Source organism: Sceloporus occidentalis, unplaced genomic scaffold (genome assembly GCF_023333645.1).
Source record: "Sceloporus occidentalis isolate IW3139 unplaced genomic scaffold, rSceOcc1.0.p SCAF_16, whole genome shotgun sequence".
NCBI classification, from domain to species: Eukaryota; Metazoa; Chordata; class Lepidosauria; order Squamata; family Phrynosomatidae; genus Sceloporus; species Sceloporus occidentalis.
Window position 1 is genome coordinate 10,786,787 of NW_028316996.1, and position 72,089 is coordinate 10,858,875.

The 72,089-nt window shown below is 39.7% G+C and overlaps 1 protein-coding gene across 1 annotated transcript; it reads left to right on the forward strand.

Annotated features, from left to right (window-relative positions):
* Window positions 1–13,513: 13,513 nt before the first annotated feature.
* Window positions 13,514–58,509, forward strand: LOC149303024 (neuroendocrine convertase 1-like). Its single transcript, XM_089481747.1, has 16 exons — window positions 13,514–13,647; window positions 29,342–29,355; window positions 37,149–37,264; window positions 42,041–42,145; window positions 45,173–45,283; window positions 45,995–46,141; window positions 47,061–47,137; window positions 49,990–50,078; window positions 51,704–51,876; window positions 52,322–52,534; window positions 53,937–54,037; window positions 55,105–55,338; window positions 57,054–57,211; window positions 57,413–57,546; window positions 57,852–58,013; window positions 58,168–58,509. The coding sequence occupies exons 1-16, from the start codon at window positions 13,514–13,516 to the stop codon at window positions 58,507–58,509; spliced, it is 2,310 nt and encodes a 769-aa protein (XP_089337873.1).
* The last annotated feature ends 13,580 nt before the right edge of the window (window positions 58,510–72,089 follow it).

Consider the following 72,089-nt stretch of genomic DNA (forward strand, 5'->3'; position numbering starts at 1 on the left):
TATCATGGGCCACAGTGCCATATTGGAGTGGCAAGCCTGGGGGCAGATGTGCGTAACTGGGGGACAGGTTGGAAAATACAAGAAATAAAAACAAAAAAAATATTTTTCTCAATCATAGCTTTTATTAAAAAAAATAGTTTACATGAATTAACATTTACTGGTAAAACTTTTTTCCTTTAGGGTCGTCTTATATTCAGGCTTTTTCTTTTTTTCCTAAGTTAATATTCAGATTTTGGGGGGTCGTCTTATAATCAGGGTCGTCTTATAATCGAGCAAATACGGTATATATCCACTCTTTTAATACAAGCATTAAAAAGTAAGGTAAAGAGTGGACCAAATACACCGCCTCTTCTGCAGAAGTACTCTGACAGGCCAGAATCGGAGTACTTCTGTGAAAGAGCTGAGTCACGGGGACAGAGGGTGCCGGGAGGCTCCGCCCTTTCACGGAGGTGCACTGGGAGGCCTGGTTCATGGAGAAACTGATGAAGAAAGAAGATACAAGGAGAAGCGGACAAAGAAAGAAGAAGCGTGAGAAGAAGCGGAAGTAGACGAGGACGTAATTGAATGAGTTGTCTGCTTCATTTTCGTTTTGTTGGGGTCCCTTCTTGGTTTCAGACATTCGTACGAACTGATGAAATTGACAAATTTCATTAAAATTTGTATGAATCTGAATGCACCGGTCTAGTAAACAGATGCTTTTTCCCCTCCAAAGGTTACATTGACCCCTTCATGACCCCTTCTAGACGTTTTTGCTATATCTTTATTCAACAGTGTTTTCCTACTAACTTGTTTAGTGTACCCTCACACATTATATATATATATATATATATATATATATATATATATATATAAACTATCGTTCAGTATGAATGAAATCCAAAACTTTAAAATATCAGAAAAATTATTTACCTATAAAAACTATACATTGCCAGTGCAAATGAAATAACAAAAAAAATATTTAGGTATTTGTCTTGATTTTGCCTTAAATCCCTTCTATTTTGGTTGCTGGAGGGCTTAAATGTGAATAATGCACATTGCTGTTTCCTAACCTTTTTTTTTTTTTTTTTAAGTGATATCCTAGGATGTTGGCCCCAACAGCAGGTGGAAAAAGCAAAAGAGCTAAAACGAAAGTAAACTATTTTTGAAAGTTGACCTCCCACAGTATTTTTTAGGGCACCTAGAAAACACCTTTTATTTAAACATTTTAGTGCCAATCTGTGCCAAACATTGCACTAAAATTTTTTTTTTTTAATGTTTAACAAAAACATTGCAGTATTTCAGTAGATTCAGTAGAAATCAGTTTGTAGTATTGATTTTGAACTAAAATGTATGTACACACACTTACCACTAGATGGCACATAATAACCATGTTTCGTTAAGGATCACTATGTGTTCAATATGTGCTTGTAACTATGTAACGTCATATTACATATAAGTGTAATTTGAGCACTATTTTCGGTATTTAAGAGCTAATAAATTAACCCTCCAGGATGTAAGTCTCTCACTGATCAGTAGGATGAGGGTTAATAGCAGTCATGAAGCAGTCATGAAGTTTAGTAATCCATATAGAGATAAGAAGCCAATTCTCTAGTAGGAATAGTGAATTAGAATGTGATTCAAGAATGAAACATTTTTTTTTCTCAGATGAGGTTGTTGATATGGATCTTAATTATACAACATCACTATAATTTTATTCCAGTGGTGAATACATGGGATGATATAATGCAGCTTCTTTTGCTCTTTTTATCCCAGTCCTATGGGAGGTAAAGGGCATTGAATTAAAAATATTAAGATTAAAAAAAAAAGTGCAAATGTTTAAATGAATATAAATGGCAATGCTTGATGGCAATATATACTAAAATGCCCGCTGATTGCATGGGATTGTGTGTATATATGTGTGTGTATACCAGGACCGGCCTGTTCCAACCTGGAGAGCTAGGAACGCAGGGTCACATTCCACAAAGTTGCATAACTCCACCGTAAAAGTAAATCTGCTCACGCACTGTGCACACAGCAACCCGAAAGCAGGGGAGGACTGGCATTCTAAGGTCTTTGGGGCATATTGATGTAATGTGATGGGAGTTCATCAGTACACTAAAAAAAAGTCATACATAGGACGCCTGAAGCCACAATTTAGTGCCGCTAATCCTTTTTAATAAAATATGCAGATTGAAATAGAGTAAATAACACAAAACCTTTACTTTTCCTCTCACTCATTTCTGGGCCTAGAACGTTTTGTCCTCTCAAGTGACTACAAATTCAGGAGGGTGTTTTATCTCTGGATAAGTAAAAATTAACTAGTTCGATTTATCCCTACAGTAAGTAAAGTGCCAGGAAACAGATGACCAAATACCCCCCAAGGCACACCCCCCCTTTGAATATAGGTCCCCTTCCACCTTCCACCCCAACTTTTTTTTTTTAAATACTTACTTTTTTGCTGGCTTCCTTCCCTGCAGACTGCTCTCCTCCGACATGTTCTTCCAGCTGTCATGAGGAGCTGTTCCGTGTGAGCCCACCCCCTTGAGCGGCACGTCGCATCTTCAAAGGGGTGGGACGAAGAGCCTTACTGAGGCACAGGGCGGCATGGTGCAGACAGGCCGGACGCATTAAAATCATTAAGCGGCTGGCGCAGGCGGACTTACGGCTGATTTTAAACTCGCAGCTGCATTGGCTGCAATTACATCTCGGTGTGCCGGTCCACGGACTGGCCAGCCCGTTAGGTGAATATGCCCTTTTCTATTGTCCACTAGCATTACTGTAGCTCAACCTACTGCGTCAACGTAAGCATGTATAGAACGCTAACTCTCTTCTTTACTCACTGTGAACATCTTCACTCACTGTGACATTTTCACTTGTTCACAGGCTGCCCTGTACCCCTTTGCAGAATTTGGACTTACGTAGCCACCAGTCCAGCATTTACAAGAACATGAATAGGTAGGGGGGCACTAGGAACATAGTTCACATGGAGTGGCAGTGAACAAGAAAAAAAGAAACATTTATGATTCATTTTTTAGTTTGCCAAACTGGGCATACTGAGAAAAATAAGAGATTGGAAAACTCAACTTTTTTATTGTACTCTCCATGGACAAACAGCAAGTTTAACTTTGGATCATACCCCCTTAGTTAGGAAGTTCACCTAAATTTGTACTTGTGATACTTTTATCTAGATTTGTAAAAATGTTGATGAAGGAAATGCAATATTGATTCTGTGATCTTGAGTAATTTGTTTGCAACAAATCCTTCTCTTGTCAAAGGAGCACAAATGTTTTAATCTGGAGTGTGAATGTGCATACACAATGTCCTTGTTAGTAGTCCTAGTGCAAATGTTATTGGCAGAGATGATCAATAAAGCGTCATGGCACAACTGATGTGGGAATCTGTATTTTTAATCCTTGTTTATGTATTGATTTTTTCCTGACAAGTGTAGCTTAGTATTTAGTGGCCTACTCATAATCACTTGGTTTATAACAATTCAATATTAGGATATTTTTTTCTGCTGCAATGGTGTACAGGACTAATACATAATCAATCAAGTCAGTGGAGTGTTATGTTTCATCATGTGCCCCATAGAAACAGATATACACCCCTGCCTACATTTGGACAATATATCATACATTGTCTCCAGCAGGACTATTTATGATAGGGTAGTCTGCAAGTGCTGTATCCAAAAGGCCCCCCATGTTTGTGATTGCTCCATTCTCTGCCGACCGGGTCCTTTCAAAATATGAGTTTCATGGGAATTCAGCATGCAAAATGTAACTTAACTAGCAAGGACTACATCGCTCACAAAGTCAGCTTCGTTGCCCTTTTAAATAAACTAACCTATGAGTGCAAATCCTGGACCTTATCAGGCGGAAGTTGGAATGTCAGGCTAACAGAAGTGATTTAAATTCTCAAGGACTTAAGTTGTCTACAAGGGCTCCCTGTCTTGTCTGTTGCCAAGGATACCCCAAAACACCTCAACACATGCTACACTGTCGGTAAAGGAAATCGTCCAAATAGTGTATTTGATCCTCCAATCAGTGGAGAGGATGTCACCACAAGCACCGTTATATTGCTCCGAGTTCAAGTTAGCGCAAAATGACAACGCTGTTGGTCACGTCCTTTGCCCCGATGGTAGGATCGGGGAGACAACATCAATGCAAGCACCACCATTCCCATCGGGTTATGTCCATGGAGCTGCCAATGAAGATAGATTAAAGATTGAGGATAAAAGAGAGAAGAGTTGGGAGAAGATGAAGAAGATGCGGAAGTGCGAAGAAGTGAGTCAGCAGAGAAGGTAGGAAAGAGAAGAAGAAAAGAGAAGATAAAAGGTGAACAAGAAGATGCAAGACACGGAAGTAGAAGTGGTCATCATAGAAGGTAGGGAGACATTCAGAGAGCGTGAGAGAGAGGGTGAATGAGAATGAGAGTGTGAGAGAGTAAAGAAAAGTGAATGTGGCACCGGGCACGAATTTCGTTCCTGAATAATAAATGCCCCCCAAATTTTTGGGCGAACTGAATGGGCAAGGAACAAAATTTTTTGCCCGGAAACTAATGGGCCAAAAACGAACCAAAAAATTTGTCTGAATTGTTTTTGGCCCATTTGCACACGTCTAATCAATACGATTAAGTCCTTGGTGGTCAATACAAGGCAAAAATTCAGAGCCAATAGGAGAAGTGGAATGTCTGATGAATCCCTTCTCCAAATTCTCCTTAATGTAATGACCCATTGCAGAGGTTTTGGGTATGGATAAAAAATATGTTTATCTCTGAGGAGGAATAATCCCATGTATAATATCAGCGAGACAGTCATAGTATCAGTATTGATGTAGTCTATTGGTCTCCTTACAACTGAAAACATCAACATAAGCATGTGGTATATGGGAGGTATCTGTATTGACTGTAGTGATCAATATCTTGAAAGCTGGTGAAAAATAATTGTCAATACACTCTGGACCCCAAGAAGCATTTTCGCCCCAAACACTAGTTGATAGAGATGTTATCGCATTTAACACCAGATACTTCTAAAGGCATAGTTTCTTATGCGGTAATTGGCTGCAATTGAAGACTATTGATGGCCTCCACCCTAAACGACTAGATTTATACCCATAGGATATCTACTGTAACAAGGTGATGAAGGTAGAGGAGGAGTATTTTCCCCATAGACTCTGGCGGTAATATTGGTCTAAATGGAATCAGACCACTGGCACAATTAACATCAGTACATGAAAGTAGAGATTGAAGAGCCTGGGAAACTGGTCCATTCAAGTTAAAATGAAGACTGGTGTTTAAGTAGCTCAGAACACGAAAGGGTCAAAGAGCTAAAGTTCATGTATGTGCAGTGTTATGACATCATATGCACATGATCTCATGATGTAATTTGCATGAATGTGTCACATCATGACTTCATTTGCGTGTGTGTGACAGTTATACAGTGGAGGGGAAAAAAATTGATCCTCTGCTGATTTTGTACGTTTGCCAAATACATAATCAGTCTATAATTTTAAAGGTAGTGAGAGACAGAATAACAAAAAAAAATCCAGAATAACGCATTTTAAATAAGTTTGGTTGGCTCCCAGGTGTCTTTTATATAGGTAACGGGTTGAGACCCGCAAGGTCCCCTGCTAAAGAAAGCACATATACAGTCCCGTCTGAAGTTTGCCAACAAACAAATGAATGATTCAGAGGAGAACTGGGTGAAAGTGTTATGGTCAGATCGAGCTATTTGGCATCAACTCAACTCGCCGTGTTTGGAGGAGGAGGAATGCTGCCTATGACGCCAAGAACACCATCCCCACCGTCAAACATGGAGGTGGAAACATTATTCTAAGGGGACAGGACAACTTCACTGCATCAAAGGGAAGATGGATGGGGCCATGTACCATCAAATCTTGGGTGAGAACCTCCTTCCCTCAGCCAGGGCATTGAATTTGGGTCGTGGATGGGTATTCCAGCATGACAATGGCCCAAAACACACGGCCGTGGCAACAAAGGAGTGGCTCAAGAAGAAGCACGTTAAGGTCCTGGAGTGGCCTAGCCAGTCCCATAGAAAATCTGTGGAAGGAGCTGAAGGGTCAAGTTGCCAAACTTCGGCCTTGAAACCTTAATGACTTGGTGAGGATCTGCAAAGAGGAGTGGGACAAAATCCCTCCTGAGATGTGTGCAAACCTGGTGGCCAACTACAAGAAACATCTGACCTCTGTGATCCCCAACAAGGGTTTTGTCACCAAGTAGTCACCAAGTCATATTTTGCAAAGGGGTCAAATACTTATTTCACTGTGTAAAATGCAAATCAATTTATAACTGCGTTATTCTGGATTTTTGTTATTCTGTCTCTCACTGTTCAAATAAAACTATTAAAATTAAAATTATAGACTGATCATGTCTTCGTCAGCGGGCAAACGTACAAAATCAGCAGGGGATCAAATAATTTTTTCCTTCACTGTATCTATTATGTGTAAAATGCCTGGCGCCTCTGTTTCTGACAGGTACGCTATGTTCAAATATTCCAAGTCACCAAGGGATCGTGAGAAATGAAGGCAAATTTACATAAAAATGTCCTAGATATACATTTACTGGTTGTCAGTGCTGGAACACAGACCCTTCAATAACTTAAAACAAAACATAACATAAAGATAATCATAACAGAAACAATACATGTCTTTCAGTGCTGGATTTAGGTATGGTTTATCTCTTCTATGCCGAGGCTCCCAAGTGTGACAGGCATCTGCATTGCTTAATAGGGGCTCCAGCTATGATTATACTTATTACAAGAGCGATGGTTCTGTTTCTCAATTCAGCATATTAGAGTTTAGTAGGTTCAGTCCACGATAACATGTTGACAGAAAAGAAACATAGAACTGTAAATTATGTCTGGTCCGCAAAATAAAAAAGAGCATAATTAAATGAACAGCATGACTTCCGCACTGTGCATTTCCTGGAATGATCAATGGTAAATGTGTTGTGCCTAAAATAAACCTCAAAATAAATAAAGTCTTTAATGCACTGAGATGAACCATTTTAAGTCATTGACTTAACATGTCAGATTTATAATTGCAGCTCTAGATTTCAGCACTTCCTACTTTAGCTGTTTTAGTACTGGCCTACGCACCTTAGAGGGAATATTGGCAGTAGTGGATAGTACAGCTTGTGCATTGTAAATTTGAGGGTGGAATGGTAAATTATTAATCCTGCTGCATTACTGAGTAGTTTAGAGCATCCTCAATAAGACTTGACTCCATGTGGGGACCTGTTTGTTTCCAGTTTTGTAGAAGCAGGTCCTTCAGAGAAAAACACAGCAGCCCACTACAAGGATACATTTTGGATGAACATGGCAATCCTGCAACCTGATCCTGAATTAAAAATCAAAACCCTACCTAACCCCTGTGCCATAGTCCACCTGGTAGGGGGAATGGGGTCCATCCAAGCACTTTTCAGGTGCCATAAGGTATGGCGCCATAGAATTAAATTAGGCCCATTGAAGTCAAAAGATAATGTAAAAAAATAATCTTTTCTTTTGGCATTATCTGTCTATACGTTGGATATGGCTTCTGCCACCGAGTCTTAGTGTGAAAGAAGCACAGGCTGTGATTTATGTCTAATAAATATTTTGCAGTACACAATCTGGTCACCCCACATTAAATTTCCATTTTATCTACAGAACTGTAGGCTAGTAGGTGGTTAGTAAGTGATGTTTTGGTTGACACAAACACCACAGTGATCGCATACTAATGAAGTTCTTTTCTTGTTGTAGAGTCCTGGTGATCACAACTGAGGCATTCTATTGTTTAGCACCAGGGAGTTAGATAAGTCAGTGTGCTCGCCTATTAGGTTGGGCTAAGATAGAATGCATGCATCACAAATCTTCTCATTAACATTTTTTTAGTTGTGATACTAGTATTAAAACATTTGGTTGGTGGTAGTTCCCCTTTATTGAATGAGAAATAATGTATCCGTGGTCCTGTTCTTATATATATATATATCCATAGATGGCTGTAATGACAGCACAGACCTTACTCTGTTTACTGATTTTTTTCCATGCATGACTCATATTGTAACTATGGAAACAACATTAGCACAATCCTGGTCAACTCAGCTAGGTCAGTTTTGCATCCGTGCAATGCGTTCTATGCCCATTTTAGTACTGTAAACAAATGCTGTGTTTTATGTAGAGCAACTCTACTTCATAATTGGAAATTATTCTAGCCTGGGTGCCCGAATAATTATAATTTTAATAAAGACAGGAGACGAGTATTTTGCATATCTTCCTTTACTTCTCACCAATAGCAGCAAAGAAAGAAACATTGAAAAAGAAAAACCAACCAATAGGCATACACCACAAGGTATATAAACCCTAGCCAGTCCTTCCACTTCCTCTTGCGACTGCTGCGAACCGGAACCAACGAAGAACAGCCAAACACCGGCGACGAACACCGGACACGAACTTGAACTCCAACCAGAAGTTGAAAGAAGGCGAAGAACAGCCGACGACCTCCGACAACGAGAAGACCGGATCCATAGCAGGCTCCAAACCGGAACAGTGGAGTCCGCATGGGAAAGAACCTCAACAGCAGGTAACGAAGGATCTCAACCCGGAGGGGAACCACCCGGACAGGGCATCAAGCTGAAAAGCAAAGAGAACACGTAACAGTACCAGATACCAACGATACGGTAAGGGAGAACACAGGTACACAGAAGCCGTAACAGCACAGGCAACAACCATCAGAAGAACGCCGAAATGCACCAATGACAATAACAGGAGTAAAAGACTCCACAAACAAAAATTACCTCACCATGGATCTCGAAGCTAAACGGGAGGGAAGGGAGGGAAAATACTCGCCTCCTGTCTTTATTAAAATTATAATTATTCGGGCACCCAGGCTAGAATAATTTCCAATTTTAAGGCAAGACAGGAGGCTTCCTATTTTGCAGTTTTAACGCCCGACACCAGCGCGGGAACTGCAGAGGATAGCGGACGAAAGTAAAAGGTGCGAAAGGTAGCAGCACGAGACCAATCCGCTGCCGACAAAATATCGCTCAAGGCCCCCCCAGCCCGAAGGGCGCCCGAAGCCGCCGCACCCCGGACCGAGTGGGCCCCAAAAGAGGTCGTTATACCCGCCAGGGAGAGCAACCAACGAACCCACCTGGCTAAGGTAGGGCTCGAAACCGGCCGAAAAGGCCGAACATACGAGATGAGCAACTGTGAAGAAGAGGGAGACCGAAAGGCCGACGTACGAGCCAGGTAAGCCTGAACGCATCTGGCAACGCAAAGTTTAGGATCGTCGGACAGGTAAGGGTAGGCTACCGAAGAGGACAGAGACTTAGTCCTCCTGTGAATGGAGAAGCGAATACCGTCAGGCGAAAAGGAGATAGCCGAGGCATCAAAAGCCCGAACGTCAGAGACCCTGCGAAAAGACAAAAGACATAAGAGCAAGGTAAGTTTAGCTGACAACTGACGTAAAGACAGGGAATCGTTATCGGGCCAGGCCCGAAGGAAATCCAGGACCAGGGCCACATCCCACAGGGAATCATACCGAGGGGCCGGAGGCCTGGACAATCGAATGCCCCGTAGCAAACGGCACACCAAAGGAGCCTTACCCACAGGCTCACCCGAGAAACCCACATGGCCAACAGAAACGGCTGACCGAAAAAGGTTAATAGTCCTATAAGACTTACCCTCCTGAAGCAAGCCGGCCAGGAAATTAAGAACACCCTCTAAAGGGGCCGAATAGGGATCCATGTGTTGTCCCAAACACCAAGAAGCCCAACGTCCCCAAGCCGCCCGGTAAGACTTCTGGGTGCCTGGAGCCCAAGACTCTCGGAGCAGGGACTGAGTGACCTCCGATAGGCCCTGGACAAGCTGGGGTCCCCCGAGATCGACCACAGGACCAGAGATAGGCGCCCTTCTAGGAGGAGAGGGTGACACTGCCCCTCCGGGTCCATCAGAAGAGACGGAAACACCGGAATGGCCAACGGATCCTGAACCGACAGTTCCAGCAGAGCCGGAAACCAGGGCTGTGCGTGCCAGAGCGGAGTCACTAGAACCAAGGAGCCTCCTGCACGCCGAAGAAAGTGGACGACCCGAGGAATCAGGGCGAAGGGGGGAAAGGCATAAGCGCCGGACACCGGCCAAACCTGAGTGAAGGCGTCCGTCGCCAGGGCCTCCGGATCTGGAAGCCAGCTGAAGAACTCCCGGAGCTGGCGGTTCGTCCTCGACGCGAAGAGGTCTAGGTGTAGAGGCCCTCGGAGACGCAGGATGTCCTGGAAGACCCTCGGGTGAAGCCTCCAGTCGCTTGCATCTCTCCAATGTCTCGAGAACCAGTCTGCTAACAGGTTCTCCGGACCCGGGAGGTATTCCGCCTGCAAGGTGATGTTGCGAGGGAGACAAAAATCGAAGATGCGAGAAGCTTGGAGCGCGTACCTCCTAGGCGGTTGATGTACCGCACCGCCGAGACGTTGTCCATACGGAGAAGGAGACAGCAATCGGAACGGTCCCTTGCCAAGCTGCGGATAGCGAACGACCCCGCAATCAGCTCCAGACAGTTGATATGGAGGGATCGCTCCTCCAGCGACCAGGAGCCTCCCGTTGCCTCGGTGAGGGAAGCTGCACCCCAGCCTAGGGAACTGGCGTCGGACTCCAGGATGAAATCGGGCTGGGACCCGAAAATGGCCCGGCCGTTCCAGGCCTCCATATGGCGAAGCCACCAGTTCAACTCCTGACGAGCTTCTTGATCGAGCCGGATCGGCTGATCGTAGGAAGGGAGAGAGCGGAGGTGTCGCGCCTTCAAGCGCTGGAGAGCCCGGTAGTGCAAAGGGGCTGGAAAAATTGCCTGGATGGACGCCGAAAGCAGACCCACCACTCGAGCTAGCATGCGAAGTGAGCAAACCTCCCTCCGCAAAAGGACGCGGATCTCCTTCCGAATAGTCACCATCTTTGATCTGGGCAGACGCAGCATAGCCGCCTTGGAATCTATGATGAACCCCAGGAACTGAATCCGCTGACGAGGAACTAACTCGGACTTGAGCGTGTTGACGATGAAGCCCAACTGATGTAGCGACCGGACCACGAAATCCGTCTGTCCCTGGAGGAGAGTCCGACACCTGGAGAAAAGAAGAATGTCGTCGAGGTAAACAATACACGTAATCCCCCGAGAGCGGAAGAAAGCCATCACCGGCTTGAGGAGCTTCGTGAAGCACCAGGGGGCCGAACTGAGGCCGAACGGAAGAGAGCGGAATTGCCAAAGTTGATCGCCCCAGAGAAACTGAAGGAACTGCCTGTGATCCGGGTGGATAGGGACCGAGAGATAGGCGTCCTTGAGGTCCAACCTCGTGAACCAATCCCCTTCGGACATAAGGTCCCGTAAGAGGTGAATACCCTCCATTTTGAAGTGACGGTAAGCCACGAATGCGTTGAGGGACCGGAGATTTATTACGGGGCGAAATTCTCCGGAGCGTTTCCGGACTAGGAACACAGAGCTGAGGAAAGAGACGGGACCCCTGGACCGTTCGATAGCCCCCTTGGCCTTCAGAGACCGGAGCTCTGACTCTATGAGATGTTGGTCGGACACGGATCTGACCGCCGGAGGAGGTTTGCTTACCTGGAAGGGGGGAGACACGAAGTCTATCAGATACCCGCGAACCGTTTGGATGATCCAAGGGTCTGACGTAATCCGCACCCAGTTGCGGAAAAAACGGGAGATCCTGCCAGCAACCTGTGGATGGGAAGAGAGACAGGAAACATCTGTACTCACCGAACCCTGAGCGTCCTCTGGGGAAGCCGGTAGAAGCTCTGCCTCTGCTGCCTCCACGTTGTGGAAAGGGTCGCTGCTGGAAAGCCCCACGGTATGACGGTTGAGGCTGCTGGGGGTATCTGGAGCCTTGGAAAGAGTAACGGCTGGCGACCCGGCCCCGCGGTCGTCCAGCCCTGGAGGAAAAACGAGGGGCTGGCTGGAAAACCTTCCTCATGGAGAGCTTCGCTTTATTCCACGAAGACAGGAGGGAAACATGACGATTGAGCTCCTTGACAAAGGCGTCGCCAAAGAGCATACCGTTGGCGGCTGCCCCCAAATCTTTGGAGCCCAGTTCTGCCAGCCGAGGATCCATACGGAGCAGGACCGCCTTACGCCGTTCTGTGGCAACGGCGACGTTGGCGTTACCCAGAAGGCAAACAGTCCGGAGAGCCCATTCCCGGACAAGCTTGGAATCAAGGGGAGAGGCCTGGAGATAAGCCTTGTCTGCTAAAGACAAAATTTGGGTAATGGGGCCAACAAGATCCAGGATCTTATCCTGGGCGGATTTAAGACCCTGTTCTAAGCCCTTTCTAGGGTAGCGCGAAGCAGACAAAAGGGCGACCACATTAGGATCAAGCTCAGGAGTGAGCGCCACCTTATCGGGAATGCAGGGACGGGGACATTCCACCCGTAGCTTATTGCGTACCTCTTTAGATAACGGTTTGCGCAGCCATTTGTGAATATATAAAGCAATGTGCTCAGGAGGAGCCCATTCCGTGGCTCTGGGATGGCGCATTGTGGTGGGGTCAAATAGGGCAAAACCGGAGGGGTCTACGACCGGTAGGTCCGTAGAAGTAGAGGCAGAGTGGGGGGTAACCGAGGGGCCTCCGGAACGATGGGGTTCATTAAGAAGGGGTTCCTCCACCAAACACTCACGTACATATCGTGAGTCTAGAGTCCTGGACGAAGCCAGGTTAAGTGAAGCCTCAGAATTATCAGAACCCTCTGCCTGCCATTCATCTAAGATGGAGAGGGGGAGTTGGAGGGAATCCTCAACCCCAGCCGTATGGTGCACGGAGAGCAGGGAAGGGGCAGGAATTTTTGGGCGTTTGGCCGGAGCCTTGCCCTTGCCCGCCGAGGCACTGTTGCCCTTCCAGGGGCGTTTAGAAGATCTAGTCTCCTCCTCGGACTTTTCAGACCCAGAATCTGAAATGACATTAAAAGGAGCCACCGGGGCTGGAGGTGGAGGAAGGGCCGACTGGGGCATAGATGCCGACATTTTAGAAATGAATGACTCCACAGAGGAGGAGAATTTGGAATCTAGCCATGCCATGAAAGCGTCCTGGCTCGGGGCATTGTCCTGAGACATGATATAATCACAGGGGCTCAGCCTGATGTATATGAGGATATGAGACAGGGACTCAGCCTGCCGAAAGCCAATGCGATAATGGCCCTCAATATATATGCGCAAACAGGGGCTCAGCCTGTATAGTGTGACAGGGGCTCAGCCTGTCTGAAGCCAGAAGCAATAAAGGCTCCAACAATAAACTCCGAGGCACACAGAGAATAGAATAAATTCAGGGGCTCTGAAATAGAGGGACCTGCAATAAAAAACAAATGAATTGAAATGAAAAACGAGTAGAAATATAAATAGACTAAAACAAATCACAAATGGTGACCAAATCACGGAAAAACCCGAGCTCCGGACGCCACCAAAAACATGGCCGCCGAAAACGGCAGCAAGGAGACAAAAAAGAAACCAAGATGGCCGCCGCCACTGAAAAAACCGCGAAATAACAAAAATGGCGGCGAAATCTCGCGAGGCGAGACCTCCCCGTCAAACCAACATGGCCGCCGAGCGGCAACGAGGGACAGAAACCCGCGAAAACCGGCGAAAACCGGCAACAGCACCACCAGCACAACGAAAACGCCGGCAGTAAGAACGCCGGCAGAAGAGAGTAAAACGAGGTACTGAAAGTGCGGAACAGACCGGGGGGGGGGTTGCTAGTGGAGAAACGGGAAAGCCCTCAGGAGAGGACTAAGATAGAAAAATATTAAAGCCTAGGGGAGCATTCCCTAAAAGGCAGAAACATACTGAAAAACAACAAAGGGCAATAGACAAAATAGAGTAATAACACAGAATCTGTAATAAACGAATCTGACCTGTCACTATCGGTGAGCAGCAAAGAAAGAGGAAGTGGAAGGACTGGCTAGGGTTTATATACCTTGTGGTGTATGCCTATTGGTTGTTTTTTCTTTTTCAATGTTTCTTTCTTTGCTGCTATTGGTGAGAAGTAAAGGAAGATATGCAAAATAGGAAGCCTCCTGTCTTGCCTTAAAATTACATTTTGCACCACAGGACATGCCAAATACTAGGTCAAGGTGATCTTCTATTTCCTCTATTTTAAACAGATATGCCGCAACACAATGATAAAGTTATACTTTGAAATATATCATCATTACAGTATAATCTTGAAAGGTATTAACAATATCCTGAACTTCCTACCTATTCTAGGATTTTACTCCTGATTGTCAGGGCATATATTACCTATGCTAAATTGACTCCAATTGAAGACAAAAAGAAACAGAGTTTATTGTTTCAGAAAATAAATGCATAATTCACCTCTTTTTTACATATAATAAAAATATTGTGCATGTCTATGATATTAACTATAACAACAGAATGTTGTGAGGATACAAATGCATATATTGTATTTATTATTTTATTAGTTTACATGAAAAATCCATTATATTGGCCCCAGGAGTGTTTATTTATTTGAGTAGGTAGGAATCCCATTCTTCCATCTGCGCAATCCTGTTGTGGATATTTGTGAAGAACAAGCATTATATACTGAATTAACTTCCATTGTATTATGAAACAAGCTCCAGTCCACAGAGTAGTTAAGGACAATTATTAATGAACAAAGGGGAGAGATAAAGCAAAAGAAGAAGAGAGGTAGCGATAGAGGGGAGGAGAGATAATGAGAGATGAGGGAAAAACAGAAGAGAGGAGATGAAGAGAAAAAGGAAGGATAAAGAGAAAGGGGAAAACAGATAAAGAGAAATTGGAGAGAGGAGATAAGGAAAAAGATGAGATAATGTGAAAGGGGGATCAAAGAGGAGGAGGAGGGAAAACCAGAAAGGGTAGGAATAGGGTAAGAAGGGAAGAGATAAAGAGAGCAGAGAGAGGCAGAGAGAGGGGGGGCAATGATAAAGAGAAAGGGAAGACATGAGGAGAAAGGGGGATCAAAGAGAAGAGGATAAATAAATAAGAGAGATAAAAAATAAAAAGGAGAGGTGAAGAGAAATATAAGATGAGATAAAGAGAAATGGGAGAGATAATGAGAAAGAGGTGAGGTATTGAGATGGGAAGAAATTATGAGAAAGGGTAGAGAGAGAGTGTTTGTGTGTTATAGCAAGTATGTCTAAGGGCAATTGGGGTGCTGGGTAAATCTTGTGGATGCAATCTGACCAAGTCTTGTGTCTGTATGTAATCAGGGTGCTGGAGCAAGTCCTATGTATGCAATCTAGGTGCTGGGACAAATTCTGTGGGTGCAATCTAGGTGCTGGGTCATGCCCTATGTGTGCAATCTGGTGCTATGTCTGCAATCTGGGGAACAAGGCTGGCATTTGAGGTGTGCAACCTGTGATCTATGTTTGTAATTTAGGGTTTCCATGCCTTATTTATTTGATCTATACATTGGGGTTGTGTGTTTATTCATTGGCTCTATACACGCAATGCTATGCTTCCATGTTTTATTTATTTACTCTAACCCTGCAAATACAGGGTTTGTATGTATTATTCATTGAGCTATACCCACAATTAAGGTTTTTCTATGTGTTATTTATTTGATTTATACCTAAACTACATTGGGAAGGAAAAGAAAGTTATAGCACAGTGAAGAAGAGGATGAAAGGACCCTGAGGTGATGACAGTTTTATTAGACCTGAGAGAGAGGTTGTGTCAAAGTTATCTTGAAACAATTTCAAGTTTACATTTCAATAAGCATTCAGCAAGCACATACTTTTGTAACAGGTAAAAAAATGCACAGGCAAATAAGATTTTTGTGCACACCTACTACTACAAATTAAAGCAAACATTGCACCTGACAACGATATATTATTATATATGATCTTGTTGGATATCACATTCAAAAACCATGGCCATTAATATGGAGTTGGCTCTCACTTTATGGCTATAACAGCCTCCACTGTTCTAGGAAGGTTTTCCACAAGATTTTGGAGTATTTCTGGGATTTTTTTTCCCATTCAGCAAAACGAGCAAGGGGGATCCTGGCTTGCAACGAGCCCATTCATGAATCCAATTCATCCCAAAGGTGTTCAAGGCCAGTCAAGTTCTTCCGCTCTAAACTCATCCAACCATGTATTTATGGACCTTGCATTGTACACAGGGGCACAATCATGCTGAAATACAAAAGGACCTTCCCCAAACTGGTGCCACTAAATTGAAGGCAAACAATTGCTTTAAAATGCCTTTGTATCCTGTAGCACTAAAACTTAGGGGCCCAAACCCTGAAAAACAGTCCTAGACTATTATCCCTCCTACATCAAACTTTACAGTAGGCACTATGCATTTTGTGGGTAGTGTTCTCCTGGCATCATTAGACTTCCAGTGAAGCGTGATTGATCACTCTAGAGAGCATGGTCCCACTGCTATAGAGTCCATAAAAAGTGATGGCAGTTCTGGTTTCCACCACTGTGAATGTGACAGTGCTCAGTATATGGCATTTATGTCATAGTAAATATATTTACTTTTAGATTTTTCAGGTTTCTGTATTTATAGATTTAGGATTAGAATTACTTTTTTTTTAATTGGTGGCAGTTATCTTTAATATTTATTTAATAATAACTACATGTGATTTGTGAAAACTACAAATTAACATTTGTTTACACTGTTTAACTTTTTTATTGCCACAAATAGCTATATATGAGGGGGTGTAACCACAATGAAGAGGCTTAACCAGGAAGAGGTGTGATCATGATAGGGTATGGCATGATAGGGAGGGGCATCACCATGGGGGGGTTGACATTTTGTTGTCTGGGGCTCTGGATGGTCTCTCTAAGACATTACCATCAATGTAGGAAAGATGAGGAAGTAGCAAAATGACCCTTCAGACTCTGTTTCATGAGGACCACACTAAGGGTCCCCTGGGTAGCTACCCAAGAAGAATATCTCCTCCCAAACCATGGCCAATCTGTGGCATGGGACCAGCCCCCCCGTGACCATGTCACAAGCTCAGCCCCCTCACTGATGTCTGTGGCTTGTAATAAGGGCCATAATACAGAGGGTGGCAAGAAGTATTTGTATAGGCATCTTGTGTCTATATGCAAAGCTACAAAAGGAAAAAAGTATTGATGCTGGTAGTATGTTTTTTGGGGCTACTGTATGGAACCTCGGGATTAAAGGTAGCGACCCTGAGGATTGGAGGTTGTTCATCTGCCCAAGTCACCACCAGGGGTCTCTGTGGTTGATAGGGTACTTTTCTCCAGTGGCTTGTCTGCTAATTAAAGGCTTTTATAAGGTGGGGCTGATCTGAGCTTCTTTTGCTGGAGGGTTTCATGACCCTAGTCAGCATTGTGGTTGGGACCCCTGGCTTTGCCCTTTTGGTTACAGTATCTCACTTGTTTGATTGAGATTACCTGCATTTGACCTTCTGCCTGGATTTTGATTACTCTTACCATTCTGTTATGTTTTATCTTTCTCAGTGTATGACCTTGGCCACCCTGACCCGGATTCTGTCTCTGTTAGTCTCCCTAGTTCCTTTTCTGCCAGTTTCCATTGCATTTTGTTATCTACCAGACCCTGTCTCAGTCTCCCGTGTGCTCTTGGCTTTACCTGTATGTTATGTTGAAAAAGAGGACTAAGGCTACTGCACAAAACTGTCTGCTATCAGAGACTCCAAAATCTAACAGTCCTAGCAGGGGAGGGTGGCACTTTCACAATTAGCCTATGGTGATACATATGAAATGTGTCTTCATTCTTGCTCATTTCTATTATTCCCAAAGGGTCATACAGGGGATATTCACATTCCTGTAGCGTTAAAGTGTTTTTATCTCTAAGTATCTCATGTACCCTTCCCGCCTGGATCTAACGAAATTCCTGCGCTTCCTCTTGTTCTTTATTGTGTCTGCCTTCAGAATAATTATCATTGACAGAATGAACCTCAGATTCTCATTACTGCTGCTTTCATCATGAAAATAGACAGAAAGATCCATTGTCACTGATTAATTCAAAACATCAGCACCTGATCCCTCTTCCAGCAAACCAGGTATTGCTACTTTGTTATTTTGTATATTTTGCCTCTGCGAATCCATCCTGATGCTGATCGTAAACCTTGACCGTTGACCTGTCAGAATAAGACTTCCCCAGTTCCCACCACAGTGCCACATAATGACACAGTGACAGCATTATGAAAACAAATAACTGAAGGTTCTTTAAGCGACACAACAACAAAAACATAGTGCAGCAAGTACTGAACAATAACCATGAGGGAAACATAAATGGAGAACCGAGTGTGTGTTAGCTTATGAGTTTTATTATAAACTGGGTATATGGCAAAAAGATGGTTATCTAGTTAATCTCTGAAAACCACACCAATAACCATTCTCTTTTTTTCCTAATCTTTAGGATGGGTCATAGCAGAAGAAATGAAATACAGACAAATGAATTGCCTCTCACAATGCTGAGAATTGCTTTATGACATTTTGATGTACTATTTACCATGCCACGTTGCAATCCCCTTCTACAAATTATTATGTTGCCTTTTTTATTGGCATAGTTTGGTCTGTGGGAGGTAAAGATCATCCCATACACACTCTCACACTTACATAAACCTACACACTCATGCTAAAACACACACATACACACTAACAGACATACATGCTCATTTTAACACAGACTTAGTGGGTTGTACAGCTAATTTCCGTAAATGTATGACATTTCTCATGAATAAAATGAAAGTATAGGGGTACACGTCTTATATTTGCTTATTCTATATTTTGTTTGAAATAATTCTTCAGCCTTAAGAATATTAAAAAAACAACCTGAACCAACTATGGGAACAGATGTAAATCCATATTGCCATGGTTTAGTAAAAAACTCAAAACAAGTTTAAAAGTTATAATGTGGGCAGATTTGTGGAAAAAAAAAAGCTGTGCCCGGAGGCTCTGCCCGGATAAGGATACGGAAGCAAAAGGGAAACAATTGAAAGAGAGAGAGCATGAGAACATGAGAGTGAGTAAGAGTGAGAGTGTGAAAGAGCTTGACTATGAATGAGAGAGTGAAAGTGGGGATGTTCACTGAATACATTATTATTATTTGCTAGCGAGTCTAGCAAAAAAGTTTAGTTTTATACACTCCAATTGATGATGTTTTTATGCAGCATTGGTCCCTGATAAGTCAGACAGTAGTATACTACTCCCCACAACTGTACCTTATGTATTGATGAATTTTAACCCCTTAGATTTCTAGCCATGAGGGAGCTATGTAGTTGGCAAACTGGGCACAACTTGTCAACTGTATATCTCTTACAAATTGGCACTCCGGCTACTGACCAATCAACAGCCTTCTTCTTACTCCCCATAGGAAGTCTTCCATGTCAAAGTATACATGCAAGACTTCCATTCAAGACAAATGCCACACTTTTACACTTACAGTAAACACAAGACAAATTTTAGGGAGGCATTAGGGCCGCTGATCAGTAACTGATCTTCAGCTTCTTCCTTGTACATCCACTATAGTTGTTTGCCACCATGGGAAAAGTGAGCCCTGCTTACTGATCTGTTTATCAGCTTACATTAACAAAAGCAGGGAACAAACATTGTAACATACCGGTCAAAATCACCCTTCCCCCCAAAAAAAAATTGGACAAAACAGACTTTTTTTTTGTATAAATGTTTAAAAATCTAAATAAATTAAAAAAAATGCAAATTAGGATGGTATCCTTGTCCACAAAACAATCAGGTTTTCCAGAGGTGCTGTAAGGGTGGCTTACTGGTGGAAATGTGTTTACTTAGCATAATTAACCCATCTTATCTGGTTAAAGTAGGTTAATTGATACAGGAAGCAAACATATGTACAGTAACTCTGCAGTTACTCTTCCCACAAGAAAATAATTAGCGATAATGTGCTTGTGGTTGCTTATGGTCGATGGTAAACCATCCAGCCGAAATGCATTTCATGAACGTTAAACACATAGAGATTGTTGATGTCCACCTTGAAAAACACAGTATTAGCTTCACATCTGGATTAAACATATACCTTTTTGTTTGGTTTAAGTTGGTTTAGATTTAAGACGCATGGGAGCCCTTGATAGAATTATGTGTACAAATCAAACATAAATGAATTGATGTGCGTTATCAGGTACTGCAAAATAAAGCATTACATTTTATGGTTTGACATGATCTCGCATGAATTCTCCATGTGTTTATTGCATAATTATCGTTTGCATTCACTGCACTTAACACCATTTGCAATAAATGTCACTGATCGCTTTGCCTTCCATGTAGTATTATAGTTGTAAAGGTGAGGGTAACTAATCTGTTATGTGATTCATCCATTTATGTCAGAGCCCTGAGGATATATGGTTGCCAAGGCAATATTTGTGAAGCAGCCACATAACAAAATTAATCAAAGAAGGCCGACAGTACGAATATTTTTTAAGATGCAGTAACAACTATATTAGTTATTGTGTTTTGAATGAAACTAGCTGTGTCCCTTATTGATCAATATAAATGAAATATAATTATAGATCCATCCTATATCCGCTTCTGTATTCTTCTCTCACCTAGAGGATGAAGTTCATACTTCATTAAAAATACAAATCACTGTACTTTGGTTCCCAAAGGTGATTCTCTAATCTGCTCAACAAACCCCATTTCTGGATGAAACGTTTTATCAGAATGTAATTGGATTTCGTGAAGGCGTTTTATAATATTGTCTGCTCATGAGTAATTAAACATTTTGCTTTGAAAAAAGCCTTGCAAGACTTTTCTCATTAAATGTTGCTCTGTTTTTCTCATTTAGTCTTCTTGGGATGTCTTCTTGGGATGGCTTCTTGCCTCCAGGATAAGAGATGCCTTTCATTGTCTTTAAAATGTGTTACTCCCTGAACAGACCTAGAACATACATTGTGAGATTGTTTGGATATCATGGGTTTATTCAATTTATTTAAAACCAGCAACAGCCTAGCGCTCAGGATGGTATTATAAAGATTACCTTCTACCTGCCAGTCAAAAGAACAGGTCAAGGGCCAAGGTGTTTTTGTGCAATTACCAGCAATATCTCTATACAGTGGATCACCTCATCCAAGGAAACAATAAACTGCATCCAGGTTGTACCTCCTTGGGGCTCATAAGTACCTTATGCTTCAAGCTACCATGGCGTGAAGTCCAGTCCAAGTGACTCCACATCTCTCAAATACTACACTCGTTGTTACCCAAAATGCAAAAATGGTATGTGAGAAAGCCCTCCAGCGCAGAGAGCACAGCAAGCAAAATAAAACAAGTAATGGCAATATGGACATATTGACTTTATTTTTGTTTGTTTAAGATAACAAATCATTGGCTAGATGCCAAGCCCAGATTGACTTGCCTGGGCCAGAGAAGTTCCTATCATGCACTGATGAGCTCTTTACCAGATGGAAAAGGCCGAATTTCTCACCCTATGCTTTATTTAGAGCAGCAAGGATATGCAAATGAAGGAGTAATCATCGTTTAGTAATCAATTAAAAAAGCGGCATGCTTTGTGTCCTAGACATGTCCATATTGGCTTAAACATATTTTATTTTCCTTGCATCTTTCTTTACAGTTGCTCCTCTGCCTTTTTGTAGTGTAGTGCCGGTAAAAGGGGGAAATGCTTGCTCACTATATCCTGTGTGTATTTAAAAACCATATTCCACTGGTAGGGGGTAAAATAATATAAAGTGGAGAGGCCAGGGACCACTGTATTTGACCCCTGGGCCAAAAGATGCCAGCCCTCCTATCCCTAGAGCAAAGTTAAAAGTTTATATATTGTACCCATAAGTAAAGACAACGGTAGTTGACTTATTATGGCTTTTGAAAATGACATGTTGGATTTGGGTTGGGATTATATATCTTGTTATCTACGATAAGATAGCAAGTGGAATATTATACAAATGCCATTGACATCATCGCACACATTTCTGCATAACCATAGCATTCGATGTCTCTAGTTGCGTTGGAAATACAATGTTTTTATGTTACTTGCAGTGGTTTTAAGATAACACAGCATGCATCAAGTCATAAAACGTGCATAATTTTAGTTTCATTATCATCAACAGATTGCCATTGCTTTATATACCTGTAAATTAGCCCTTTTTACCTCTTTATTGCACTGTACAATTAGGGATAAACTAGACATCCATACACTCGATGAACTGATAACACGTTTGAAGCTCTTTGGAGTCCTCTTACGCATGGGCTCCGTCTTGGAATCCTTCCCACTAGTATTGTTCTAAATTTTTGCAGCCTTATTAAAAAATGTTATCAATTTGTGGGGATTTTCACCAAGTTTATTCTTAATGCACAACCCCAATGTCTTTTTTGGAGCCTACAGTCATTACTATGACAGTGATGGTATGTGGAATATGAGGGATTCCAAGTAAGCGACGCACGTGCACCCAGCCATCCACGTGATGTAATAGAAAACATGATTCATTAGACCAGGCCACCTTTTTCCATTGCTCTGTGGTCCGGCTCACATGCCCATTGCAGGTGCTTTCAGCAGTGGACAGGGGTCAGCATGGCCACAATGAATGGTCTGTGGCTACACAGCCCCATTCGCAACAAACTGCGATGAGCGGTGTGTTCTGACATCTTTCCATTGGAACCAGCATTAACTTTTTCAGCAATTTGAGCTAGCCCCCCACCCCTTACTGATTTTGTCATTTCTAGTGGTATTTAGATCCTGAAACCTCCAATTTACAATTTTTACTCAATTAATACTCTACTAACTGCTCATATGAACAAATTAACTCAGTCATGACCTTTTCTTTTGATGCACCATTAAAAGAAATCTTCATAATTCCTCACAATTCAGTTAGTAGACTTGACTTATTTGACTTTTTCATCCAACATCCACTCCAGATTTTGGTTGTTTTTAAAACAGTATGAAAAAGGTATTAATGATAAAAATGAACAGACTTATAGTATGGCATGTAAGCAAACATTAATATTAAGGACAAGAGAGAAACTTACTAATCATATGTAGAATATAAATTTATACATATGTTGTGAATATACACCAAATACATGAGTAAAAAGAATCACTACAAATTGGTAAAAAGTTTTAATAGGATAATTATTAAATTATAAACTCATGGAAACCTATAAATCAAAAATGTGTATTTTTCTCTCTGGTCCTTAATATGGGGTTTCTTTAAGAATGGAGAATCTGTAAAGTGGCATACTAGTAACAATTCAATCAATCAATCCATTGTCACCAGTGTGATTGCATCTCTCATTGCCCTGTTGGAAGGATATCTGATATTAAATAAACAGCCAGATGCAACAACAGACATTTTTTACAAAGATATATGAGTCTAAAGGGAATGGAAAAACATTTTATATAGGTAACGCTGACTTTTCTAATTATTTGAGGAACTTTTGTATTCCTTTTGTATTTTATTCATGTGTTGCTATTAGCTGCAACAGTCCTTTGAAATCTAAATGATTTCCATTTTGTTTAATGTAACGAAGAGTTATGGCTTCCCCTCCACTTTTGCTATTGGTCATCACTTACCATTATCAATTGTCTACCCTAATGAACTTTTTGGACAACCCTTGCTGACTGAACTATGCATTAAGCAAGACAAGATTTTCAACATGTTTCCTTACTAAAGGAAGTGCCGTAGAAAATATTTGCATTATTAAAAGGAAGTTTGTATGGCTGCCTATATATTATTATATAATTGGGTGATACTATGCACACATTTATATATTGTATATACAGAATATATACATTATGTTTTTATATGTTAATAAGGAATTCAACAAAAAATGTGTTTGCATATGTACTGTATGGAACAGGAGAAGGATGTCTCTGCAATAGAACAAGCTGTCAAATATTTGCCTTTGTTAGTCATCCAGGAAATGTTAATGTACTTGAAGAAACATGAAGCAAATGGAAAATACACAATAATACCTGATATTACGTAGAGTGAAAGGAAAGAAAGGTTGGTCCGAGGAAAGTCATTTTCTGTATGTGCTGCAAGCAGCAATGTGTAACATAAGAGCCTGGATATGTTGATATAGAACTATGTATGCTCACTATGGCTCCATATGTTATGAATTTTGTCTACAGATATAACAATGATGGTTCTAGTTTGAAGCCACCTTTGGCCATATGGAAGCAATGTGACACTGAGCTGACTATATGTTGTGTGTTACACATTCAGTACACACATTTCAACCTATAAATAAAATATTTTATGATAGCTGGAAAATTGAATAGACATTTACATCTTATGCAACAAATAGATATATATGAGGGGGTGTAACCACAATGAAGAGGCTTAACAAGGAAGAGGTGTGATCATGATAGGGTATGGCATGATAGGGAGGGGCATCACCATGGGGGGGTTGACATTTTGTTGTCTGGGGCTCTGGATGGTCTCTCTAAGACATTACCATCAATGTAGGAAAGATGAGGAAGTGGCAAAATGACCCTTCAGACTCTGTTTCATGAGGACCACACTAAGGGTCCCCTGGGTAGCTACCCAAGAAGAATATCTCCTCCCAAACCATGGCCAATCTGTGGCATGGGACCAGCCCCCCGTGACCATGTCACAAGCTCAGCCCCCTCACTGATGTCTGTGGCTTGTAATAAGGGCCATAATACAGAGGGTGGCAAGAAGTATGTGTATAGGCATCTTGTGTCTATATGCAAAGCTACAAAAGGAAAAAAGTATTGATGCTGGTAGTATGTTTTTTGGGGCTACTGTATGGAACCTCGGTATTAAAGGTAGCGACCCTGAGGATTGGAGGTTGTTCATCTGCCCAAGTCACCACCAGGGGTCTCTGTGGTTGATAGGGTACTTTTCTCCAGTGGCTTGTCTGCTAATTAAAGGCTTTTATAAGGTGGGGCTGATCTGAGCTTCTTTTGCTGGAGGGTTTCATGACCCTAGTCAGCATTGTGGTTGGGACCCCTGGCTTTGCCCTTTTGGTTACAGTATCTCACTTGTTTGATTGAGATTACCTGCATTTGACCTTCTGCCTGGATTTTGATTACTCTTACCATTTTGTTATGTTTTAGCTTTGGTGATGGCTCTAGTTTCCTAGTAAACTTGTGCATTCGGATTTGTACAAACTGGTTCTTAACCAAAGTTGCCTGTTTAATGCATTCATACGAATCGTTGAAATTGAAACTGCCAAAAATGAATTGAAAAACTGCGGAAATTTGGTTGATTTTCATTCATTTGTTTGCCTGATATAGATGTGTCATCTCTCCCTCTCTGTCAGGTAGGGGGGTACGGAGCGTGGCGCAGGCACCACTACACAAAGTCCAGTACGCAGTACAAAGAGGGGCAAATCCAATAGAAGAGTCGGGGTCACGGTCCAAAGGTCAAGGCAGGCAGCAGACAGCATAAACGTGGGACGAAAGCCAAATAGTCAGGATACCAGGGATTCACAGAATACAGAGAGGTTATACACTATGATGAAGCTTAACAAAGAAGCATTGGTGCAGAGGCTTGTGGGGATTATATATGGGCAGGTAATGAGTGATCCACCCCTAGCACCTGATCCCCTCCCACACTAAGGGCTTGTTCCCCTCCCTGCTGCTACACCTGAGTGGAGGGAGACAGAGCAGTGTCTACCTCCTCCCCCTCCCTCTGGTGGCTGTGGAGAGGGAGGTTGCATCAACGGGGCTAAGCCCCGCCCCCTCCTCTCCGAGAGCGCGGCGCCGTGATCGGGAGGTCCGCGGGCAGGAGTAGACCTCCTGCCTGACGGTTCCCGCGACGCGGGACCCGAGACTCGGCGTGGCGCACGGTCCTGGGACCGTGCGGCCACGTCGCGAGGAGGCCGGCCGACAGGGATCGTGGTCCGGGCGGACGGACCCCGCAGCGAGGTAGGTGGTCCCCGCCGGGTCTGACACTCTTGCACATTTTCTGGGAGTTGCCCGTCATTAGAAGATGTTGCTTTATCTGGGGTCATAAAGGCTTAAAAAATCTATGATTAGCATTTTTTGCAGCATTCCCAGAAAAAGGTTCAAAGTGGGTACAAATGCAAACTCCACAGGAAACAATCATGGACAGGTACAAAAGGTTACCTACAGCAACAACAAAAAACATTGCAATGCTAGTGATACTGAAAAAGTCCTATCTCAGATCACTCTACAATTAAAATTTTAATAAAATCTTAAAAAATCTCAGCCAAAACATCAAGAGGTGTAAACATAAGGAAAAGAAAAGTAAAGATTTCAGGGGTTATATGGACCTGAAGTTACTTGTACTGGGAGACTGTTCCACATATCCACCACCCCTAAGTAAAGTAAATCTGCATTACGCTAAGTAAGACTTTACTACATTTAATAAAAGAACAAATCTCAGGGGTTCTGTGGACTTCAAGTTTCTTCTGCTGGAAGGCTGTTCCAAATAGCCACCACCCTCTCATTGAAGTAAGTCTTCCTTACATTAAGTAAAACATTATTACATTAAATACAAATCTAAGACGGGGCATAATTAATATGCAAATGAAAATTAACCACTTTATTGTCTGTAAGGAAAGCTGTGCATGAATTTACCTCTACAGAGAAGCAAGGCTTATATTATAATCTAGAGCAGCTTCTGTTTCAGTGATTGTATATGTACTACGTGTTTGCCCTCCTCCTATGCAGCAGGACACTGTCTCACATACTGACCCCCATTATATGTCAGCTAAAGTAGTGCAGGAACAAGAGCCATTCAAAGAACGTTAGACTGGTGAGTTTTATAGGCCTGTTAGGTATCTGCTAAATGTAAAAACAAATTATAATTGATTTTCTGTCTACCTTTATAAATTGACTGCTGTTTATTGCCATGCATTTCTATTGTCAATGACTTGGAAGGCAGAAGAGTAATGCTTATTATACATATTCTGACCTGCATTATATCCATGTGTCTCTCTACAATACAGCACATTCCCTGTCCTCGGTATTTTTTCAATTTCAGCTTTTATCATTCATTACTTCAAAGGTGTACATATCAGAATAATGCTTTCATTTTATACGTACAGTTGTAAGTATAGGCACTGTATATTTATATGCCAACAAAAAGGTCAAAACGGCAAGAAAATTCCATAAATGTCTATGGTGAAAGACAAGAATACCTTTATATACAGCACCTCCATTGTCTTTCTATTCTTCTCAAGCACTCTCTCCACCAAGCTACATTATTAGTACTAATTATTAAAACTAGCAGCCCATTCAAGATAAAGAGGCATTTATTTTCTGTTTCAAAGAAAACATTTTTAAACCTTTAAAGGATATATCTTCAAAAATATGTGGTGTTCCTTGTGTGCTTTTAAGTATTGCTCAGTGGTAAAACAGAACTGGAGATTTCAGACCCTTCACCTAATGAACATTTCAGTGACATGGCTGGTACACAACCTGTTATTACATGCCCCATGATTATAGCTTAAATAGTTTAACTTACACTTAGCAAATTGGATAATAGTACTACTGTAATTTAGTTTCTGCAGTCTAAAGGCTATGAAATGTAAGACTTAAGGGCAACGGATTTCGAGTGGATATCAAACTATAAGTCAGGGTTAAATGAATACTTTCACTAAAAAGATGTGATATACATCTTCATAATCCATTACACCAATAAAGCACTGTAGCCTTACAACCAAATTTACAAATACACTATATGTCCAAAATTAGTTGGACACCTGACAATTACACTTATATGAGCTTGTTGAATATCTCATTCCAAAACAGTGTGCAATTATATGGAATTGTGCCTCACTTTGCAGCTATAACAGCATCCACTCAAATTTGGAGTATTTCTGTGGGAATTTGTGCCCATTCAGCCAAACAATCTGTGTGATCAGAAAATGATGTTGGACAAGAAGGCTTGGTTCACAATCTGAATTCCAATTCATCCCAAAGGTGTTCAATGGGTTAAGGTCAGAGCTCTGTGCTGGCCAGTAAAGTTCTTTCACACCCTTCACCCTAAATAAGGAGCCCAAACCCTGAGAACAGCCCCAGACTATTATCCCTCCTCCATTAAACTTTACAGTAGGTTCTCTACATTCTTGTAGGTAGTGTTCTCCTGGCATCCACCAAATCAAGTTTTGTCCATCAGACTTTCAGATAGTGAAGCATAATGTATCACTTGAGAAAACGCGTTTCCACTACTCCAGAGTCCAGTGGTGATGTACTTTACATTCCAGCCGCCCCCTGACATTGCTTCTGGTGCTCAGTGGTTGTGCTGATGTTGCTTCCATAGGCTGTTTGGAACTCTTTAGTGAGTGGTGCTACAGAGGACAGGTGATTTTTATGTAATAGTATGTAAGTGATAGGCGCTACTTTAACAAACAATATACATGTTCAACAAAACCACACAGCACCTTCGACTGTGAGTAGAAGAGGAGATAAATCAGGTGATTTTTATGTGCTTCAGCACTCAGTTGCCCCGCTCTTCCTCGTCACAATAATAGCATATTGTTGTAAGGTGGATAGAGTAAGGTGGATGGAACCACATCACAACAATAACTTCTTAATGCCCAGAGGGAAAGGCAATTCCTCAAGCTGCAGTTCCCCAGTAAGATGCAGTGTGAGCCACAAAAAGTAGGGTTCAAAAGTCCACTAGCACTATCTGCTTTTACCGTATTTGCTCGATTAGAAGATGACCCTGATTATAAGACGACCCCACAAAATCTGAATATTAATTTAGGAAAAAAGAAAAAGCCTGAATATAAGACGACCCTATAGGAAAAAAGTTTTACCAGTAAATGTTAATTCATATAAACTATTTTTTTTAATAAAAGCTATGATTGAGAAAAATATTTTGGTTTTATTTCCTTCTATTTTCCAACCTGCCCCCCCCAGTTATGCACTTGCAGTAGTACTAGTGAAACAGGCAGGACCATACTAATAGAATTATTATCTGATGTTGAAAGACAAATACAACAGTGGTGACAGAAGCCTACACTGGACCATAATAACATACACTATATGGACAAATGTATTGGGACACCAATAACAATGTGACAATGTGTAGTTGGCCCCCCTTTTGCAGCTACAACAGCTTCCATTTTTCTGGGAAGGCTTTCCATAAGATTTTGGAGTGTTTCTGTGGGATTTTTTTGCCCATTCATCCAGTAGAGCATTTATAAGGCCAGGCACTGTGTCAGGCCCCATCCATGCCATGGAGCTGCTTAACTCTGGTATTCCATTTTTCCCCTATAGTTTCCTATCTTGCTACAGTTCCCCTGTCTTGCTACAGATTCTCTTTTCTGTATTTCCTTCTGTGTTATGCTTTATGCTTGTTTGATAATCCATTCCTGGATTTCCTTATGATCTGTCATTAACTTCTGATTCCAGTCCTGCTCTTAACTTCTGTCTCCTTTATGAGTTGTGCTCTACTCGTTTGTTATGGTTGTCTCAGTCTGCAATCCAAAGGTATGTCTGTATCTCTTTCTGTGCTTAGATTCAATGTTTAGTTTCAGCCTATAAGAAATTCAGTAGGCAGGGTTTAGCGCTAGGACCCACCTAAGATTGGATTGCTTTGGCATAGTGGTGGGTAAAGCATACTTTGGCCATATGATGTGACTAAATCTCCAATATTTATCTTATAGTCCTAGGCTAGCCCTGTATTTATGTCTGTCAGCATTTATGTTACCTTTGCCCTCTTTTCTCTGAAGCGTGTGAGTATCTCGGCTCCTCACTACAACCCTTGTGTTCCTTGCCTTGCTCCCTGTCCTTTGTTGTGCCCTGTACCATGTACTGTATGTCTTGTTTGGTTATGTTTAGATTTGTGTTCTGTGTATTCTTACTTATGTTCGGCTTTGCTTATTCAATTTCCCATGTATTTCTTTTTTGCTATGTTTCTTGCTCACTCTCCCTCTTTCTTGCTAAGTCCCACTTGCTCGCTCTGTACCCCTTGCTCGCTGAGTCCTCTTGCTTGTTATGCTTCTCTAGAACCCTTGAAATAACTCTGCTTGGCCTCAGCCTGGAGCAATTTTCCTGTAGTGCTATCTCTCATGTCTGCTCCAGGGTTCCTCCAGGTCTTGCTTTGTTTTGTACTGATAACATCCGCTGCTATGTCAGAGCCCTGGTATGTGGCCGTACAACCCTAGGGGCTCAACATCCGGCAAAGCGCAGTTGCCCTGCACCAGGCCCTGTCTGACTCTGCTACAACTAATGAATACTAAGATTGGCCGCTCTAAGTCCCTAAGGTAAGCCGGATGGACCTCACCCGTGACACACTGATGTTGAACTTGAAGGCCTGGCTCGAATCTCCTTTCCAGTTCATCCCAAATGTGTTCGATGGGGTTGAAGTCAGGGCTTTGTACGGGCCAGTCAAGTTCTTCCACACCAAACTCAACACCATATCTTTATGGACCTTGATGTGTGCACTGGGGCCTTCACCAAACTGTTCCCTCAAAGTTGGAAGAATAGCATTGTCCAAAATGTCTTGGAATGCTGAAGCATTAAGCCTTCACTGGAAGTAAGGGGCCTAGCCCAACCCCTGAAAAAGAGCCCCATACCATTATCCCTCACTCCACAGAACAAATTTCCACAGCTCCAGAGTCCAGTAGCGGGGGTGCTTTACACCACTCCATAAGACACTTGGCATTGTACTTGGTGATGGGAGGAAAGGTGTATAATGCTTCTAATATATATATATATATTGTCAGGCAAGTTCAAAAATAAGATAAGACCAATCTAAGCAGATGCTAATAAGCTCCCCAAACCAATTTCATTATAATCTTAATAAACATATGTGTCACCATCATGCTTTACAAAATTATTTCTTTGTACATTGTGACCTAGTCACAATCAAAGAGAGTCTTATCAAAGAGAGTTTTATGGATACTTACAGTATATTTATCCTTGGAATGCTTCTATTTATATCGACTGAACAAAGGCATTAAAGAAAAGGTCAGCTCTTTCAGACATCTGAGGTTTTTGCATGAAAGGATTTAATTTTATGTGAAAGGTAATGTTCTTCTAGAATGGCATACACATTGCTGGATCATGTGTACAAAACTCTATATAAATATACAGGTGAATAGAAGACAATGGGTTCAATCCAGGTTAATGAAGAAAAAAAAAATGCTTAAACCATCCCACTTCAACTCCCAGGGCACAAAATTATATATAAAAATATATTTAGACTTCTGTACATATACTTTAGATGTTAATAAGGTGGTCGCATCAGGTGGTTCACCCTAACTGCTTGGAAATGGCACACGGTTGGGTTATACAGTCTGCAAGTTGCCACCTGCCGACCCTGTTTGCTGCTTTCCTTACTGCTGAGCACTGGGATTTGGGTGGGAGTGAGCTATGAAGACTGTGTCACAGTTCTCCTTAATGTTATTGGGCCAGTTGAGAAGATCAGTGATCTCCCTTTTAACCGACCCGCTGAACAGTGGTGCTACAGGAAGCCTGATATCCCAAGAGCTTGATAAGTTACCTGTTTTGCCACAAAGGGGCTGCTGCCCCCCACGACCTGCCATCCTAGGCCAGAATTCATCAGCGGTTAAAGGGTACATCTCTGAGTAACTTTTAAGCTAATATCACATGACTGTGTCAATATTGACAGATCTATTAAAGGTAGAATTTACTGATTATACTTTTAAATGACAGCTTTCATTGAGTTCATTTTCAACAGGTAGAATAAGGTGAAGCCACTGCTAATGCTAATCATATTCCTATCTGTGAATACATACTATGGTCATAGTATGGGTTACGTTATCATCTAGAAAAATACAAATGCATTCGACTCCTGTTGGTTTCATAAAAAAATAAAACAAAAATAGTACTATATCTTGCCAACAACATGGTATCAAATGATTTAAAGTGATAAAAAGAAATTGGTAAATTAAGCATTTAACCCAAATAAAGTTATAACATATCTAATATGTATTTAAATGTAACAATCAAACTGTCTAAAAATCTTTTTTAAAAGGAAAATAATCCAGCCATAAGTGATCTTTGAGCATTTATTTTTGTTACTATTGTCATGATTAATACCACTTGTATGAAAGAAATCAATACATATGTTATAGTGTCTGACATTTTATTCACTTGTAATAAATGCATTCTTCAATGTTCCCGTTTAAATGTTCATAGCGTTATTAAACAGCTGACATCAAAGCCAATAAAGCAGACAGCACAAGTAGTTCCATTTTGATGACTGCACAACTATAAACTTTGACCACAAATGCTTTATTCTGATAACAGAAACAGATGGACAATATTGTAATGCTCCATTAATGAGGAATAGAATGGGACACATTAAATATATGTGTCTTTATTTTTTTTTTTTACATTAGAACAATCATTGTATATTCCCCCCTGTAATAGTTACAGGGGGGAATATACAGAAGGAGGAGGAGCTTATATAATGATTTTCATACCAACCACCACTTAAATAATATGTTTTAATGTGATACAAGCCTGACCATATGATCAGTGACAAGGTTAACGGAAGTGCTTTCTTGTATTTGAAAAATGTCTGGTCCTTGAATTCAACTGAGCAAATGCTGTTTATATGGACTACAGTTCAAACATTTCCCTGACAGCCGCCATTATCCTTTTTGTTGATCTAATGAGTAATAGAGTGCAAGAAAACCACACAGGAGACAGCACATCGTAGCTTGTTCTACAGACAATATGATCCATCCGTGTTAAAAAAAGAGAATATAATATCATAAGAATAATAGCACATCTTTGTGTTGTCACATCATTGCCTATTTAGAATCTTTAAAAACTCAGTATAATAGTCTAAGCATAATTAAGCCAGGGGCGTACCTAGAAACCACAGGGCCCTGGTGGAAAAATTGCCCCGGTGGAAAAATAGCTGGTCTGTGGCATCATTGCCCCCAAACAACATGTCTGCGGCTTTTTTGCCCCTTGTCCCCCTTTAACATACACTCATATAAACACACACAGATTACACACATTCATTCTAACACACTCTCCATCTGACCCCACTTACACATACATGCTCACACACAAACACCTATACATACAATTGTATACACACAATTACACATCCATGCTCACACATACACAAATTACACATCCATGCTTACACACAATTACACATTGTAATGGGTTGCTTAGTTAGGGTTATAGATACCCTATGAATCCTTCGTCTGTCCCTCCAGGATAGTCTCCAGCCTCAAAAGGCTAATAGATGGATCTTTGTCTTACATCACAAAAGTAGTCACGACCACCATGATTGTGAAGAACAAATGGAATATTTTATTGTTGTAAAACATAGCCTTATATATCCACATAATCGAATTAACATTAATAAACAGGTACATGTAGACGATCCAACCTTTAATACCCTTTGGCTACTGAATACCCTCCTGGCAGTAATCCTGTTAATGGGATTTGTTAACACAATGGAGTTCCTGCCTGAGCCATGTTTGTTTGGCAGCCAGGCTGGAGCCATCTCTGTCTACCTTGGGGCCCTATATGACAGGTCATTCTGTCACACACATCCATGCTCTCTCTCTGTCTTTCTCACACACAATTACACATGTATACTCATACACACACAATTAGCAATTCATTCTCACACACACACAAACACAATTATACAACCATGCTAGCAATCAAACACAATTACTCAACCATGCTAACAATCATACATACATACAAAGAACCAACCTCCCGCCCCTGCTTACTTCTTACCACTCTTGCAGCTTGTCTCGGTTTCACCGCTGGGTAACGTGACGTAATATGACCCTGATACGCTCCTGTCCCCCCATGCCGGTTCAAAATAGTTTAGAAAGGGCCCTTCCGAGCTGGATAGGGGGTTTCTAAATTATTTTGAATCAGTACAAGGAGACAGGAACAGGCATTTCTAGATGAGAAACCTAAACACCTAATTGTCTGTTCATTCTCTACCTTTTGTATTTGTAAATGCAAATTATATTAATATAATACAGGTTAACATATAGAACATTTATATGTTATGGTAGATAATGCCCTTTTTCCGATGCAAGATTTATGTTAACCGTAGTTTATAGGTATTAACTTTAACCTTCATGGACCACGATCCTTCTAAAGTTTTAGAAACATCTAATAAATATGTAATGAAAATTAAGAATATGTGAATATGACATATCAGGGGTCTTTGGGGACTGATGTTTGATTTCCCGTTTCTAATACATTTCAAATCAGCCCATTTTGCTGCGCTACGAATATGATGGTGCTATATAAAACAATAATAAGAATAATAATGAATTAGTCATTCATTGAAAAAACTATCCCTCCAATTACATTTACTTGCCACGTGCGCCCAGATTTCACAAACAAGCAAAAAAAGATTTCTGAGCCTCAACAATATACTTTGTGCGTCAGCCTGTCAGGGTCTGCTGATTGCATCCGCCCTGTTAAATTATGTGACGGCAATAATATACTCTGAATGCACCCACATTGTAACATTTCTCTATATTTCTATCAGAATTAACATTAGCCTTCCTTCCTGGCTACATCTTCAAATGTTTGCCATTTGTTATTACTTGATATCCTGTTGTAAGCACTTTCCATGCCTTTTCGGTTAAATGGTCCATAGGCTTCAAAGCAAACACAAGGCAGATTGGTTGCTAAGAATAAAAAATCTAAGCTTTTCCTGTTTGCACAAATTGCATGCGAGAAGAAATGTGGACTGTCATTCGATCCGCATTCATCTCCCGGTTATGCTGGGGCGTTGATCCTGCACCCTATTTATTCGAGTATGAGTACAATTAATATCTTACTTACAATTTAACATGCGTTATGTGCTCCGGCAATTACATTCTGTTTTTTGGATCCGCTCTTCTACCATTTAATTGTATAAAGAGATTCCATTTATCTAACCATCTCTCTGTCTCCGTCTAGTCTCTCTCTGGACAAATGTAGTTACAATGTAGAATATAGGACATCTGGGTCAGCACGGCATATGTATATTGTATATGTAGCCAAAAATCAATGACTTTTTTTTTTTATCACAGTGTCAGTGTATTCCTCGCCCACTAATTAGCGTCTTTATTATAGCTGCAATTTAGAATTCAGGCAGTAAGAGATGGGAAGGCAAGGTTTACCACCATTCTAATGGTTGCTATGGTGATAACACCACCATCCAGCTTTTTACACAACCCCCGCCTAAAGTATGAGAGATGATGTATTAAATATACATCACGGCATCATTCAAATGTTTACTTCTTTGTTTCTTGTCGTGGAACTCATCATAATTTAGTATAATGATGTTTTGACCCTTTATCTAGATTTCCGTTGTTTGAGACAGAGCGTCTCTAAATCCAAAGGGGATATTTAACAGGTTTCGGTCAAAATCGGTTGTTTCCGTGTTCTGTTCATACCGGACAATTTTTCCCACTTCATAAGGCGTAAGGAAAAAAATCCTATCAAACTTCATGGTACAAATAGCATTTACCTAAAAATCTATGTTTTTTTATCCCAGACTAAAATAAATATTGCAAATTTACAGCATGCACATGTGACAGTGTGGTGGGATTAACAAAAATGTTATGATGTCATTTGTATGCCTAATATTACTCAGTGTGTAATTACCACTTCTTTACCTAATAATCCTTAAAATAAAAATAATACATTAATAGTGTTTTTATAAAATAAATTGTATGGGTATATTTTATTTCCCACCTGAGTTATTGTAAACATATCGATTATGTCAGAGTACATGTAAAAAAAAAAAATATATATTTTCTCTAAAACTCACTTTTTCCACAGTGCGTGACATAATTTAGGTACATATGGAACCGGAATGAAATTTAGCATATAATCTAGCGCTGGGTGTTTGTTACTCCCTCGCCTCTTTCTTCCTGTGATCTCAATCAGTCCCCTTTGCTTGTAAAATAATGACTTTACGTGCTATATGGGTTGGGTGTTTACTTCCATGTCATCCATTAGCTGGATTTTGCTCCGTTTTAGCTGAAACCACCATCTTTTTAAACTAATTTGAATCAATCCCTTATGATTAGCACTCCCTTCTCCTGTGATGGCAAACATTGTATAGAGAATCGGGCTTCATCTGCGTTGCTGTCCACTGTTCTGGTGCTGAAATGAAAACACTTTTTTTTACCATAGTGAAGCCAAGTGCTGCTCAGGGAACCATATGCACCCCCGACACAATGGTACACGCATGTAATGATTCACCCTTACATATGAATACAGATTGATTGCGCACTACATGATCCATTATATACCAGTAAGCAAGAATACATTATTTATATGTTTACATCTATTTAATATATAAGCCGTATTTCTAGAAATGAAACAGAACCAAACACTGAATCAAAATACACAAAACACTATTATTGTAACTATCTGTGTTTTGCTACTATAATAAACAAACTAAACAAATAAGAAGGATTTGAAGCGGAATATAAAGCAGGGAGTGTATTTATGGAAAAAGGAACACTCTGTTTACTATGACTGTACAGCTTTCAGCTGTTGTGTGCAAATGCACCTAATTTACTGTGTTTATAGGTGAAATGGTCAGGGGCTGATATACAATGTAAGGAAGGTTTACTATGCTATGAGGGTGGTAGATGAGTGGAAGAGTCTCTCAGCATTAGTGGTAGAGGTTAATACAGTGAGGGTATTTAAACATGTATTGGATAGGCATAAAACGATCCTGAATGTAAGATGAGGCTAAGGGCTGTTTAAGGTTTGAGTCTTTAAAGCTGGAGAAATTGGCAGATCTGTTGCCATATGCGATGTCTCTATGTTGCAGTGAAGCAGCTGACCTCCATTAGGCTCTTTAATCATTATATCGCTTTTCCCCCCCGTCACTGGGGGGCGTCTCCCTGTCTAATGACACCGACCGATCCCTCGCCGAGGTTGTAGAATTGCGTGGATCCCGACGTTCTATTTTCGAATCTCACCTCCCTCGGGAAAACCGTATAGATTTAAGGCGCTGTAAGTGGCTTTGACGTAGTTTTGACGTGTAACTAAATACTCATTTCCATTGAATCTGGGGAAGGATCGTGCATTTTTTCCTCTGCCTTCCAGCTTAGAAACCACACGAGAGAAACCCGCTCACATAGCAACAAGGGGAAAAAGAAGAAGACTTTATATTTATACAGCACTTATTTTTCTAGCATATATATAAATATTGTAGATTTTGCACATACCACACACAGGCATGGATGGAAGATTTTGGTCGTACCAATACATCGCTGTAGTTTCGATTTTTTCTTCGTGCTGTTTAGTGTGTGTGACTGGGATAGACAGACAGTATGTGAATGAGTGGGCTGCGGAGATCCCAGGGGGGCCAGAAGAAGCCCAACTACTTGCAGAACAACTGGGGTATGAATTCCTTGGCCAGGTAAGATTAAGCTTCATTCTGGAACTTTTCCATATAAGACATAATTATCGTGGCACTAGAAATAATGACTGTAGAAAATGTGTAAATCTGTGATTCTTTTTTGCCATAAAAATGTGATATTTTACCCTTAATGTGCAGATCAGTATATCAGTATTTGTGATCCAGAAAGCCATGCAACCTGATTATTGAAAGGAATTCTAGAATTTGTATTATAATGAAATGTAATCCATTACAGTAACCCTTCTGCCCACCCCTAACAGAACCCTACCAGACACACTCTTAATGTGATCATCAATCATTAAAATCCAATATTCAAGGCACAACAACAAACATTCCTAGTTGGTGTTGTGAGTCATGGACCAGCAGGCCTGGTGGATCTTAATCTTTTAATGACATGTATGAAATCAGACAGGTGCTGTGACACCTCCAGAAAGGAATGGTTTGGGTTTCTTCTCATGAATAAAAATGCAGTATATGATCCTATGGTTCCTGGATCCTCCATGGAGCTAAACATGTGTTGGTTATAACACTAATCTCCCTATATAATGTGTTTTTGTACATTGCAAATGGCAGTGGCAGCTAACTGGCCTTAGCAAGGGACTGTTACTAAACATATATATATATATATAATAATTCACATCTATGACAGCTCAAACAGCACTATCAGCACAGTGATATACTGATAATAAGGAAACCTGAATTTCCATAAAACGTCATTTAGAAAAATGAGTTTGTAGAGAAAGTTGCAGAGCTACCGCTCAAACAGGTGCTCCTGCATGTGATGGTACAATTTTGCATATTTATATGGCTGAAAGGGAAAAAATAGTTTACTTTATTGTAATTACCTGAGCTATATTGTAAGAAATCAACAATAGTATGACATTTAAATTGTAGCTATTTTGTTACTGTATTATACATATAAATATGTTATTTATAGCCCTTACTCACAAAATAGTATTTTAGGATATATATTTTATTAAAATACATGATATTTATACACATGGTAAAATGATAAATTGACAATGATCACTTATTTTTTGGCAGTTAATTTTTCTTTTTTTCGGTCAAATGTATTAGGAAAAGTATGAATGGTACCCTTAAAAGCCCTGTTCTAGAACAATGTGGTTCTGTATGAAAACATAACAGGTGGGATGCCAAACAAAAGAATATTAAGCAATTTTGTCTACTTTGATAAATATATAAATCTAATAGTTAAATTGACTAAAATGCATGTAATAGTGTATATAAAAAAAAAAACACACACAAACGCACACACACATATATATATATATATATATATATATACACATATATACTATATGGACAAAGGTATAAGCTTCCATTCAATAAAAGCTTCCATTCTTCTGGGAAGATTGGAGTGTTTCTGTGTGAATTTATGCCCTATTCATCAATAGCATTGTCCAAAATGTTTTGGGCATTTTTATGCTTTCAACTTTGTGGGACCAGTTTGGGGAAGGCTCTTTTCTATTCAAGCCCCAGCGAGGTCCATAAATACACGGTTGGATGAGTTTGGTGCGGAAGAACTTGACTGGCCTACATACTGACCTGAGCCCCATCGAACACCTTTGGGATGAACTGGAACAGAGACTGTGACTCAGGCATTCTCAGCCAACATCAATGCCTGACCCCACAGATGCTCTACTGGATGAATGGGCAAAACATTCCACAGAAACATTACAAAATCTGGTGGAAAGTCTTCCCAGAAGAGTGGAATCTGTTTTAGCTGCAAAGGGGCGACCAACTACATGTTAATATCCATGTATTTTGAATGTAATGTAATAAAAGTCTCTGTCAGTGTAATGGTCAGATGTCCCAATACTTTTGTCCTTATAGTATATTATAACCTACATTATATGGATACCATTGGAGCATTTTACCTTCCTGTTTTTTAATGATTCCCTTTGTTGGAAGCTGATTGGGTCAGACTGTCTTGGGAATGGAGTACAAGAGGAGAGCAGTTAAAGTGCATTTAGCAGCTGCCTAGTTCTTATTCGGGTCCCATAAGAGGCTATATGAGAGAGACCTATACAAATGTGGCATATATGGAACTATGGAACTATATGTGGAACTTTTCTTCTCTGTAGGCTGTTCGGGTTATTTGGTTTAGTATCATAGTGACACTATGCCAGTGCTCCTGAACACAGGACAGACAGTCGGTATTTATACTTAATATGTACAGACAGATCCAGTATTTGTCCTCCCATAGGCACAGATCTGTCCCCTTGTAAATTAGTGTTTTTCGTGAAGGAACACCTGGCTCCATCGGTTCATGAAGCAAAGCCATTCAAGAAAAAGTGATCTGAATAAGATGCCCCTGTACACTAGATACCCCTGACTATAGCCCCGGAGACCTACATCACCTGTCAAAAGATATAGCAGCAGAAGGTGTGTAAGGAGGGCATGTACTGTAACTGCATTGGCAGGTGGTCAGAATGCCCTGACAGGTATTTTCCTAATTTGGCTCTGACACTCAGTAGCTGAAATTCTTATTTCTTGAGAAAATGCTGGTTCCTGGAATAAAACAATCTTTGTTTTTCCTGTTTGCTGGTTGATTGTATGTTCAGTTTCACATTCTTCCTTCCTTCCTTCATTTTTTTTTTGCACAACTCTTTTGTGATCATGAAAGAAATGGTGCTACACTATAGTACTTAAAGACAAGGCGATGGTTTCAAAGCTTTGCCTCGTGACTAAAGAATTGTTCAGTACTAATAGCCATTGAGATAACTATAACAAAGAAGGCTTTAGTAAGTGGGAAGCGTATGTTTTGAATCTGCAAACATAACTCTGAAAAACTCTGGTAATTTTTTACATAATTACCATTACCCTGTGTTGTGACAAATGTAAACCAAAAAAGTGGATTTAGTTATAAGCCCAGCAGCACCCTGTCTACACCATCAGCACATCATTAGACAGGCTAGAGTGGGGATGTCAGCAAAGGTATGTTCCACATATTATTAATCTATGTATTAATGTACAGACAGACTTATGCAAGCATACAATACAGAGGGAGAAGAATACAAGAGACAAACTAGGAGCCTGAATGAGTATGGCAAAAATATGGGAGATTGTAAACTTAAAAATAAGTTATAAATATTGAGTATAGGTCCAAAATGTGTTGACATAGATCTTGTTATCTGTTTCTGATTTTCAATGGGGTAATAGGAATCCACGCGGTTTCATGTGTCCCAAATCTTCAGTTGTCTTAATAAGGTATAAAGAGAAAATTCAGCATGCTGATTGGGATTTTCTGCCTTGAAAGATGATGTTTTTGGCACAAAGTCTTTTAATTGAGGGCAGTAAAATATTTCTGTTGAGGGAGTTGTGGTATTACTGGGCAAAATGAAGTCAATGTAAGGGGAAAGTGCAGAGAGGATGTTGCCTCCACGTGGAGCTGCAGTATATCTTAAGGGCTTTACAGGGTGAGTAGTTAACGGGTCAGCCAATTTGTCGATGATCACATCGTAAAACCTTTTGGAGGATGAAGATGGAAGACTGACGTTTGCACAAAAGCTTTTTAAATTCCAATTTGTTCTGTTGTTTTTAAGTCTGTCCTGGCAAAGAAGGCCATTGATACTGCTGGCAGGATTATTATTATCTATAATATAAAAAAAGAAATGTCCAGCCTTAAAGCATTGACTTCAGCCCCAAGAAGTTCTGTTTTTAATAATTTCGCCATACATGCTTTGCGGATAAAATACGTTTCACTAAAAACGGGAAAACAATGTCTTGTATGTAACAAGAATGAATGAAATGCGGTGAATGAATTTGTGCCGTATAGCTTACATATGTAGAGAGAGATGCACAGTAAATACCTACATGTAAAACTCATTCTCATTTACCTTTATACTGATTATATATAATGAGGAGAAAAACTGCACAAAAAGAAAGCCATTTCCCCAGCATGAGTAATGCATTTATTGTGGAAAAGCCTGGCCGTTTCTGTGAAATGTCTCTTCTCATAAAATCATGACGTAAGAGTAGCCAAGGATGAGTAATTGCCTTTATGCAAATACAAGAGCAATATCGCCCGTCTTTGTACATAGATGGCATGCTGTATTATACACCAGAATTACTTACATCTGGTTAATTACAGGTAACATTAGGGGTTATGAATCCCAGTGTTATTTAGCAGTGTTTCTCCAGTAGCTTGTTTGTCTGGATTCAATAGCTGGACATTAATCTATAACAAGTAATTGAAAAAGAATCATTCAACTGCCTCCAAAAGAAAAAAGAGATAAATGCAGTTTAATGGTTTTAATGACTTTTAGCCAATACATCTCAATTATTTCCTCTGCAATACATGGGGGGGTATTACCATTCAATTACTTGGGTTATATTTTTGTCCATTTATTAAATCCCAGACACTGTATTGTTGCAATGTTGTACATATAATACATGTATTATATGTATGTATATTCCCAAGACACTGCAAATGATTCACTTTTTTGGTCAATAATGGCGCGGAAGGATCCTACTGACTGTCTATCGTATCCCTGGTTTATATTATTTTACATGATGGACAAAATAATGAAGTCAAGTTTTACAACTGCTAAACTATGGCAACAAAAACACATTCATGAGAGTGTTCTTTCTTTTTATTAAATTTTTTTAAACATCACAGTTTCACCCCTTTTTAAATATAGGAATACAGGTTACGCTATCATGATTGTAAAGTATAAAAAGTACAATTGTATATATAAGATGATGGAATGTGCTAAATCATGCTTATTTATGTTTAAACATTGTGTCTTGTAGATCGGATCACTTGAAAACCACTATCTATTTAGACACAGAGCTCATTCGAGAAGACATCGAAGAAGTGCCCCTCGGATTACAAAAAGGCTTGCAGATGATGAACGAGTAAGTGTGTTTCTAACATTGCACAAACTTGGTCATCACTAATTGTATATGTTGGAGAAGATGATGTGTTGGGATGTATATGTAACTTTTCATGGTCTGTCAAAATGAACAAAGACAATGGCCTTGTACCCAAATTATGAAACAGGCTTAAAAATATTCAGTAATGGAAAAGCATATTCAGATACAAAGGTTGCATGGTATTCATACGTGGGTGTTGCTTGACAAAGGTAGACCTGGTGGCAAAATGTGGCAGAGAGTGGATGGAACTATGTGAGTAGTGGGCAGAGGCAAATGCCACTTCCACCAATAAAAATTAAGCCTTGTCCTAGTCAATTATGAGAATCCCCATGTATTCGTTTATTTAACATCCTTCAAAAGAAAAAAGGTTGTCACAGATTACATTATAGCCAAGATAACTTTACAGAGGAATGCATTTCTGCAACTTTTCCTAATCTTACACCAAAGTATACAAAATAAACCCATAAAGTTGTGTGTACTAAATATTCTATGTAAAATAATTACAAAGTTTCTAGTAGTGACTTTCTAATAGGGCAAGCAATTGCTTTCAATGATGGTCTTCGAGAACCATAATTTGTCAGAAAGTATACCTATACTAAATTTACGTCATCGATATTCGAAACAAAAATGTCAACTGTGATGAACGAGTGAGAAAAGTTCCAATTGGAACGTTCAGGTATAATGACGTTCGCTCTAGAACGTGACCCTGAGAATTTGCCTTTCAACCAAGGCCACTCTCTGAGTTTCAGTTTATAATCTATATATAAACCCTGAAAATCCCCAAGTATGCCCAAAATGTATGTACTTTTAAGAACTCTCCAGATATATTTAGCAGTGAGAGGCAAATTCAGAAAACAGGAAGTTAAGAAGATTCCTAATGATTCCTTCCCATTAAGTCATTCCTTTCACAAGAGGGCATCTGGCTTTTTAAGCCTTACAAATGAAATTGTGGAGAAGGAAGATGAGTTTAGAGCATAGAATGTTAGAGAGTTCGCCTCCTACTCCCACTTGTTTGTGCTATATAAATAAAAGATGATAATAATAATACTACTCTTGGCCTTCGAAACAATGAGTAGAAGAGGGTGAGTCCAGGACACAGAGCAGAAATTTCTTGCCAAACAAATTTTGCTAACTACTCCCGCTGATTCCAGCACAAAATATCTCCAGAGCAAGAACACTGGCTAAAAACAAAAAAAGCTAAATTATAGGCAGTGTTTCTGAATTTACAGGGACAGTCCCTTTTTTGCTTCCTCTCTAATCAAATTCTGATCTGCCTCGCATTGTGGTTTAACTGTGTATGTCTAAGATACACACAGCCTAAACACTTGTATATGAGCTCCAAGCTACCCAGTATCTGTACCGAGTAGCCTGGAGCTCAATGCTGCAGAGTGTGTGGCCCCGCCCATGTACCACCCTTCAGCCCCTGCCCCTTTGTTCTCGTCCCTTTAGGCGCCACCCCTTTGTCCAGAGATCCAAGAAGGAAATGTTGGCCAGTATGCTACTGCAATGCGAATTTATATTTATATTCATTAATGCAAAAACAAACAATTATACTACGTTATTTAATGAGAATCCATTAATATTCTGTTCTTGCTGTTCTGGGCCTGGAAATAAAAAAAAATGTATTAGCAGATATTTCTGCTTCATTCCACCTAAATCACTCATTCTGCTTTTCCTGTCATTCTCTGTGTGGCTGAGGCAACATTTATCCCCAAGAGCCCTTTTAATTAAGGAATCACTGACACGCTTATGTCTGAAAATATAAACGTGTGTTTCGTGTTAACGCTCGACAGACAATAGTTTTAGAGCTGTTTTCAAACATGCCTGTAATTTGCATGTCAGGTCCTATTCAGTTCAAGAATACATAGTCAAATAAATAGATATAATAAAATAAACAGTCACAAGATCGCATGGACTACCTTCTAGGATATGTACATCAGCAATGTTCATCCACAGCCATGTTTGACTTGCGTCTGTCTATGTCGGTCTACTCCAGTCCCACCCCATTGTAACCCAACATGTGTTTCATTGTACTACAGATTAACAAACAGCATAATATTGGTAGCATTGAGCTTGTTCTGATGAGTATATTTTTCTCTATACACACAAATCATTAACCTTGGTGGAAATCTGCATGCTTGTGGTTTTAATGCTGAGTAAAATGGCTGGTGGAAACCATCCAACTTTGGTTTTAGCTCTATCTTTGCCTGAAATGACAGGAACTGATTTGATAGCATAAAACAAGTTTAAACTAGCCTTCATGACACAAATGAATGGTGTGTGGTGTGAGGCTTAGATTGTGTGGCAAAGTAGATAAGGTTACATGTTAATATGTGGACATCACCAGTTTGAAAACATTGGTGTCACCTCATTCAAATGACCTCTTATGTTTTCACTACAAATGTAGGTTTGACCTCACAAACAGGTGCAGGGCATATCTTTACCTTTAATGAGACATATCCTCTATGGGTTGTTGTAACTTAGGATCTAGGTAGATACAGCTTAAGAAAAGTGGCCCCAACTCTTGCAGAACTCAGCAGATAAGACTGAATTCCCTTTCACCCAACATGAATCCCTGGTGGCTTCAGTACAAAATGCTGCAGATTGCTAACCTCGTACCGAGAAAAAAAGAGATCATCACTCTTTTGGCTTACAGTTTATTAAAGCAGAATATAAACAGCCGAAGTATCTAAATGTCTTCGATTTCCGAGGAGCTGAAGTAGACTTTATTTTATTTGAGACGATAAGTGGTGAATTTGTTTCCAACAATCATTATCAACACCAGGTATGAATGTGGGACATCTTAGGTTGTAAAGAATACATTAAGTAGTTCTCAGTGTTTAAAAGATCCCAAACACTAATTTAAGCTTCGCAAGATGTCTCTAGAAATAGACTTCTCGGACATTGCGTGAACTGTGATGTAAAGCAACGTAAATTGTTATTTCATAGTTGTTCATGCTGAAAACATTTTATTTCACCATTAACACCATTTAACTGATGTAATTGCAGGTTTCCTGGGCTGAACAGCAGTATATTAAACAGAGAAGTAAACGTTCTGCCTTCAGGGAAGACACAGAAAAGCTTTTTAATGATCCCATGTGGAGTCACCAGTGGTATTTGGTGAGTGTTTCCAGCTTATCTGCTTTCAAAAAATCATAGTGATACTCGATATCGTTTCTATAGATAATGGTACAGCTCACACGTGAATAATGCAGTTATAAAACTGCTACATTATTGATTTTTTATAATTACTAATAAATTTAAAAAACACGTTTGTTGAAAATAATTGTCAGAATTTGATGGCAGATAAGAATCATTCTTCCCATCTAGTCTGCCCATTTTCATGATGTAAATCAGTGCTCCTCAACCCTCTCCTCCAGTCCAGGATTTAGGTATTACTCAGGTGTGTCTAAGGTGGTTTTGTTTTCTAATTTTGCAACAGCTTAGATACACCAGAGTAATAGCTCTGTAAGTCCTGGACTGTTAGGTGTGCCTTGAGGAGAGGGTTTGGAAGCAGTGATGTAAAGTCCTCGGTCTTGTCTTAGATTCAGGAAAGCTTTATACCAATGCCATCCTTGATTAAATTCCCTCACTGTTTTTGCCTCTACCACTTCTGCAGGAAAGCTGTTCCACTTTTCTACCACCTTCTCAGTAAAGTAAGACTCCCTTACGTTACTTCAAAGCCCCTGACCCTCTAGTTTTAGATTATGACCTCTTGTTCTAACATTTCTCCGTAGACTTAGCATTGTCTCGCCGTATACAAGCCAATAGAGTCTACAAGGTGTGAGAAATACCCTTCTCAATGCACCATAAATTGTTTTCTGTTTCTAGCAAGACACAAGAGTGAACCCCTCTTTACCAAAGCTGGATCTGCACGTCATTCCAGTGTGGAGAAAAGGAATTACAGGGAAAGGAGTCGTCGTAACCGTGCTGGATGATGGTCTTGAATGGAATCACACAGATATATATGCTAATTATGTAAGTACAGATACGATGACGAGGTTAAACTATATTGGCATCATTTCTGATACAGTACATTGGAGGGAGGCATTACATCAACTGTGAAATGTCATTACCATAGTGTGCAAACGAACTAATTCAAATCTATAGCCTGTGCTAGCGAACATATGACTGCTTTTCTTCAAAATGTTACAAAGGTTTTCTAAACAAGTCAACTATCCTCACAGAGTGGCAGCAACATAATGGAAAAAACAACTTAATGGGAAGGAATAAGGATAAAAACAAAGTTACTGAACAATCATTACAGATGTTTTTTTAATGCGCTGAAGGACAAATATATTGAAAAACATATGGAACCGCTTTACACAACTGTATATAGCCTTGAGCAATCATATGTTTTACAAGCATCTGTTTCAGTATTCATTTCTGACAAAGATTCCCGCCAAATATGTAAATAAGTCGTCCCTTAAAAATGTATATATTCACGAAAGAAATGCATATTCAAGAATGCAGTGCATAAATTCTTTTTAAATGATATATATATATATATATTGAAAATCACTCTTGTACTAGTATTAGTATTTTTTTGACGTTTGCACAAATTGTGTCCTTTCTTTACAAGCAAAACACAGATCCTAGCAGTTTAGCAGGCTAGATCAGCTTACAGTTCCATATTCATTTTTGGACATATAGGATGGAAGTCCAGCTATGAATATGACTGTTGTGACCCAAGCTTCAGAGTCAGAGGCAGGTGATACGGTGCACAATTAATCAAACTAATTAAATAACTAATCCTGTTGAGGGTCACACAATATGGAACTATCTTGTATACATATTAGGAATGGTAAGAACACCTCACAAACCAAGCATCACAATTAATTTTATTTATCAGTATAATATGTAGTCATTGATACAATATTTGTGTAATGTTTTTCAGGACCCAGATGCAAGTTATGATTTTAATGATAATGACAACGATCCTTTCCCTAGATATGATATTACAAATGAGAACAAGTGAGTATGCTTTTGATTCATAGCTGTTCTAGAATTGTGATAGAACTCATTGTATTTACAGCCAGAGCTGAGACAGCTTAAATAACAGGAATATTTTTATTCATTGATGTCTAGACCCAGTGGCGACTCTAGAAACAATATATAGGGGGGGCACACAAGATACCACAGTCAAACTGGGGGGGGCATTAATAATTTCCACCATTAAATCATACCACTGAAAAAACACACACACACATATATATATATATATATATATATATATATATATATATATATATATATATTGCCAAAAGTAATGTGCTTTGGAATGATACTTTTGTTATTGGACAATACAATACTTGATCATTCAACATGGGAAGCCTGAAGCCACAATTTAGTACGACTAATCCTTGAAATCCTTTAAACAACACAATACCTTAACTTCTGCACTAAATGATTTCAGGGCCTAATATTAGTCCCTGCTGCCGATATATATATATATATATAAATATATATATAAATATTAGACCCTGCTGCCGATAGCAGGTATAGATCAACACATTAACACACAAACGCAGCTTTGCATGTATAGATCAATTGAAATTCACTTGTGATCAAATAAACAGAATCAGACATACAAATCCTGTATTTGCAGGTATACAATAATAATATATTAAATGTAGCATTGCAGGTATAGATCAAATCAATACATGGAAACAGCATTGCAAGTATTAATCAACTGAACAAGACATACAAACCCTGTATTTTAAGGTATACATAAATAATGTATGGAAACATAGCATAGCATATATGGATCTACAAAATAACACAAAAACCCAGCTTTGCAGGTACAGATCAATTGGAATTCACATAAAAAACGGCATTAAAGGTATATTTAAAACCCCTAAATTACAGGGATAGATCACAGGTTGCACACCCCAACCACGCTGCCCACATAGAACCTGGCCAGCACCCAGATAACACACATAAGATTTGCCATCTTTGTCCCATATACACCCTGCCTGTGCCATCCTGTTCCCCAAGGCTCAAACATCCTGCTAGTGCCATCTTTGCCCTTCCACAATTATACATCTATGATACACACAAACACATTAACTCATGCTCTCCCTCATTCAGACAAATCATCCACATATTAACTCATGCTCTCCCTCATTCAGACAGTTCATCCACATATTAACTCATGCTCTCCCTCATTCAGACAAATCATCCACATATTAACTCATGCTCTCCCTCATTCAGACAATTCATCCATTTTAAGAAACTACACCCCTTGGAGCTTCAAATGAGGGGCTACATGTATTTCTAGGACAAAAGTTGAGTGCACAAATAATGATGGAATATGTCGCTTTGGCTTGAAAATATGTTTTTTCTATCCATAGCGACATGTTCATTTGTGTCTTACGCACTCCAGGTTTGTACTAGAAACACATGCAGCCCCTCATTTGATGCGCCAAGGGATGTCGTTTTTGCAAATGTGTACTTTTTGTGCCATAATTTAACTTCCTACGTGAGCAGTAATGCCACGTCAAGGCTTCAACCCTAATTACTGATCATTCACACGCCTTTCATATCTCCATTCACTCACAGAAGCACACGCCATTCTTTCCATACATTTACTCACAGAAGCACACACACCATTCTTTCCCCTTACAATCCCAAAGAAATGATGGTAAAGGGAGAAAAAAAATCACTTTTACAGCAAAAATAAGTTTTGCCGTAAAAATGCAAGGCGCTCCAGGGATGAGATGGTTACTCACGTACCGCACAGGCTAAATGGCTGATTTTAATAATATTTGCAGTTCATCAGGATTTCAAAAATTGCCTCCCTCTACCGTTGGCTAAATTTAACCCCATGATCAAAGGGATCATAGGATTAAAAATTAGTATCGGCCATTTTTAAAAAGGGAATGTGACTTTTTATAGCTATATGATCGCTGTGGTAACATTGGCTACCACAGTGATCATTTAGCTAGAATACTTAAACTTTTTTTTTTTTTTAAAGTTAAACTACTTTATGTTTAAATAATTTAATTTGGGGGTCTCTAGGCAATTTTGATCTTTTTTTTATCTGCCTTAAGAGACCCCCAAATCATTTTTTTTACATTTTTATTTTTTTTAACTTAATATTTTTTATTCTTTTTTTACAAAAGGCGATTACCTTTCCAATGGTATATGTTGGGGGTATGTAGCTGCTTATGCCCCCACACCTCTTTAACTGACAATTGTCAGTTGTTAATAAAGTTGCGCGGTGACGTCATCGCGTCATTGCGCGAGACGTCACCGGGCAGATCGGGTGGCCCCGGTGATGCCCTTCAGTGTGAGGGGCAGATCGCCGGGGTAGGTGGTGATGGAGGTCCACAGACCTCCATCAAGGTAAGATAGTGCTAGTGACGGCATGGTGCCGTCGTTAGCACCTGACTGGGACTGCTAGCGACGGCACCATGCTTTGCTTTCAAATTCGGTGGGGGGGCAACAGGGGGGGCAAGGACTAACCTAGGGGGGGCAATTGCCCCCCCTTGCCCCCCTGTAGCGACGCCACTGTCTAGACCACATGCTTAACATCCGCTTCCTCCACATCCACTGTATCCCAATTCTAGAAAATATTTGTCACGGGTTAACCTGTACTTTCATCATTCTAAGTACAGATGAACTGTACTGAGGTTTTGTTTCATAGAACTAATGAATAGGTCCCAAAATATTTTCTATGGAAAGATCTTCATTGTTGGATTGCTGTCCCTAATTGCAGTGATATTATTTGATGATACAATTCCAGCTACCACTATATATATATATATATATATATATATATATATGTTTTTTAAGAAAAAATCTTGTTTTTGTATATTTTGCAGACATGGCACCAGATGTGCAGGTGAGGTTGCAATGATTGCAAACAACAAGAAATGTGGTGTTGGAGTTGCATACAATGCTAAAGTTGGAGGTAATTCAAGTAACAAATGATCATTTACATATTAAACTTTTATGCAAATATTTTATTTTACTTGCCAAAGGTAGAGACACCTGTATTCAACTTTCCTTCAAACCACAGTTTAGTTATTACTCCATTCCATGATTCATGTTATCCTTTTCTAAATAATGTATATTACACAGATCATCACTAGCTTGGTTTGTAGTATACATAAGACAGCAGACGCACACCAAGAAGGAACCTTGTTGTGTAGATGATCGAAAAGTAAAATACATGCTATTAGCAGGGAAATTCACTGAACAGATTCCCTGATTTTTATAGGCAATAATACATTTTTTGCATATATTTTTTTTTACAAAAAATAATAATGTCCTTTACAGATATGATAAGAAATATTTTTTTCTTGCTTTATGATTTACCTTGTAAGTTATTAGCCCCGCTGCCAATAACTACTGGTCACAAGGTTTGGTGCTATCTAGAACGTTGAACATTTTGCAGAACAATGACAATCCTCACTTGTTTCAGACAGACACACATTGTTATTAGCGGCCCAAATAGCTTCATGGTGCCTACGTCAACATGGAAGCGCCTGGTTAATGAAAGGCAGACAGCAACAGTCACTTCAGTTTTACTGACATGCAGAGTAACGAGCCAATTTCTTTTCTCATCAGTCGTGTTCTGGAAAACAGTTTGCGCGCCCAGTGACAATGAAATGTACTCTATACATCTGCAGAATCTTTCTTTACATTTAATATTTGCAGTTATACCTTTGGATTTTACTTAAGGTGATGAATATCATTATTTCAGTATGCATTAATAGCAGAAAAGAAGCCATACTTGTATAGCTTATGTCCATTTTCAACATTACACCAATATATCGGGGACTGATAATTCTGACAAATACATCTGGAAGCCTTGTTGTAAGAACTTGAATGGAACTTACAATGCATAGAAGAAAAAATATGTTTGTGAGATAACTATAATATACTGTATCTTACTTTATTTACTGTCATTTTGCTCTTGTAACTTTCCTCATTTAAAATGCTGGTTTGGTTTTTGTGCCACCGCTAATAAATAATTCACTTAAGTGCACTCCCAGTAAGCGGTGGCTTCATGTGAATATCCCATTAGACTGGTAACAAGTAAAATGCAGATGGCATACATTATTGTGCTGGAATTACTTTCATAAAGAATACAATTTTATACAGAATAAGAATGACATTTGCATAATTCTCAAGCGCCAAACGTTGATCAAGGGAAACAAAATGTATTTTTTTTTTTTTTTTTTTTTTACAATATGCCCTTTTTTCCTCTAAGGGAAACCACTATTTTATTGTAGCAAAGTCTCATGCAGAAGTGCAAAGTACTATCAAGACCTATAGTAATTCTATTATTTGGGAGTATTCTGAAGGAGGTGACTGTACAACAAAAATTATCTGTGTAATGTAAACTCTTATGCAGATCAGCACTTAGAAGAAAAAACTAGTATATTTTTTAGGAGAAAACCATGAGTGATTTCCATATATGTCATAAAGTCCCACGTATAATTAGTTAATATTGCTGTGAAATTCCAGAATTACATACACGAACACTGGGTATCCTAATTATTTAATTCATTAATTCTTCTTTTAATTAAGGAATTCGTATGCTAGATGGTGTTGTGACAGATGCAATTGAAGCAAGTTCAATTGGATTTAATCCACAACATGTGGATATTTACAGTGCAAGCTGGGGACCCAATGATGATGGGAAAACAGTGGAAGGACCTGGACGGTTAGCACAAAAGGCTTTTGAATATGGTATTAAACAGGTAAGCCTTTTAGCCAAAAATTGCCACGATGGTAACAGGGAATGCATAAGCGGACATAGTGGATCAATAGAGAAACACTAGAATGAATGATGAATGATGAATGATATGCCTAAAACCTTAACAGGACGTCATCCATCATATGCACTTTCATTTAGATGATAGCTGAGTCATTCCTTTAAATGATCATGGTACCAAATGATTTGGCTGCCAAACACATCTGATATGTCGGCCACTCATTTTGGGGATGTCTAATGCTCCCATTGAGCACAACGGGTGTGCTTCATGCCGTTGACTGACTGCTTCAGAGGCACATGGTAGTTTCTTTAAAGCGTATACGGTTTTCAAAAAAAATATTCAATGTAATATGCAATAATCTTTACAACGCGTTCTGAAATAAATTTTTGTGGGGAACAGATACTTAACTATGTAACAATTGTATTTATAGGGCCGAAATGGAAAAGGCTCCATCTACGTATGGGCTTCTGGAAATGGTGGTCGTCAAGGAGATAATTGTGATTGTGATGGGTATACAGACAGCATTTATACCATTTCTATAAGCAGCGCCTCTCAGCAAGGACTGTCTCCCTGGTACGCTGAGAAATGTTCTTCCACCCTGGCTACGGCATATAGTAGTGGAGATTACACGGATCAGAGAATTGTAAGTTATTGAGAAATACATTGAAACATTGTAATGAGATTGAAAACTTGAGAAAAGTGACAATGCTAGACCAAATATATTAAAAATAAAATAAAACAATGTTTTTGGAGTTAAATCAAAATAAAGATATTTTAAAACCCATCTTAAGGTTCTTGCACTGGCGGGATTTTTCCCTGCCGGCACAGGGTAGATCAGGTAGATAGGGTCTTCCCTGGCAGCAGGAGCCAGCACCGGAATAATGGAGAATGCCCAAACAGAAGTTCGGCCATTCTCTGCTTGCTGTGTCAGTCCTGACACCACCCAAAATAATGTAAGAAGGTTCCCAGATGGTCTATCCAGAACCTCCTGAAACCTCTGATGAGCTCCCCGATGTTCCTGTGTTTAACTTGCTGAGAGCAAAATTCCTTCTTGACTTAATGAACCGCACAGAAACTTACAGAGAAACCGGCTGTTTGAGGGAAGGTTTGTACTTATAGTTAGATCTAGATCAGCTCCACCTCACTCTTTCCCCTGATTACTGCCAATCTTACCCTCAATGGCACCCTGGGCAAGAATACTCTTTGCTAGTCCCAATTTTTGTAAATTTGAGACAGAATTATATTTTACTCGATGAAATTCATAAATACATTGTCTGCTTGTCTGTTTTCTCTAAACATGATTGTGACTTTTAGAGTTGTAGAACACTGTCATACACACCAAAGCTCATAGAAAGAAAGGAAATCAGGGGAGGATGGAGGAATAATAGGCCCCAATAGGCTGCTCTGCCCCTAGTAAATCACTAAATACACCACTGCACGCTTACCCCTTGATTCAGTTGCCTCCAGCAGCTGTCTGGGATGCCTAATGCTATGACCAGCCTTGCAAGCAGAGATGAGTCAAGCAGCACAGCATAAGCATACACCGCAATCAATAAACTGTTATCTGTATTGATGTTCGACCGATGTAGTGCCTGCACAATTTTTCATTGCTGTTTGATGCTTTAAAATAAATAGTCATAAATCGGATGTATGTTTCGTGAATCGTTTAACTTCAACTGCCAAGGAACTGCTACCCACAAGAAGTATGTAGTTTAGCATAGAATTTAGTTAGAATTTGTCTAACCTTCATATCACAAATGTCCTGTGAAGCAAGGAAATGTCTCATTGAGTCATCAAACATGAAGAAGAGACAGCGGCACTGTCTTTATAGCTTCTCTCCCATAGCACTAGGTATTGTACTGTGTTTAGTATCTGTTTGCTTTCTACAACGTTGTGTGTTTATTATCAGTTACACATATCCACACATTATTTTGGCTATATCCACTTTTGCTTTTTACCCAAATCTGCCTGAAATACTTTTTTTCTAATGAAATCTGGATGGTGGCTCCGTATCTGTATGACATATTCTCCTTTTGCTTCTTCAGATAAGCGCTGACTTGCATAATGATTGCACGGAGACTCACACTGGAACTTCCGCTTCAGCTCCCCTGGCTGCTGGGATCTTTGCTCTTGCACTTGAACATAAGTAAGGATAAGCTTATCGCTATATTTGAAGTAGCTAATTGATTTGTCCATTATTGGCTTACTATCTAAAAACTGACTTATTAGAACCTATTTCTAGCCTTTTTCTTATTGTGAAGAAGGTTTGGAGGGGAGAAAAGAGAATAGGAAGCTGCTTATGATCCCAAACATGCAAGTCTGAAAGAGGACAGAAGGCTGCAAGGTTTCATGGTCAACAACAAAGGGGTGATAGGCGGGAAGGGAGTGGGGGGGAGGAGGAGATCAGGACTGAAAGGAGAGAAAGAGAGGACAACAAAGATACAGGTAAATGCTGGATGCTTAAAAGTGGTGGTCGAAAGGGAAATTGGTTGGAGGATTGGAAGGATGAGTAGCATAAAGAAGGAAGAGTAAAAAGACATAGAGAAAGGAAAAAAGCTAAAACAAACTGTTTAGGGAATCCTCGTAAAGATGTCTTCTCCAGCGAAAATTCCTATTTTATCCTGCTGCTGTTAATGAAGAACTATGCAGTAATATAATAAACGTTCTAGAGGCATTACAATTCTGCCAAGGTAGCTTATAAACTGCTAGTGGGTTTTTTTCTTTCACTGAAGATATCTGCTAATTGAGGTACTTTTCCATTGTCCAATAGTGTGTTTTTTTTTTACTTTTATTTCACTTCTAGTGAATATATTGCTTGTTTAATGAAACCTCTATATTTAGGTTACTGGTTCTGGAACGGAATTGATTTAAATTACAAGACTACTTAAGCATCTTCTTCCTGCATATTACCATTTCAAAGAATGTTCCCCTTGTTATACTACAAATGCGTGTGTATATGCTGTAATTTATTCTGAATTGTTTTACTTTGTCTATCTATAGAAATGTAGGACACAATGTTCTGCTACAATGCTTGGTATATAAAAATAGAAACCTTTCAGTTGTGGTGTAAATATGGAGTGTTTCACATCATTGTACAAACGTGATTCTCTCAAAACAGTGAGATTAGGGAAGAATTCCTGTACGGGTAATCTAGAAACATGATTATTGGTAGGAAACATGATTGTTTTTATTGATTTGCTGGTTTGGTTTCAGCCCGAATCTTACCTGGAGGGACATGCAGCATCTAGTGGTATGGACATCAGAGTATGACCCATTGGCTAACAACCCCGGTTGGAAAAAGAACGGAGCTGGTTTAATGGTTAACAGCAGGTTTGGATTTGGGCTTCTCAATGCCAAAGCACTTGTGGATTTAGCTGATCCTAAAACGTGGAAAGGAGTACCAGACAAGAAAATCTGTGTTGTAATGGACAGCGGTTTTAAACCCAGGTAAGATATATGAACCCCTCCCCTCCTATTATCAGAAAACATAGCTACAGTATAGAACACAGAACAAATAATGTCTCGAGTTGTTATTAGTATGCACCTTTACAGTGTATGGCCACAAAGTGTTGTTGAAGACATTTAGTTTTGAATATGTACAATTAAACACACTATGACAAGAAATGCTAGATCAGAAAAAAAATATGATTTCATCACTAAAACAAAAAACTAATCGGTAAAGGGGGTAACCCTGACAGTCAATTAAACATCTAAATCAATCTAATTGCATTTACCATTGCTGCTTATGTCTATTAGTAAATGCCTTAAATCTCCAGCTTCAACCCAGCAACGCAACATAAGAAAAATCTAATGAACATTAAAAATGCCTGATGGAGAGAACATAAACAAACTAGAAAAATAATCTCCCTTCACTGAGCATGCCATTGGATCTTGTTGGACTTTGATTACATGTGGGCACTTTATAAGCTAACTTCTTACCAGAAATCCAGCAATTTCAACTATGTTATGGTTCCATTTCACAGCCTTGGAATCGAAGTAGAGTAGGAGGTCTTATCTCCCCCACTCTTCTTTCTTACTCACTCAATTGTAAAAGGAGTAGGGGAATAGTATCCAACACTTACCGTTTTACTTTAGGATAATGCTATCTTTTATTTAAAGTTTTTAATTACTAATTGAAGTAGCATAACATATTATTAATAGAAAGTGGGGTATCTCCTCAGGTGTTAAGGTTTTTTTTAACTAGGACTCGGTTTGGCTTTTAGCGAACAGTCGAGTGAAGTTAAATTGCTTTACAATATTACAATAAAAATAACTTCATAGTATGACAAATCATCTAAGTACTAACGACTCCATCATATGGTATGTCAACATCTCAGTTTTGTTACTCTAAATTAGATGCAGCACATGCCTAGTGTTTTACAGTAAAAACTAGATGCAAATACCTGTTTTCAACAAAGACAACCAAAGAACTTTATCATGGAGAAAAAACAACAACTTAATTGCATGATAAAGATATGTTTTATCCTTATGAATGTATGGTAATAATCATAGTAATGAACCAGACTGATTACACTCAATGGGGGGGCATATATCATTTGTACCCTGTCATTTAATTTACTCTATAGATATATCCCCTCCACCTAGATGGAGCTAGATATTCCATAATGTTGTTCCTATTTGCTCCTGCCTACTCCCTCAGTACAGACACAACATGTATTTATATTTTAGACATATTCATAAAGCTCATTCAGTCTCTCTGAACCGTCTGCTCTTGTGATGCTGATGCCTCCAATTATAGCTTTTCCATCTAGATTCTGCCTCATTTACCAAAATAAGCATAATGTTTCTCATTATGCATCACATTTCATGAGTGATTCATACAACATCGTTTTTGTAGGTGTAACAATGATATATTGATGGATCTTTATAATTTTTCTCATTGTTACAGAAAATCCAATTAATTCCTAATACTTCTTCTAACAAATTACAGCTCATTATTTTGGATATTTTATTTTATAATTTAGGTCACTAGGTTTATCTATCTATCTATCTATCTATCTATCTATTTATCTATCTATCTATCTATCTATTCTTAGGAATCGATCTTGACCCTCCATGTCACTTCCGAGCATATTTTGTGTTTTATATGTAAATAGCAACTACATACCAGGGAGATCACAATATCCTGTTCCTGTCTACAGGTTTTTAAGAGCAGAAGGGGAAATAATTGTAGAAATTCCCACTAAGGCATGTGAAGGTCAGGATAATTATGTAAAGTCCTTGGAGCACCTGCAGCTGGAAACCACTATAGAATATACACGCCGTGGAGATCTTCACATCACGCTAACATCACCATCAGGTATTAAAGGAAGATGCATGATACTATAAGAGAAGTACAATGTTTTTTAACCCTTTCTTTTAAATCACTTAATTATAAATAATGTTGGGTAGCAATAAAGCAGCTGAGGGCTTGAGAAAAATGTGACTATTCTGTAAAGGTTGAAGGAGGGTGCGATTATTCACTCAGATAATGATTGTTTCTAACTTTACGTGAGCACAGGAACCAGCACAGTTCTATTAACTGAGAGAGAAAGGGACACGTCTCCTAATGGCTTCAAAAATTGGGATTTTATGTCTGTTCACACTTGGGGTGAGGATCCCACTGGCACCTGGACCCTGAAAATCACTGATATAGTAAGTATTATCTTTAGGAAGTATCTATTTAATTTAATGTTTTGTTTTTCTTGGATGCCTAAAAGCAAAAAAACCCATTATTTATCTCTCTGAAGATAGAGCAATGAAGGATCATATTTATCTTGTGCAAGAGAGTACATGAGGAACATGATACTTCATAGCTCCATCTACCTTGGTCCAAGAGGCATTGAAATACCTTCTTAAGGAGATGAGCATAACAAAGATAAGCAGACTAAATGAATGAAATACTTATGTTTAAATATGAATAATAATAATAATAATGCAATTAATAATAAATGTTTCAGTCAGGAAGACTGCAAAATGAAGGAAGAATTGTTAATTGGAAGTTGATACTACACGGGACATCCACAAAACCTGAGCACATGACCCATCCCAGAGTCTATACGTCTTACAACATTGTTCAAAATGATCGTAGGGGTGTGGAGAAGCTGGTTGATATTGGCAAGGTAATTTGTGATTCTAGTAAAATATTTCATTTAGAAACCCATATTTACACTGATAGACCTCATGGTTATTGAGAAATAAAACACAAATCTGGTAACGATGCTATTAAAGTATGCTTATTTTTTTCTCACCCAAGTTCTGATCATTTTTTTTCAGGAGGACCTCAATAACAATTTTGTAACTGGCCAGCCAGGAACAACTGAAGCCCCACAGGAGCAAAATGAGAAAGAGGAGACCGCAAAATCCCAGGCAATGCTTCGCCTTTTGAAAAGTGCATTTGACAGAGAACAGGCTCCTTTTACGGCAGAAGAAACACCCATCGCTAAACATCATTTGTATTATGTTCTGGATAAAATAAGTAAACAGCCAAACCCAAAGGACTCAGACGGTGACATATACAATGAGTATATCGACCATTTCTATAATACCAAGCCTTACAAACACAGAGATGACAGACTGCTCCAAGCTTTCCTGAATATTATAAACAAAAAACCCTAGAGTTACATAGGGCTAGGTATTCCACCATGTTGGAAACATTCATGCCTTTCAACTGCCATTATATTTTGGATTTCATTGTTTTGGAGCCCAATTAAAGTGCAAGTAATAATATTTATTTAAAAATAACAAAAAAAAGCACACTAAAAATAAACCAGCAGGCAATTGTGCATCTATGTAATTCTCCACACAGGATACAATGTAATAGGTGTGTGTTATATTTTGTTTGATTCATTTGGCTCTTAAAGGGTCAAATGTCTTTCACCTGCCAAAGCATCATTGGACATTTTTTTCAAGAATGCATTTCAAAAAAATATATATAACCAGCCCATGTAAAGTAATGTTCTTCAAAATGTTTAACTTATAACCTTACGAGTTTGTACATTATGCTTACTGTAGGATAGCTCTTTACATAGGCTGTTCGGAAACATGTGAACCGTATGTGTCCTGGAAAAAATGGCTAATGTGGTCACACTATATTCAAACACTGGTGACAAACAAATGAGTCGCAGGCAATAGAATCCAGCAATTTATTGCAAAAACATGAAACACATTCAGTAACAGCAGCTCTTTGCAAACCAGTTTGGGGATAATAAGCCAAATGTTTTCTAAAGGGATCAGAAATCCGCTAAATGTGTTGTAAGGTAATGATTTTGGCCCCCAGTAAACTTCTATTTAAAGTTTGTCCGATGAAGATGATACATTTATTTGGCTGACGTATAATGGATTGCAAGCTTTTGAGACTATCTAGGTCTCTTCTTTTGGCCTGTTATATTATGAAGACGAGATGTAGATTGTCTTGAAAGCTTTCAATACATTATACGTCAGTCAATAAAAGGTATATTCTTTACCAAATTTGCTTTCTCTCTTTCTATGGCTAACAATGTACATCTTTATCAGCATCAGTATTTACTTTTGCAGTCCTAGAAAATACAGAATGCGTAACTACACAGTTAATGTAATTCTCTGAATAACCTTTTCCAGTGTCTTCAGAAATGGTCATATCCTGATATACATTTCTTGGATAACAGCCCAACTATATCAATAAAATAAGGGTGCCTGGTACCGACTTTTGTTAAGTCTGTAAATACTGAAAAAGGTAGTATTTTTGTTAAATACATTGTAAAGTGACCCAACATAGATACATACATATGTATTATTTGGTACCTATTGTCATTACTTTTTCATTAATAGTTGCATTGACCCTGAAGTAATTATGTCTAAAGCCCACAAGAAAGCAAATCATATTGACTTGTGCTGTTAAAACAAAATTGCTGGCATAAGCAACAATGGGAACTCTCTGGGTTTGACCAAGATAATCTGGGTAAAGCTGTGTTTCCCCAGGTTTTTGGATCTTTTGTTCTCTTGCTCTGGGCAGGGGCATGGTATTTAGCCGTGCCCACTCCCCATCCTGACCTGCACCTACTTAAGCTGTCTAGAGCTAACTACCACCCTAGTGAAGCCACTTCTCCAGAAGAAGGCTATCTCTGCTAACCTACCCTGGGAAGTTTCCAGGTATGGGTGTAATTTATAGGCCTATATAAGTTCCAGCCCATATGTTCCATAGTAGGCTAGAACAACTTTGTTTTGAGGGTGTTGTATAAGACAAAGGGGATGCTCAATGGGAGCTTCACTTGCATCAGACAATGCCCAAAGACGCTTTAGCATTACTTTCCCATTTTTGCTTATGCATCATCAAGATCATTTCTATGCTCAACCTATAGTTTATTTTTTTTACATTTGGTGTGCAGCAGAAGGACTCTCTGTTTAACCACCATGATAGCTGGTATGTAAATCTAACACTGACTGCCTTACACATGGACAGGTTGGGCAATGATCAACAGTTAGCTTTCCCAGATTGATCAGAAGACCCCTGTGAGATGCCCGAACCATTGCCTTGTCAGTCTGGTGGGCAGCCAAATGTGCATGCACAGTGTCTGTTGTGTGGTGAAACAGAACATACACATGTCTAATTTGGGCAAAGCATGACCTGATTTAACAAATCTGTCCTCCCGTTATGTACGGTAAGTGCCATATTCCCTCCTAGCAGTATCGGGCAGAATGTTAGAAGCTACACCTTCCAGCTGTTGGACTCCAAATTTCATCATCCTCAGCCAAACAGGCTTTCCAAGAGGGTTGAAATATGTGGTCTAATAAAAGCTTGTGGACAACTGATGTTCTATCATAACTTGTTTAGCTTTAATTTGTGTGCATTCCCATTAATGTTATAAGCCTACTGGTGCCTCCAAGAGATTTGTGTAAACGTTAAAACAAAACATAATAATACATAGAATTCAAAATTGTAAAATGTATTTTCTTTATAGGTGCTGTATATTTATATGTCAAAACATTTTTGAACATATCAAAATTTTAAAAGCATTTCAACTTGTATTAATAAAAGTTTTTTCCAAGAGAGAGAAAAAAAAAAATACATTTCATTAAATAAAGTATTTTTCAACGGCATGTTCCAACAGAAGAAAATGTATGTGATGTTGTGATGTTATTATTTAATTTTGTCTGATACGTATAATACAGATTGTAAGCAGTGACCCGACTGTGTGTTTTTAACATTGAAATTCAATCCCATTCTGCAAAAAAAATAAAATGAAAAAAAATAGTTTGATAGGCAGTGGAATTACTAACAATTATTCTATTCAGTTTTTTGCTAAGTCACTTGAATACTTTATTCAATAGATTTTTCACATTAAATAAAGGCCATATATTCAGGACTGTATTAACTGAACTAGGCTGATCAAGGGAAAGGACAGTAGCCAAAGGCTCATAGCCGAATGTGCCCCAGGATAACCGTACCCACAAACCAACATTTCCCCCAAAAAAGACACGCACACCTTTATTGAGTGCAAATATAATTTCCACAGCTTTCTTAACAATTTACAATATTTAAAAGTCATTGTCAAAGCAGACCATCACAATTAAACAGTGATAACATATAGACAATGACCCCCAATTATAAACATATTAACCGTATGAACATTGGCACCAACACATACCAGGTGCCTCCACATTAACCTATTGACCACTGTAGGGGCATACCAAGACGCCCCTACACCACCCAAATTAACCAAATAACCGATGCAGGGGCATACTGAGACACCCCTACACCACCCAAATTAACCAAATAACCGATGCAGGGGCATACCTGCACAACCCGCTATTAAAGGGAGGGAGGGTGGGACAACGTAGATTTGGAAAAACAGTTAAGTGAGCCTCTTACAAGATGGCTCCCACTTATATACCCTTAATGTTAGCCACACCCATAACAAAATTGCGCCAATTAATTTAAATTACTCTTTCATGCACACCCACTAGCTCTGTCAAGGCCCACTCCACTAAGCTGCCCTGCTCCATTGGCTTCAGGAGGGGTATAAAGCACACTGGACTCTGAAGCAGTGAAAACGTGTTCTCTCGAGTGATTAATCACGCTCAACTATCTAGAACGGTGAGGGACGAATCCGGGTTTGGCAGATACCAGGAGAACGCTACAGACTCGAATGCATTGTTGTCTACTGTAAAGTTTGGTTTAAGAGGGATAATAGTCTGGGCTTGTTTTTCAGGCTCTGGGATACACCCCTTAGTTTCAGTAAAGGGTAACGTTAATGTTACAGCATGCAAAGACATTTAGACAATTGTGTTTTTTCAAGTTTGTGGGAAAAGTCTGGGAAAGACCCTTTTCTATTCTAGCAAATCTGCGCCCCAGAGCACAAACCAAGGTTCATGAAGACATACAAAATAGAAAAGTGAAGATGTGAGCATACCGCTCACAATATCCTGCGCTCTCCATTGGACCACTCATGTTTCTGTGTCAAATATGAGATGTCACGTTCCTCCAGTCTTCATAGAGAAGCATTCAAGTAAATAGGATTTATTACATAAAAAATACATAAAATACCTTACAATTTAAAACAAAAGGTCATCTGGATCCCTGCTCCCAAGTCCTCCAAACCGTCTCTGTATAGAGAGCACAGTTCTACAACTTGGGTTAGAATGTCATTAATGCTCTCCCACAACACGTTTCACCTATTACAGGCTTCGTCTGGTGTGCTCTATTCATGTTCTCCCCTGGTTCAATTAATGGTGATTTTACCACTCATTTCCTGGTTCCAATTTCACTGATGTCATAATCTCTTGAGATCTTCCTGGTGCAGTTCTCTGTGTAACATGATCCTTCTCTGTGTGTTCCAGCTTTTCTAGCCTGAATATTAACCCTTTTTTGTCCCAATTTTGTTAACCTCATCTATTCGCGTCCGTGTGTCATTGAGTCCATCACAGGATCCCCAAGCATAATAAAACTCATTAAAACAATTAAAAATAAATGAATCAATCAATAAAAAAAGAAATTATACATGTTTATCATCAGATGATTCAGATAAAACAGTATATATCATAATGCACCCATTTTCAGAACATGGAAATCACTAATTTTATTATAATTAAAGAATTTTTTTTTTCAGTTTATAGATCCATTCCATTTCTCTTGTGTCCAGGCGATGAAAATCAGGGAGGAGTCTAGATGCAGGCGATATATTGGACTCTGTCTGTACCCCACTGGTGGGTACAGATTGGGTAGATGAAAGTAGTGAAAAGTAGGACTGCAACTGGGCCAGGTGGGTAGAAAAAACTGGAAGCTCACAGACAGGGCAGGAGCTGGAAAGTCCACAGAAAAAGGTGTTAGGCAAGATAGCCCTCATACAGGGCTCTGGATACAGAGCAGAATAGCCTTCAGGTAGGGCACTCCTTAAAGCAACAGAACAGCCCTTACGAAAAATTACTGCAGTTTTTCTGAAGTAATACTGCAGTTTTTTGGACATGAAAAAACTGCAATACTGCACTTTTACTGCAGTTTTACTGCATTTGTACTTCGCTGTACTGCAGTATTACTTCACATTTACCGCACTTTTTTTTTTTTATATTGCAAACCTGCAGTTGTACTTCAATGTACTGTAGCTTTATTGCATTTGTACTTCCGTACAAAAATAACTGCAGTAAAACTGCAGTACAGTGAAGTACAAATGCAGTAAAACTGCAGTAAAAGTGCAGTATTGCAGTTTTTTCATGTCCAAAAAACTGCAGTAATTTTTCCGTAAGGGAGGGGCCAATGACAGCCAACCGAAGGCTGCAACTCAAACAATCCACAGGCCCTGTTTGCAAAAGCACCATATCTTAGATATGATAACAGAAGTGCAGAATAGTAAGAAGTCAGCTCCACACTGGGTGGTCACTTTGAGAGTGGAACAATAATTCTAAGACCCTGCAAGTTTCTAGGTATGTAGATCACCCCGTTGTGTGACTAGGACCCCTGGTCCACCACTGCTTAATGGGAAGTTTTCATTTACACTATAATGTTGCCTATACTTGCTACTAAATATTATTTCTTGGTTTTCAGCTTATGTTGAACTATATTGATCCATTGTTACAGAACAATCTTTTCTAGTCTACATACCAAAGAAACAATGTGATTTACAGACAAAATTCATGTTGTACTTTAGTGACACCATGTGTCTGAAACAGCTATTGTGTAATGAAAAAAGCTACTCAGTTCCATTACAAGGATATAATAGGTAATTTCCCAGTCTCAGTAAGTTAATTGTTTCCAACATATTCGTTAATCACAATGTCAAATTATTTTTTTTAGATTTTATTGTTCCATGCTATTCTTATTCTGTTGCAAGTAAGATTTGAAGTCATCATATTGTATGAGAATAGTATTTTTGTTAACAATTAGACATGTACAAATGTAGACATGTACATTTGTTTTTGGAAGATTAATTCCATTTCCTGCTCATTCATTTTGGACAAGAATTTGGAGGCATTTTAAATTTGGAAAATAAATTTGTTGTCAGGCGCCCACATTGACTCTCACTCATTCTCTCACACTCTCTCAGACTCTGACATTCTCATTTTCATCATCTCTCTCACATGCTCTCTGAATGATACTCCAGAGGACATCACGTGAAAGTCTACCATTTTGGAGTAAGTTCACAAGAAGTTATATTAGGGCAAAATTACATTTTGACATCTTCTCTCTCGATTCTCTAATCAGGTGGAGAGGACGTCACCACTTTGGCAGAAGTTCTCCAGGAGATCTTGTCTACGGAGATGCAAACGAAAAGAGAAGAATAACAAGATGAATATTTGAGACATAGAAGTGGAGCTGTGAAACACGGAAGTGGAAACGGACAACAGAGAAGGTCGGAAAGCGTGAGAGATAGAGTGAATATGGATGAGAGTGTGAGAGAGTGAGAGTGAAAGAGCCTGTGGATTTCGGACAAAAATTGGGGGTCTGGCCTCATTTTCGGAAATTGCTACTTATTGACCAAATCGGAAAATTTTGTTAAATTTGCAATTCGTACAAATCCGAATGCACAAGTCTAGTAATGCTAATAAATGTGACATATGGAATGATGTTGGAACTGAGGTGTCATTAAACATCCAGAATACATGTAAATTATTAAGCTATCTTTGTTTTACAAAAAGTTTGTAATGCATACGATAGCTGAGAGTCGGTTCAGAAGAAATTCAGAGGGTTTTTTTGTTCAGGAACTAAATTTGTTGCCCAAAAATACTTCTCTCTTTTTTTCTCTGCCCCCTGCCCTCTTCCCCAGTCCTGTCTGTACCTCCTGCATTAGATAAAACTCCCTTATATTAAATAAAAGTAAAAATCCAGAGAGTTTTTACTTTTATTTTAGTATATTATGGCATTTAACTCACAATAACCTATACATGTGGGATATTTCCATAATCTAGAGATGCAGCCCAATATGTTTTGCCAAAAATGTGAAAGCATTTTTGAAAAGAAAAAAACACAATAATAATGGATACATTTTTCATAGATCGGTGGACAAATGGCTTCACAACAAGTGCCCAAATGCTCCTAGTAAAATACCCCAGGTTGTCTCCTTTCCAGAAATATTTGTGGGTTATTTATTGTTTTATCTGTTCATGATTACTGTTTCAAATCAGTATTCTACTTTGAAACATCAATGTATACCTTCTAATATTTACCCTGCAATTACCACAAATATATGAATATATTTTGGGGTGTGTATATATATATATAATAGTTTTTGTGGGTACAGTAAAAATTAAAAAGGGAAATGGTTTTGGGTGCAAAGTGCCCTTGATCAAGTAAGGGTTAGCTCAGGTCTCTACTTATCATTGCTCGGCTTTGCCTGCAGGTGGCAATGCTTTATAATGCAACACATTTCACTCTTATGCCATACAGATAAGTAGCCAATGCCAGGTTATACTAACAATAATAAAATAATTCTGAAATGCAGCACCTCTTAATAATTAAAACATTAATCCCTTAAGGACACTGGGCGGTCCCTAAACCCATTGAAAACAATGGTTGTCACTCAGTTTGTGTCCCTAATAACTGAAGGAAATTAAAACCTCAATATGTTTTCATCTGTTATGACTGATGAGTTGGGATATATATACGAAGTATATAATGTGACAGTGTAAACCCCCAGGGAGATGCTTAGTGTGGCATTTGGGTACAGGTGCTATCCAGATCGTAAATATGGGTCTCTGGGGTGGAGCAATTGGAGAGCAGGGTGGCCCAATGCTCCGTTTCCCCATGCTGTGGAAATTCCATGCCGGGTTTTCCAGGAGGCAAGAAATCTGCAGGATCCGGTCCGGGATTCCTATGGGGCCGGCATCAGGCACAGGTGCTGGACATTAAAAACCCCTGGAGTTTGATACTCAGAGAGACTGTTGGGGGAAGAGGAAGTTCCCTGTGCTCCCATGGCAAGGAGAGGCCCTGAAGAAGACAATCCCTGAGCCAAGTGAGGCAATACCTGCCTGGACATTTTGTGTGTTGTCTGGGGGAGGTTTTCCAGAGCCTGGTGTAGCTGGGTCTGGCTGGGAGGTTGAGTTAGTGACCCCTAAAAGTGACATGTATGGCCCTCATGCTATAGGGTTTGTGACAATATATATACAAAGTATAATAGAAACAAAATATTGAAACACTCAACAAAATAAGTACGGATGTGATCATCGCCTTTATACTGACAGGTCAGAAAACTCTGTATGGCATATCTGGAAAAAAAAGTCATGTGCCTGAGTAACAGACCTGCAAAGAACCCCCACAGAATCCCACAGGAAATGAATAGCAAGGTAGTATAGCATTGTATTAATGCCAAACTCGGGATATTGAAATGAGTAATCAAGAAGAAACAATCTAATCAAAGAAGTAAGACATAGTTCAGATACATGTACACCAGAAAAGTCTGTAGAGGGCAGGGTCATACTGGCTAACTAGTGGGCCTACTCAGTAGTATACCTAAGGGGGGTCTGCCCCAGGTGCCACTCATTAGTGGGTGCCTGGTGGCCCAACCGATGCCTAAAGCAGGCCTGCAGCTTACTGCGCGAGAAAACTCTTTTCCTGCCCAGGTTCCTGCTTCCCCTGGGCAGAAAAAAGGGATTCCTCACACAGTGTACGGGCGCCATAGCGGTAAGCTGCAGGCCCACATTAGGTGGCCATCGGGTCGCGTAGATGTCTGTAAAGCTCAGCCAGCCAGGCTTAGTGTATAAAGATAGGAGTTACGCCATATCAGTAAATATTATTAATTTAAACTTATTAAATTTATTTATAAGTTAATATTTTTTTCAATTGACATACAGTTTACAAAATAAATGTAAAACATTAATTTTTTGTGTGTGTGGGGGGGGTGGCACATATAGGATCCGCCCGGATGCCAAATACTCTAGGTACGCCACTGGGCCTACTGATGTCTTTGTGGCACAATGGCCACCTAATGTTGCGTTCTGGCTTAACCGGGGCAGCTAAAAAAGAGGTTGCTAGCACAGCATGTGAGCCTTGCTCAAATTGCATTGAGCACATTCCAATAGGTAATGCCTGTTCCATAGAGAAATCTGCAGTTGATGTAAGGGAGTGTAATAAGTGTGTGTTAACATGCATGGGGACGTGTAAGTGTTTGTGTGGATGTATAAGTGTTTGAGGGGGCACAGATGGCAGAGGCTGGTTATTTTTGGGGGTAGAAATTGCACAGGTAGGCCGTTTGGGATGCAGAAATGGTAGGCAGAAATGGCACAGATAGACTGTTTTGGGTCAGGAATGGCACAGGCAGGCTGGGGCAGAAATGGCACAGGCTGTTTGGGGGAAAGGTGGTACAAGCAGTCTGTTTGGGGCAAATATGGCACAGACGAGCTGCTTTGGGGCAAAGACAAGCTGCTTGGGGGAAAAGATGGCACAGACAAGCTGCTTGGGGGAACTGCTTGTGTAGTTGGGTTGCCGGGGTCTGTCCCCAGGTACTTGTTTGGGTCTTTTAAAATTTTTGTTTCCTGTGATTATAATAATAATAATTATTATTATAATTTCAAGCCAATATTGGATCTTTAACTAGGTTTGGATCTACCACAAGAAGCTGCAACATTCATTTGCAATAAATGTTAATGATGCAATCTGTCAAAATTTACTCATTTCCTGTTGTATATCAAAATCCTTTGTTACTATTTCACATCCAGAGAGGACTCAAGTGACCACACCTGTACCATATTTAAGCGTTTAGATTTGTTTCATTGTTATCGAATCCAGTTTTCGATGAATGGGGCGTGAGCCACGCTGTCTTTTAATTGCATCTAATGGGAAGAGTAACTATCTGTCAAAGCTTTATATACAAAAAAATTACAGACAAGCGTGTATTTTGGTTCTCATTGCCATTGTTATCTTTCTGATCTATGTACATTTGCTGATTTTGTCTTGGCATGGTCTATTGTAAAACCAATAAACTTTAAGTGTTAAAAAAAAAAATTACAGACAAGCATTGTGTGGGGTGACCAGGGCCGGACTGGGAATTTTAATTAAAAAATTTAAATACCAGCCACATATTTTATGGTGTCAGGGTCCACTTTTCAATGCCTGAACCATGGCTTAATCATACATGTCGTATATCCATCTGCTACCGCTAGTGGCCACCCTCCTCCCTCTGGGGCCCTCAGAACCCAATTACCAGGTACAGCTGAACCTTATTACCTGAGTTGAACCCTGCCTTTAAAGACCTGCCCTGCTCCTCAGACAGTGCCTTTGCATTGTAGTATAAGCAGCTCCTTGCTGTGGCTTGTTCCTGGTCCTGGCTTGTTCTTGTTCTTGTTCTTGTTCCTGATCTTGATCTTTGGCTTCTGACTTGGCGTGTTATACCGACCTCCCTTATTGTCTTCCGTTCCTGGCATATCTGATTTGCAGCTGCTCAGAGTGGGCTTACCTGCCATCAGCCCTGCCAGTGGGCCTCCTGCCATCCGCCCTGCCAGTGGGCTTACCTGCCGTCAGCCCTGCCAGTGGGCTTACCTGCCGTCCGCCCTGCCAGTGGGCTTACCTGCCGTCCGCCCTGCCAGTGGGCTTACCTGCCGTCGGCCCTGCCAGTGGGCCTCAGCTCCCCTGTCTCTGCCTCAGCTCCCTTCTATTCTGTTTCCAGTCCTGCTATTCCGTCTGTGTGCCTGTCTGTACATACCTACCCATCAATATGCATAAAGGGGTACATAAATAATCCCCAGTATCCCCTGCTAATGTATTTTTAAAGTATATTTAAAAATACATTAGTCTTAAACAGGACTCGACAAACCCTGGGCACCAGGCCATCATGGTAAGAATAAGCCACTTTCTGGCACCCAGGGTTTTACAGGAGAAGGGCGTAAGAACTGGCCAGGGCTGCCATTGTTAATCCAGCACCCTACTCTTTCCTACGGTGGCATGGTGAGGTGTGCCGTGAGGCTCACAGTAGGCTCACATAATGAAGGTTGCCGCGGCCCCGCAGTAAAGGGTAGGGTGCCAGATTCATGATGGCAGAAGATAGGTAGCGGCGTGGCAGGTCTCTAAGAGGTGTGATGGGGAGGGGGAGTAGTGTATGTGAGTATATACTCTAGTGTCAGAGTCAGTGTGTATGTGTGTATTCTCACATGCATACACACATACTCTCTTTCACATCCTCTTACTTTAACTGCAGCTTACTCTCTATCCACCCCTTTAAAGCTACTCTCCCTGCATGACATAGGCCTGCAGTTTACATTTCTGGCACCCCCGAGCTAGCATGTTTTTACTACGTCATATCTGGTGCAGCGCTGACTGGCAAATGCACAGCGGGAATACAGCCACACGCTTAACTAGACAGCTGGCTTCAAGACTGACCACTGGGGAGGCAGCCCACTGGGAAATCTCTCAGTATCCCGATAGGCCAGTCTGGCCCTGGGTTCACAGTGCTGCCAGTGGTAGTGTTGCTTAATGTTGCAAACAAGAAGAGATGCCCTATATTATTGGTGCCAGACAGATTCTGCCAATTTGGCAAAATATCTGTTCTGCCAAATCATTACCTTGCTTGAAGCCTTTGTGTCAAGAGAGCATCATGCAAATTACTAACATTTCTTTTGTATAACATTAGATGTTTGGTATTATATTGTGGCATTTAAGGTAATTCTAACAAAAAAGTGAGGCCAACGCAGTTCGAAAAACTGACTTAAAACCAGCATACATTCAATATGTCTTCTTCATCAATTTAGCTAAACAAGATTCCTAGAAAGCCAAAATAGATGACGTGGTTGTTTATGGACAACAATGTGGCAATGCACCCAGTGTTTAAGAACAGAGCTAAATTAATGATTGAGTGAAATGGCCAAATGCTCCAGAGCCTTTTTGTGTATGGAGGGCCTACTGACAAACAACTGGAACCTGAAGGGAGCCTGTCTGGTCTAGTAATCAGCTTGTCCAGAGAAAGCAACAAAGGAACAAGCATAAAACAAAGCAAAAACCCAGTGCATGTCCAGTTAACACCATTCACAAAACACCTACTTAAGGCATAAATATTGTGGATAATGCCACACTATGTGGCCATATATTACTTAGCCTGCCAATATGCCAAAGCACCCAAAGTTTTAGGATGTCCCCTTCAGCATACCGAGATATTTTGGACAATGCTATGCTTCCAACTTTGTCAGAACATTTTGGGACAGGACTTTTTCTATTCCAGCATGGCAATGTCCCACTTTGGCCAAGCAAGTTCCATAAAGACATGGTAAGATGAGTTTGGTGTGGAAGAATTTGACTGTCCCGCACAGAGCCCTGACCTCAACCCCATTGAACACCTTTGAGATAAGATGAACAGAGATTGCGAGCCAGGCCAGATACTCTACTGGATGAATATGCAAAAAGTCCCACAGGAACACTCAGAATTCCCAGTAGAGCGGAGAATGTCATAACTGCAAAGGGGGAGCCAACTACATGTTTATGTCTATGTATTTTGAATGCTATGTCAAAAAGTCCCTCTTTTTGTAATGACTAGGTGCATTTTCCTCAACATCCACCAACCTACACACTCCCATCCCCTTCTCAGTGGGAATGCGAGAAACAAAGATAAATGTATGGCCTGTTCTGGCTCTGTCTACTGGAAAGAGGAGACATGCAGGACCCTTAACAGTGTGCCAAAAACTCCTCTCATCCATAAAGAAGCTTGTAACAACATTTTTTACCACTTTGTCCATCTCATTTACAACTTTCCAAACTAAACTTTAATGTTGCAGGTGATAAATTTTATTGCAATAAACATGCGAAAATGTCACATAATCTTTCTGGATTTCGGCTGCCCTTACAATAATATCTTCTCAATATCTTCTCTGAGGCCATTACAGCTATATAAATGTTCTGCAGTTTACACAGTGTCCCTTAAGATCTGTTTCTGTCATTGACACTCTTACTATAATGCTAGGAGGTGTGGAGAAATTGCCTGTGATGATTATTGATACATGTTCTGTTTCAGATATGAACTATGCATTATTCAAAATCTATGGCAAAAAATCTATGAAAAAATAGTTTTTCAACCTTTACTGTTAAACAAAAATATAAAAAATGTTATGCATATCATTGCTGATTGTGTGCATACGTCTCTCGGAACATCCATCCCCATGTCTCACAATACCTGACACTGTATCACCGTAGAATGCTTTATACAAAACCACTATTAGATTGTATGCCCACACAGAAATGCATTAGGTAATGTGTGCAGTGATATAGTTCACATTATTACAGTATATTAAAAAAAATGAAAAACTTCACAGAATATGCTGGCAGTCTTAGGTTACATGATTTAGTTCAAATGGAATGTTCTATTTCTACAATTTCTAGACAATCATTGGAGTCTGGTAAAGGTCGAACCAAGATATATTGATTACAAATGACTAACCATACATTTTTCATACATATATTTCAGACCAACATGTTGTAAAATAAATGACCCCATCCATTTGTCTGAATAAAAGATACCTTTATAATAGCCAAATTTATTTTTTCAGAGACAAGGCCTCCACAAAACGTGTCTACATACACGTAGATCCTGTAGATACCACATTTCTCACCCCACTAAGGGCAATTTAATGATATGTTTTAGACTGCAGTGAAGTAGTTTATGAATCAGTTTAATTTTGTACTCTTTGGTACTCTTAGCCAGGGTAAAATTTGTTTGATTTGCTAAAAAGCCAAAAATGAAAACTGAATGCAAAGATATTGTTTATAACCATGTAGAATAGGGTAACCATGTTTATGTTTTCTTTTTATT

Excerpts from the sequence above, each read along its gene's own strand:
- LOC149303024 (XM_089481747.1), top strand. The coding sequence starts at position 13,514 with ATGGCGGCGAAATCTCGCGAGGCGAGACCTCCCCGTCAAACCAACATG. Across the intron at positions 47,138-49,989 it reads GATATTACAAATGAGAACAA|ACATGGCACCAGATGTGCAG; the intron begins GTGAGTATGCTT and ends TATATTTTGCAG. Across the intron at positions 58,014-58,167 it reads AGCTGGTTGATATTGGCAAG|GAGGACCTCAATAACAATTT; the intron begins GTAATTTGTGAT and ends ATTTTTTTTCAG.